This window comes from Dipteris shenzhenensis, chromosome 8 (assembly GCF_047967505.1).
Source record: "Dipteris shenzhenensis isolate YYH24624 ecotype China chromosome 8, Dip_SZ_1.0, whole genome shotgun sequence".
Taxonomy (NCBI): Eukaryota; Viridiplantae; Streptophyta; class Polypodiopsida; order Gleicheniales; family Dipteridaceae; genus Dipteris; species Dipteris shenzhenensis.
Genome location: NC_141603.1, coordinates 16,958,934 through 17,031,022, shown reverse-complemented (window position 1 = coordinate 17,031,022; position 72,089 = coordinate 16,958,934). Strand labels below are relative to the sequence as shown.

At 42.6% G+C, this 72,089-nt stretch overlaps 1 protein-coding gene across 5 annotated transcripts; it reads left to right on the top strand.

Annotated features, from left to right (window-relative positions):
• The first annotated feature begins 36,710 nt into the window (after positions 1–36,710).
• On the top strand, positions 36,711–60,817 carry LOC147899196 (uncharacterized). 5 transcript variants are annotated; one of them, XM_087378635.1, is made up of 9 exons: positions 36,711–36,790; positions 39,306–39,381; positions 39,672–40,487; positions 43,366–43,539; positions 43,639–43,755; positions 53,456–53,635; positions 53,718–53,764; positions 59,759–59,817; positions 60,121–60,817. In XM_087378635.1, the coding sequence occupies exons 1-9, from the start codon at positions 36,711–36,713 to the stop codon at positions 60,651–60,653; spliced, it is 2,082 nt and encodes a 693-aa protein (XP_087234761.1). In that variant the 3' UTR covers positions 60,654–60,817. The 5 variants fall into 5 exon arrangements, with proteins under 5 accessions (XP_087234761.1, XP_087234758.1, XP_087234760.1 ...); XM_087378632.1 differs by having other exon boundaries at positions 36,717–36,790; positions 59,759–60,816; XM_087378634.1 differs by having other exon boundaries at positions 36,725–36,790; positions 39,301–39,381; positions 59,759–60,816.
• Positions 60,818–72,089: the final 11,272 nt, after the last annotated feature.

The window sequence follows — 72,089 nt, the reverse complement described above, 5'->3', positions numbered from 1 at the left end:
TTCATGGTTGTGCATGACACCAAGGCAAAAACGGTGTTTTATGCTTGATCGACAATGCAAAGCATATCCGATGGGCACAATACTTTGCACACACCTTCAACTAGGTAGAATCAACTTACATGCAAAGTGGCACGCCCATCCCATAAGTGCTTGATTGGATAACATACCTAGCAGTGTGTTTTTTGACGGATGTGCATGACACTAGAGTAAAAATAGTATTTAATACTCGATTGACCATGCAAAGGGTATCTGATGGGCACAATACTTTGCACACACTTTCAACTAGGTGGAATTGACTTACATGCAAAGTGGCATTCCCATCGCATAAGTGCTTGATCGGATAACACACCTAGGAGCGTGTTTTTTTACGGATGTGCATGGCACTAAGGCAAAAATGGTATTTACTGCTCGATCGACCATGCAAAGCATATCCGATGGGCATAATACTTTTCTCATACCTCAACCTAGGTGGTATTAAAATGTTGTCAAAGAGGCACACCCATCCGATAAGTACTTGGTCAGATAACATACCTAAGGGCGTGTTTTTTTGCGGATGTGCATACCACTAGGAAAAAAACAGTGTATAATGCGTGATCAACCATGCAAATCATATCCGATGGTGACAATACTTTGCACACACCTCAACCTAGTGGAAACGGACTTGCGTGCAAATTGGAGCCCTTATCCAATAAGTATTAGTTTGAATAATACACCTAGGACCGTGTTTTTTCATGGTTGTGCATGACACCAAGGCAAAAACGGTGTTTTATGCTTGATCGACAATGCAAAGCATATCCAATGGGCACAATACTTTGCACACACCTTCAACTAGATGGAATCGACTTACATGCAAAGTGTCACGCCCATCCCATAAGTTCTTGATCGGATAACATACCTAGAAGCGTGTTTTTTGACGGATGTGCATGACACTAGAGCAAAAATAGTATTTAATGCTCGATCGACCATGCAAAGCATATCCGATGGGCACAAAACTTTTCGTATGCCTCAACCTAGGTAGTATTGAAATGTTCGCAATGAGGCACACCCATCCAATACGTAATTGGTCAGATAACACACCTAGCAGCGTGTTTTTTTACGGATGTGCATGGCACTAAGGCAAAAATGGTATTTAATGCTCGATCCACCATGCAAAGCATATCCGATGGGCACGATACTTTGCACACACCTTCAACTAGGTGGAATAGACTTATATGCAAAGCGCCACGCGCATCCCATAAGTGCTTGATTGGATTACATACCTAGCAACGTGTTTTTTTACGGATGTGCATGACACTAGAGCAAAAATAGTATTTAATGCTCGATCGACCATGCAAAGCATATCCGATGGGCACAAAACTTTTCGTACGCCTTAACCTAGGTGGTATTGAAATGTTCTCAATGAGGCACACCCATTCGATAAGTACTTGGTCAGATAACACACCTAATGGCGTGTTTTTTTGCGGATGTGCATATCATTAGGAAAAAAATGGTGTATAATGCGTGATCGACCATGCAAATCATATCCGATGGTGACAATACTTTGCACGCACCTCAATGTAGTTAAAACGGACTTGCGTGCAAAGTGGAGCCCCCATCTGATAAGTACTTATTTGAATAACACACCTATGGCCATGTTTTTATATGGTTGTGCATGACACTAAGGCAAAAACGGTGTGTTATGCTTGATCGACAAAGCAAAGCATATCCGATGAACACAATACTTTGCACACACCTTCAACTAGATGTAATTGACTTACATGCAAAGTGGCACGCCCATCGCATAAGTGCTTGATCAGATAACACACCTAGCAGCGTGTTTTTTTACGGATGTGCATGGCACTAAGGCAAAAATGGTATTTAATGCTCGATCGACCATGCAAAGCATATCCGATGGGCACGATACTTTGCACACACCTTCAAACTTGTGGAATAGACTTACATGCAAAGTGGCACGCCCATCCCATAAGTGCTTGATCAGATAACATACCTAGCAGCGTGTTTTTTGACGGATGTGCATGACACCAGAGTAAAAAAAGTATTTAATGCTCGATCGACCATGCAAATGATATCCGATGGGCACAAAACTTTTTGTATGCCTCAACCTAGGTGGTATTGAAATCTTCTCAATGAGGCACACCCATCCGATAAGTACTTGGTCAAATAACACACCTAATGGCGTGTTTTTTTGCGGATGTGCATATCATTAGGAAAAAAATGGTGTATAATGCGTGATCGACCATGCAAATCATATCCGATGGTGACAATATGTTGCATGCACCTCAACGTAGTTGAAACAAACTTGCGTGCAAAGTGGATCCCCCATCTGATAAGTGCTTATTTGAATATCACACCTATGGCCGTATTTTTATATGGTTGTGCATGACACTAAGGCAGAAACGGTGTGTTATGCTTGATCGACAATACAAAGCATATCCGATGAACACAATACTTTGCACACACCTTCAACTAGGTGTAATTGACTTACATGCAAAGTGGCACGCCCATCGCATAAGTGCTTGATCAGATAACACACCTAGCAGCGTGTTTTTTTACGGATGTGCATGGCACTAAGGCAAAAATGGTATTTAATGCTCGATCAACCATGCAAAGCATATCGGATGGGCACGATACTCTGCACACATCTTCAACTAGGTGTAATTGACTCACATGCAAAGTGGCATTCCCATCGCATAAGTTCTTGATCGGATAACACACCTAGCAACGTGTTTTTTTACGGATGTGCATGGCACTAAGGCAAAAATGGTATTTAATGCTCGATCGACCATGCAAAGCATATCCGATGGGCATAATACTTTTCTTATACCTCAACCTAGGTGGTATTAAAATGTTGTCAAAGAGGTACACCCATCCGATAAGTACTTGGTCAGATAACATACCTAAGGGCGTGTTTTTTTGCGGATGTGCATACCACTAGGGAAAAAACGGTATATAATGCGTGATCGACCATGCAAATCATATCCGATGGTGACAATACTTTGTACACACCTCAACCTAGTTGAAACAGACTTGCGTGCAAACTGGAGCCCCCATCCGATAAGTACTAGTCTGAATAACACATCTAGGACTGCGTTTTTTGACAAATGTGCATGACACTAAGACAAAAACGGTGTTTTATGCTTGATCGACAATGCAAAGCATATCCGATGGGCACAATACTTTGCACACACCTTCAACTAGGTAGAATCAACTTACATGCAAAGTGGCACGCCCATCCCATAAGTGCTTGATCATATAACATACCTAGCAGCGTGTTTTTTGACGAATGTGCATGACACTAGAGTAAAAATAGTATTTGATGCTCGATTGACCATGCAAAGGATATCCAATGGGCACAAAACTTTTTTTACGCCTCAACCTAGGTGGTATTGAAATGTTCTCAATGAGGCACACCCATCCGATAAGTACTTGGTTAGATAACACACCTAATGGCGTGTTTTTGTGCGAATGTGCATATCATTAGGGAAAAAATGGTGTATAATGCGTGATCGACCATGTAAATCATATCCGATGGTGACAATACTTTGCACGCACCTCAACGTAGTTAAAACGGACTTGCATGCAAAGTGGAGCCCCCATCTGATAAGTACTTATTTGAATAACACACCTATGGCCGTGTTTTTATATGGTTGTGCATGACAGTAAGGCAGAAATAGTGTGTTATGCTTGATCGACAATGCAAAGCATATTGGATGGGCACAATACTTTGCACACACCTTCAACTAGGTGGAATTGACTTACATGCAAAGTGGCATTCCCATCGCATAAGTACTTGATCGGATAACACACCTAGCAGCGTGTTTTTTTTATGGATGTGCATGACAGGAGCAAAAATGGTATTTAATGCTCGATGGACCATGCAAAGCATATCCGATGGGCACAACACTTTTTGTACACCTCAACTAGGTGGAATTGACTTACATGCAAAGTGGCACCTGCATCCCATTAGTGCTTGATTGGATAACGTACCTAGTAGGCTCATGTTTTTTTACGGATGTGCATGACACTAGAGCAAAAATAGTATTTAATGCTTGATTGACCATGCAAAGGATAACTTGGCATGTCCATCTGATGAGTACTTGATCGGATAACTTCTCCCACTAATAAATTAAGTACTAATTAAAAATTATAATAAATAAGTAGATTATTAAAAAGAGACTAATATTTATGTAATTGTTGCCACTCCAGCTTGCTTGCGAAGGACTCTCACAAAGGAGATGGCTATAGATTTTGTTCCAGGGATGGATGTGATTTTATGTAGCAAAAGAGAAGTAGTTGCATTTGCTACAATCCATGATAGTGATCCCAATTCACTTTGCCACTTTCGAAGACTTGGCGAAGATAAGGTAGCAGTTACTGTATCAAAGATTCTTAGCGCACATGTTGAGCTAAAGGATAAATGTGGAGATATGGAAACACTTGGAGATGTTATGCCCTACAATACATCCAACAAATCATTTATAGCATGGGACAAAGATGAGACTTATGCAACAGACATTATCAAGAATACAAAGTGCACCACCTTGGATTTTACTATAGAGGACATTTTACAAATGAGATCATTTGCAAATAAGATTGTAGCAGAAGGTGAAGTATTGGGATTTGAACAAGTGGAGCAATGGTCATTTGCGCAGATGAGGATTCTAAAAGTCACTGATGATGGTATGGTTGATAACATAACATCCTTATGTGATCCCTACTATGAGGTAGGCAAGAATATGAGATGGAGCATGCAATTTTTAAACATGAGAAAGAGGCACGTGGTTTTCAATGATAAAGACAACGCATACTACAATATCAAAGGACCTAAAAAGCGTGCCCATGTGCCAGGCTCTATCACTTCAAATGTGGATGATTTCAATATACTCAATTATAGAAGTGACATCTTATCTGGAGTGGATGAGTTCATTGGTTCCAAGAAACAAAATGATTTTAGAAGCGAAGCCTTATCTGGGGTGGATGAATTCTTGCACAGTGAGAAGGGCAAAGGTTTCAATAGCGATGTCTTGTCAAGTGTGGATGAGTTCATGCATATTAACAAACCTGGTGTCAATCAAGGTTGTGGATTTGTGAAAGCCATGCAAGATGTCCCAATGAGTGATGTTCTCTCAGGAGTGGAAGAGTTTCAAGGTTCTCAATACTCTCGTAGAATATTGAATTCATTGAATGGTCCTAAGAGTATGTTAAAAATGAGGATGAGATCAACAGAGGATTATTCAGTATTTAACTTTGATTGTGATATGAACAAGGATGCAACGACCAATCATGGATGCTTGGTTACAAACAAATGTGAGGAGAAGAAGTGCATAAATACAGATAACAATGTGCACGAGGAACGAAAACGGTCATACATATGCATGAAGAGAAAGAGAATCCAGGCAGATCCACAAAAGCAACCAAAGAGGAAGAGAGTAATGAAGGAGGAGAACATGTTAAATGCATTGGGATATCTATGTTGCAAGCGAAGATGTATGCGCTTCATTGATCTTGCAGACATCAGGGAATGTAGAGGACACGTGTGGCAAAGAAGGGGAAGCGAAAGAAATGAATACCTTCTCACAAGTCTCTCTTGCTTTCTTCAGAATGGCAATAAAAGGCTAAGTTCAAGACAAAAGGTAAAACCTCTCGTAAATGGAAAAAGAATTTGCAATAAGGCATATCGCAATATTACTGGATTATCCCATGGTACATATTGGGATTTAGTCACCAAGGCAAAGGGCGGCAACAAATTTAGCATTCACGGTAATAGAGGAAGGTCCAAATCAAGAATCTCAACTGTCAGGGCAGCAACAATTTTACAAGACTTCATACATGAAAATGCTTTGCCTCAACCCCATATATCTACCAAACTCCCTAACGGTGACGCGATCACTGAAATGCACCTTCCAATGGGCTTGACAAAGCTCGAAGTATTTGACTCTATTGCAGAAAAGCAAAGGCAAAGAGGGGATGCTGTAGCTTCTTCTCATACTTTGTATACTCTTTGGAAGAAGAACTTTGGATATGTTAAAATCCCAAGGAGGCAAAAAATGTCAAAGTGCAATGTCTGTGATGATTTAAAGCGAGCGATTGAGAGTGCAACATGTCCAAATCAAAGGGAATTATACAAAAAAAACCGAAAATCTCATCATGACCTTATTCGACATTCCAGACAAAAATATGCATTTTGGAAGGAGCAAGCTATTTCGCATCCTGATGACTACATGTGCCTTATTGTAGATGGCATGGATCAGAATACAACAACATTGCCTCGTTTTGTTGCCACTCCACCTAAATTACAAGGAAAGCACTTTCTAAAGACACATCTATGTGGAGTGTTAGTGCATGGAATTAAGTTCTTTGCAGATATATGGATTGATTCCTTGCATCTACATGATAGCAATCAAGTTGTAACATCTATTATGAAGGCAATTCGCAATGTACATGTAGAAAAAGGTCGCCTGCCACCGACTTTGAGAATACAAGCTGATAATTGCTGGCGAGAAAATAAGAATGTACTTATGTTTGCCTTCTGCTCCATGCTAGTTGCTCATCGAATCTTCAATGAGGTCGAATGTGGATTTTTGTATGTTGGGCATACACATGAGGATATCGATCAGGTTTTTAGCACAGTCTCAAGGGAGCTTAAATGCAAGGATGTGGAGACAATAGATGACTTGGTAAGAAGATGTGGCAGGCATGTTGGTGGTCGTAAGGAAAGTACAGTATGTGAGAGGCTCGAAAGAATGTATGATTGGAAGAGCTTCATTCTACCTTTCATACAAACGGGTGGTGATGCATTGACAGGTCATACCAATCCACACTACTTTCGTTTTTTTTTAAAAGATGAAAAACCCGTAATGCAATGGCAACAGTATTCTCATGATACAAAATGGGAACCTGAAGAACCTTACAGTCTCTTAACTTCAATTCCCAGCAAGGAAAGGTATCCAACATGGGCTCCTATACAAGAATTTAATGAGAGGTCTAATTGTGAAATAGATGGATTAAAAGCATTTATTACATACAAAGAGGAAATGCTCCAGAGATATCCTGATTCGAAGCCTACTTGGAGAGAACACACTACCACTGTAATTAACAAGACACGAAATTTAATAAAGGACCTTGAGAGAATGCGAGGCTCAAAGGATGTCAAGGAAGAATGCAATATGTTTTGGCCAAATGTTCATAATGATTTGCGCCCAGCTCCAGTCTTTGAAAATGAATTTGTATCATTACTCCCACATCCATATTGTGGACCGAAGAAGAGAGAGTTTATGCCACAAGTAGATATAGAGGTCGATTGTTTTGTTGTGGTTTGGCCATCAGATGATGAATATGAGAATGTGAAGTTTTGGGTTGCAAAAGTAGTTGATGTGCAAAGAGATGACCAAGGGAGAGCTACAACATTTACAGCGGTATGGTATGAGCCAAAGGGCAAGAAGGAGAATATGGATAACAACACATTATATACTAATTGTATAATGAAGGAGGGGGTCCCAAATGATGAAGCGGTCTCTCAAGTTTCGACGGAGACAATCATAGTGTCTTGGCATTCAAGGGCAAAGAAATCAAAGAAGCGCATGGGATATGAGGTAGAAGGAAAAATAAAAATACCACAGCAAACTATTTTGCATATACACAAATTTTTAAGGATGCTCGCCATGGAGGAAGTAGAAGGAGACAACGCAAATGAAGAATGTCCATGATTAAAGCTTTGTATTGAAGTCCATTGAAGGATTTTATTTGGGTACTAGGCAAGGAGCCAACAATCCAAGACAATTATAATGAGAGTCATCACCTCCTATGTCAAATGAGAGTCAAAATATGCACTGGATGTCACCCAAGGGTCAAGGCTTGCCAAGACAATAGGGAGTTAATGCAGATGGCACCTGGCAAGGGACTATCACATTGAGCAATAAGACAATGGGGAGTCAATGCACCCAAGGGGCAAGGCTTGGCAAGATAACTTGTGGGAGTTAATGCAGATGGCACTGGATGTCACCCAAGGGTCAAGGCTTAGCAAGACAATAGGGAGTTAATGCAGATGGCACCTGGCAAGGGACTATCGCATTGAGCAATAAGACAATGGGGAGTCAATGCACCCAGAGGGCAAGGCTTGGCAAGACAAGTGGGACTATGATAGGACTATGATTTCTTGAGCATACCTTATGCAGATCACTCTGGTTGCAAGTTTGAGCAGTGTGCACTCATTCGTGGTGTGCATTGGGTTGCAGTGGATGATTTATAGGCCATTTGGATGCATTGCGGTCCTTATTGGATGCGCTAATAGGCACAAATTGCCTTGTGGGATGCTATTTTTATGGACGCTTTGCACATGGATGCTATTTTATGCTGAGGGATAGCTTTGACACATTGCAAGTGATGCACTGATAGTGCTATGCTCTCTTGGATGAGATATTATTAATGCATATGCCAGTGGACAGTGTTTATGCTTGAGTCATTTGGCACTTATTGGCATTTTGGATTGCCATTGCAGTTGGCATTTTCTTTTGGGCCAGATTTGCTCATATGGATGCATAGTATATGCACATGAGTTAGTTGCTTTGAGACATGAGTTTTGGTGATATTTCACTCTATTGTGGCACACACATTTGGGTGCACCTGGTATTTGGTGTGATTCTCTCTTGTAAGCACTAGCATTTGGGATTTTTGCTTCATTTGCATCATGGCATCCTCTTCCATGTCTGGAAAGGAGTTTTTTAGCATTACAAAGTTTGATGGGACAAACTTTTCTTTATGCAAAGAACAAATAAGGAATGTGCTTATTCAAAAGAAGCAAATTAAACCCTTAGCAGGGATTGAAGCTAAGCCTACAAATATGTCTGAGGATGATTGGAATGAGTTGGATGCATTAGCAAAATCTACTATTAGACTTCATCTTGCAGAGTTAGTTTATTTCACAGTAGTAAATGAGCATACTATGGAAGATTTGTGGAAGAAACTGTGTGCCACTTATGAAAAGGAAACTGCCTCTAATAAAGTTTACCTCATGAAGAGGTTGTTTGAGCTACAAATGAAGGAAGGGGTCTCCATTGCTTCTCACTTAAATGAATTCAATATTATTTTTAGCCAGCTTCAGGCTCAGAAGATGAATTTTGATGCGGAGACTTAGGCAATATTTCTCTTATGTTCATTGCCATCCTCATGGGATACCTTCCGTACAACTGTCAGTAACTCTGCACCTGGTGGAGTACTGAAATTTGATGATGTTGTGGGTAGCTTGTTGGTCAAGGAGATTAGACGGAAGTCTATGGATGGCAACAAGCAAGATGCAACCTTAAATGTGCAAAGGGGTAGATCATAGTTCAGGGGGAAGTCCCAAGAAAGAGGGAAGTCTCGTAGCAAATCCAAGGCACGGAACATTGAGTGTTACCACTGTGGCAAGAAGGGCCATATGAAAAAGGATTACTACAAGCTGAAAAGAGAGCAAAAGGATAAGAAAAAGAATGCAAATTGGGGTGCAAATCAAAAGGAAGAGAGTCCAAGGGAGGACAAGGAAAAGTGAAGATTGAGGAGATCAATGCAGTCACACATGATAGTGACAATGATGTTCTCTTCATGTCTAGTTTATCTGTAGAGTTGCTTACCATTTCAGATGATGCATATTCCCAGGATTGGATTTTGGATTCTGGTGCTTCATTCCATGTTACTCCCCATAGGGAATGGTTCTCCACTTATGACAGTGGAAAGACAGGTTGTGTGCATCTTGGAAATGACTATGCATGTGACATAGTGGGAGGAGGTGACAAAGTTTTCTTTTGCAAATGGGTCTGCATTTATTTTGAAACATGTGAGACATGTGCCTTAGTTGACCAAGAGTCTTACTTCAGTGGGTCAGCTAGATGATGCAGGTTTTCACACCACTTTTGGCTTTCAGAGTTAAAAAATTCAGAAGGGCTCTATGCTTTTGGCCAGGGGTGCCAAGCGTGGGACTTTGTATCCCTTACATGTATTAGGGGTATTTGATCATGTTGTTGCAATAACCGAGCAGCCAAGCACTTCTTTGTGGCATTGCAGGTTGGGGCACATGAGCTAGAATGGAATGAAACTTTTATGCCATTTGGGTTATGTACCGCATTTGAGTTTCTCTAATTTTGAATTTTGTGAGCACTATCTCTATGGAAAGCAAACTAAATCAGCCCATAAAAGAAGGGGAAAGAAAGAGTTTGAAAAGCTTGATTTGGTGCATTCAGACATATGTGGTCCCATGCCTACACGGTCATTAGGCAGGGCTGAATACTATGTGACATTCATTGATGATGCAACTAGGAAAGTGTGGGCTTATGCTATAGCTCGGAAGAGTGATGTGTTCTAGGTATTTTAGAAATGGCTGGCCTTGGTTGAGAATCAGTCAAGTAGAACGCTTAAATGCCTACGGATTGACAATGGTGGAGAGTATCTCTCTCATGACTTTTAGCATTTCTATGATACACGTGGGATTAAGAGGGAGCTCACATCCCCTCGTACTTTAGAGCAAAATCCAGTTGCAAAAAAGATGAACCATACCATTCAAGAAAGGTTGCAATGCATGCTTTCCAATGCAAGTCTTTCTGGTGGTTTTTGGGCTGAGGCAATGAAGACTATAGTGCATGTGATCAATAGATCACCTAGTAAGAGTTTGGATGGTGGTATTCCTAAAGAGGCATGGAGTGGCAAGAAGCCCTCTTACTCTCATTTGCATATATTTGGGTGTGAGGCATATGCACATGTGCCAAAAGAGCTTCGAAAGAAGCTAGATCCTAAGTCTAGGAAATGCATCTTTCTAGGTTATGGTAAAAGTGGAGGGATGGGCTATTGTCTTTGGGATCCAGAAGCAAAGAAGATCATACGCAGCCATGATGTAGTCTCCAATGAGAAGAAGATGCATAAGGCACCCATGAGGGATGTGGAAATGAGGAGAATCACTTTCCAGAATGTGAATCCACGTGCATATGTTGATAAACAGCAAGCTGTCCATGCACCAAATGTGCAAGAAATGGTACCACCAAGTACTCCCACAGGTATACAATCAAGGGTAGATGATGGATCATCTATTGGTAGAAATGATGAGCCAAATGTGGCTGATATATGCAGGTGGGACAGCAAGCTGAAATGCCCTTGAGAAGATCATCTAGAGTGTCTAGACCACCTGATAGGTTTATTCCAGGGGTAGACTATGTGATGCTTACTGATTATGGGGAGCCTTCTTGCTACAGAGAGGCTATGATGTACGAGGATCAACACAAGTGGGAGTATGCTATACAATTAGAGATGAGTTCACTTATGAAGAATAAGACTTGGGACTTGGTTTCTTTGCCACATGGAAAGAAAGCATTGCCATGTAAATGGTTCTACAAAATGAAGGACATAGGTGATGATGTGCCTAGGTACAAGGCCTGTTTGGTCGCTAAAGGGTTCAAGCAAGAGAAGGGTGTGGACTTTGATGAGATATTCTCTCCGGTTGTGAAGATGACCACACTTAGATGCATTCTTGGACTAGTGGCATCAGAGGATATGGAGCTTATGCAGATGGATGTCAAGACAGCTTTCTTGCATGGGGATTTGCATGAGGAAATTTACATGGTGCAGCCGGAAGGCTTTGAAGAAAAGGGCAAAGAGCATTTAGTTTGCAAGCTGAAGAAGAGTCTCTATGGTCTTAAGTAAGCGCCTAGAGAATGGCATTAGAAGTTTGATGCTTTCATTCGGTCCCAGGGTTTTAGAAGGAGTGAAATTGATCACTGCCTCTACACTAAAAGGGCTAAGGATAATAGCCTGATAATCTTGGCACTATATGTGGATGATATGCTATTGGCTAGCAAGAATACTTATGAGCTAGATTCATTAAAGGCCAAGTTGCATGAGGCCTTTGATATGAAGGATTTGGGACTTGCAGGTCATATTCTTGGTATGCACATCACGCGTGGAGTAAGAAACTCTTTTGGCTTTCACAAAAAGAGTATGTTACAAAAGTATTGCAGCATTTCAATATGGAGGGGGGAAGGCAGTGAGTACTCCATTGCCTCCATATATGAAACTGAGTCATATAGATAGTCCCCAAATCAAATGAGAAAAGGGCCATGATGGCCAAGGTTCCTTATGCATCAGCAGTTGGGAGCCTTATGTATGCTATGATAGCTACTAGGCCAGACATTGCATTTGTAGTGGGAGTTGTTAGCCGGTATATGTCTAATCCAAGAAAGAGGCATTGGGAGGCAGTTAAGTGCATCATGAGGTACATGAAGGGTACCAAGGAGATGTGCATCTACTTTGGTAGAGGAGACATGCATGTACCTAGGTACATAGATTCAGACTATGCAGGTCATGTGGATAGTAGGAGATCCACTTTTGGTTATGTATTCACCTTTGCAGGTGGTGCAGTGTCGTGGATGTCTCGCACACAGAAGTGTGTTGCTTTGTCTACCATAGAGGCTGAGTATGTTGCAGCCACAGAGGGTTGCAAGGAGGCTATATGGCTTGATCGGCGAGTGGGAGATTTGGGGATTCATGTAGGTGTACTGACATTGCATAGTGATTCCATGAGTGCTATTTAGCTAGCACAGAATCCGGTCTTTCATGCAAAGACCAAACACATTGAGTTCAAGTACCATTTCATCAGGGAGGTACTTGAGGACAAGTGCATAGAGCTTGTCAAGGTTCATACAGATGATAACCCTGCAGATATGCTGACAAAGAGTCTACCTAGTCATCAGCGGTTTGAGTATTGTCATGTATTGATGGGCATTGGATAGTATGCTCACTGGTTGTTCTCCCTTAAAGGCACATTGTCCTTTAAGTGGGAGGTTGTGGGGGTTAAAGGTCACTGTGCCTTTGCCTCGGTTATGTACAAAAAGTATATAAATGAATGAAAAAGAAGATTAGGGGGTTCTGCACCCACCAAAACTTGTGTAGCTCTCTATTTCTCTCTCTCCCTCTTCTGTTCTTGCTTCCATTGAGAGCACTCTCACGCTAGATGACTAGGCTTCGTACATCCACTTGCACTCCATTCACTAATTCATTCATGCACCAAGACGCAGCTAGAGTCATGTTGTAATACTTTCACTTTTATCTGCTGCATTATCTACCCACTTCATATGTACTTGCACAAACTGAGGTGAAGTCCAACAGAGTTAGTCAAGCAGTCAAAAGCATCCTCAAGGCCCTCAAAGTTGAGTCATTGCTATAACCCTAACACAGCGAGCGATTGATAAAGCGACAATTGACTTAGTCACTACTGCTATACGAGTAACATAGTGACTCCTTAGCCACTGTGCTAAAAATAACACTAGTTGTTGCCATATTAATGCTACTCTTGCTACTTTATTGATAGCGCCCGCACCTCCAATATTGCAACATACTATCTTGCAAATCTCCATTCAAGAAAGATGTCTTGACATCCATTTGCATAAGCCTCCGTATCCTCTGCTACTACAAGTCCAAGTGCACATCTAACTATGGTCATCTTCACAATCGGAGAGAATATCTCATCAAAGCCCACACCCTTCTCTTGCTTGAACCCTTTAGCAACCAAATGGGCCTCACTTAGGCACATCATTACCTGTGACCTTCATCTTGTAGACCCATTTACATGGCAATGCTTTATTTCCATGTGGCAAAGAAATCAAGTCCCAAGTCTTATTTTTCATGAGTGAATTCATCTCTAATTGCATAGCATACTCCCACTTACGTCGATCCTCACGGATCATAGCCTCAATGTAGCAAGAAGGCTCCCCGCAATTAGTAAGCATCCATAGTCTGCTGCCTCTGGAACATATCTCTCCGGTGGTCTAGACACACTAGCTAATCTTCTCAAAGGCATTTCAGCTTGCTATATTGCCTGCATATCAGCCACATTTGGCTCATCATTTCCACCAATAGATGATCCATCATCTACCCTTGATTGTGTACCTGTGGGATACCTAGTGGCACCATTTCCTGCACATTTAGTGCATGGACAGCTTGTTGTCTATCAAGAGATGCGTGTGGACTCATGTCTTGGAAAGTGATTCTCCTCATTTCCACATCCCTGATAGGTGTCTTATGCATCTTCTTCTCATTGAAGGCCACATCATGACTTTGTATGATCTCTTTTCTTCTAGATCCCAAACATGATAGCCCATCTCTCCACTTTCACCATAACCCAAAAAAATGCATTTCCTAGACTTAGGATCTAGCTTCTTTCGAAGCTCTTTTGGCACATGTGCATATACCTCACACCTAAATATACTCAAATGAGAGTAATATGGTTTCTTGTTGCCACTCCAAGCCTCTTTAGGAATACCACCATCCAAACTCTTACTAGGTGATCTATTGATCACATGCACTGTAGTCTTCATTGCCTTAGCCCAAAAACCACCAGAAAGACTTGCATTGGAAAGCATACATTGCAACCTTTCCTAAATGGTGTGGTTCATCCATTTTGCAATTGGATTTTGCTCTAGGGTATGAGGGGTAAGCAACTCTGTAGGTAGACTAGACATGAAAAGAATGTCATTATCACTGTCATCAGTGACTGCATTGATCTTGTCAATCTTCACTTTTTCTTTGTCCTCCCTTGGACTCTCTTCCTTATTATTTACACCCCAATTTGCATGCTTGTTCTTATCCTTTTCTCTCTTTTCAGCTTGGAGCGATCCTTTTTCATGTGGCCTTTCTTACCACAATAGTAACACTCAATGTGCTATGCCCTACATTTGCTACGAAACTTCGCTCATCCTTGGGACTTCCCCTTGAACTGTGATCTGCCCCTTTGTACATTTAAGGCTACACCCTGCTTGTCGCCATTCATAGACTTTCATCTAATCTCCTCGACCAACAAGCTACCCACAACATGATCAAAGTTTAGTACTCCATCGGGTGCAGAGATACTAATGACAGTTTTACGGAAGCTATCCCATGAGGATGGCAATGAACACGAGGAATATTGCCTTAGTCTCCGCATCCAAATTTAGCTTCTGAGCCTGAATCTGGCTGAAAATAATATTGAATTCATTCAAGTGAAAAGAAATGGAGACCTCTTCCTTCATCTGCAGCTCAAACAACCTCTTCATGAGATAAACTTTATAGAGGCAGTTTCCTTCTCATAAGTGGCACATAATTTCTTCCACAAACCTTCCATGGTCTACTCATTTACTATTGTGAAATAAAATGACTCTGCAAGATGAAGTCTAACAATAGACTTTGCTAATGCATCCAACTCATTCCAATCATTCTTTAGCTATAATCCCTTCAAGGGTTTAATCTGCTTCTTTTGAATAAGCACATCCCTTATCTGTTCTTTCCACAAAGAAAATTTTGTCCCATCAAACTTTTTAATGCTGAAAAGTCCTCTTCAAACATGAAAGAGGATTCCATGATGCTACAAATAAAGCAAAATCCCAAATGCTAGTGCCTACAAGAAAGAATCACACCAAATGTCAAGTGCACCCAAATATGTCTAACACAATAGAGGATAATATGACCACAAACTCAAAGGCTTAGAGGCTCAAAGCATCAAAAAATACAACTTACTCATGTGCATATACTATGCATCCATATGAGCAAATCTGGACCAAAAGAAAATGTCAATCTACAATGACAAAACAATGGCAAACCCAATGCCAATAAGATCCAAATGCCTCAAGCATAAACAAGGGAAATTGATCAGCACATGGAGGTCAAGGCGGTGTTCATGGCAATAGTTTGCTATACAAGAATGCTTGGCATAGATGGTGGCAGTCTTTTTGTCGAATCAGGCTTCATGCTTGTGTAGCGTCAAGCTCTTTGAGAGCATACTAGTTCATGTTTTTGTAGGGTTCAATAGTCGGGTCTCTTTGAAGTCTTTTGTATGAGCAAAAAGCTCAATAGAGGTGAGCTCATCTTGAATCGATTGACCAGTAGAAAAAATTCTTATTCAATATTGTGTCAACCGAGCATGCACCTTGACTTCTAGAGAGGTCGCCATGCTCCACGTAGCTTTCTATGTAAACCACCAATCACCGTGCACTCATTGCATGGTCTAATCACAAGGCTTGAATGTGATCAATAGAGGTGTGAGTCAAACATTCTCCTCAAACACTCCTCAAACATTAATCAATCACCCCATGAGGATGACCATCTCTTCTATGCCTTTCCATCTCGGCCATTTTTTCAATGGCCTCAGCCTACTCTCATGCCTGCAAGGCTTTCACTTTTTCCTCATCAACCTTGGCTTCTACATCCTCCCTGAGCATTCTCTCACATAGCATTGTCTTTGCTAGATCGGTGGCTTTCTGTTGTAGAAAATTCATCTTCCTATCGTATCGTTCAAAATTTTATTTGAGAGCAGTCCCCATCATGTGCATATAAAAACTCTGATTGATTGAGATGACAATTTGGATTTCCCATGCTTCCAATTCTTCAAGTTTGTCATCATGCTCTTGGAGATTGCCTTTGAGTTAACTTTTGACTTTGATAGACAATGTATCCATCTGTTAGGTTCACTTCATCTATCAACTTGGTGAAGTTGGAGAGAGAATCCAAATAAGGCTTTTGAAGACTGTATGAGAGCTCTCTTACATGACAATCTCAAGATTAGGGAGGAATGATTGTGCTCTCGCATGTCACAATTTCAGACTCAGGGAGGAAAGATTGTGTGAGAAGCTCTCGCACTATGCAAAGGGGGAGGAAAATTTGTGTGAGATGCTCTCGGACTATGCAAAGATGGAGGAGCAAGATGACACATCTCGGAGCTCGGTGTGTCCAAAGTGGTCCATTATGAGAGGGGATAGAAGTTGCAGGAAGAGTGCAACAGAGAAAGGTGGAGAGGTAATGGTGAAGGGAGTTGGAAATTGTGAATGAGTTATTAAACAAAATAGTGAAGATGAAACACTGAAAGGAGTAAAAAATGGTGAATGAAATGAAATAGTGGAGTCTTAAGTAGAGTGAAGGCCACCACAATGATTTGGCTCAAGCGAGGGTCACTGTGGTGGTTGTTTGAGGCTCAAATTTGTGGCTAAACCATTAAGTCTTTTTCTGCCAAAAAAATTGACATGCAGGTGATTAGGTAGATGTGGTTAATTATGATGGCTCCTTCATGATTATTTGGATGGGTGGCATGTAAATAATTAGCAGTTCAAATTTTGATTAAGTGAATGATGGCACCATCACATTTGACTTAATTACCAGTCACCAACATGGTGGCTCCTTCATGATTATTTGGATGGCAACACTAGGCTTGCATGTGATCTAAGGGTGCATTGAATGCATCTACATCGTGGGCAATCATGCCCTTCCATGATCTGTAAGGTGTGCTAGTCACCGGCATGCATGCAATTTATTTACCACTTAATTGGCATGGCAGCTCCTTCATAATTATTTGGACATCTTGAGTATTTTTAGTGCAATTAATTACCAGTCACCGCAGTGGCATGTTACTAAATAGTGGCTCATGATTCTATAATTGGACAGGCTTGCATGTGATTATTTTTTGGGCAAAACAATTCCCAATTATTTTTAGTGCAATTAATTTCTAGTCACACTGTAGTCGCATGAGATTACATAGCAACTCATGATTCTATTAGTGGATGGGTTGCATGCCGACGATTATTTGTGGGGCAAAACAAGCAATCTAGTCCCAGGAAATAAGGTGCCCTCACCTTTAATGAGTGTCATTAAATATAAACATGATAGCATTGTTTCTTCAACATCACTTGTGTCACTCAAAAGTTCCAAAGTTGTCATTGTCTTCACTAAGATCTCCATCAACCACGACTTTTGTAGTGAGCTAATGATCTACACTCCCCATTGTCATTGCTCTTATATACATAGATGCAACTTTAACTCCTTTTAAGAGCATATATTTTAGTCCTCTAAAGAGACTTAACTTCAACCATCAAGTTTCTAAAATACTAAAACAAATCAGCAGCCTTAGAGGGTTTCAAGGTTTTCCATCTTTTAAATGATTCATTATTATAGACATGTGCCCTCCAATTTTGTTCAATTGCACCTAGTGACATAACCTTCAAAAGCATACATATAGCAAAATCTTGTAGTTTTAAATCCCTTTACCATTTTGGCACAAGCATGACTTTGATGGCATCAAGGTGCCAAGGATCTCCAAAATGAGCCTTCTCAATTGTATATAGTACTCATTGTTGATATCCTTCCTTCCTTGGTCTCTTACGAACAATTTCTTGTATACATCTCAAAATTTTCAATAAATTTAGGATTTCCTTGATTGTGCATGCATTCAATACTGTGGTTGTAAGGCAAATGCAGCCCCATTTAGAGATGTATGCATTTGCTTCCACATTTTCTCTAGTAACCACACAATAACTTGTCTTGTCCTTCCTACAGATCACATAAATACATTTACTTAGGATATTGCTTCTGACATTTTTTTTCCCATTACAAATTTGTCATGATCAACATTCACAAAATAAACGTGAATGGATCCATATCTCTATATATTATTTTGTATTCCTCAAAAAAGAGTCTACATACATAGAATGTGCATATCTACTTTTTCCATAATAAATTCATCTTGACTAGTTGCTCACTATAAAACTATAAATGGATCCATGCCTAGATGTACTCTTTCCACATTCCTCCAAAAAGAATATCAATGCATAAAATGTCCACGTCCATTGCCACTAACTCCATGTGTTCTTTCCTTTGCAAGAAACTCCCACCATTTGTAATATAGCAATTATCTCAACTAATTCAAGCCTTGGGGGGTTCACCTAAAAACATGTAAGTTACCACATGAGTTCGGATGAAGGGGTTTATTAATTCAAAACTTTAAGGCAATGTAGAAATACATGTACAAAAGGGGGTTTCTAATCAATGTTTAAAATTTCCCAAAAGGCCCTCACCATCAAGTTAATAAATTGTTCAATTATTGATAAAAATTGCATTAAGGGCTTTTATAAGCGAGATCCAAATGGAATGCAAACATGGGCCTAGAATGGCAATTGACCTTTGTGAATTGTCATGCATGCTTTATTTCTGGGCTGTGGCACACTGGCAGCCTTTTCTTTATACTCTAAGAAAGATTATATGATAGAGTAGATTAGGATGCTACAGGACATGTAGCTGCATTTTGGATTTTTTGACTCTTAGATTAGAAGAGTATCCTCTCTCTATACATCAACCCATCATTAGGTTCTTATCAAGAGTAATAGAGGGGATAGATTTTAGATTTCTAGACTAGTCTAATGGGGATGCTTGCTTGCTCCTCTTCTATATTTATTTGTAACAGAGGCCATGAGTGTCTATTTTAGATTCCAATCCAACATTCTTAGTTTGAGCCTCCCCATGACATAGGATAAGCAAATGCTAGATAGTGTCAAGTTACAAGTGACACATGTCAAAGAATGTAAGATCATGCTAAACCTAGTGCAACTAGATGAGCATAAGAACTACGGAGGCTCAAAGTAGAGAAGAAACTCCATTAAAGAGATGATGAGAAACTATGAATCTATTTCAAATCTATCTTTTGCAATACAAGAGATAGGCTTCTTATAGAGAGAGCCTTTAGAATAGTTAACACATGTGGGATCCTCTGATCCACATCTCTCCATGTGGATATCCTTGATCCACATCTTCACATCTTGTAGTCCACATCCTATGGTGGCTACTTTAATTCTTTCCTATACCATACCTTAGCCTTTAATCCATGTGGACATGGCACCATATCTCAACAACACAACCATCCTTTTTTATTCTCCTCAAGCCCTTACAACTTTCAAGATAACCTTGAATATTTTTTGCCTTGCAATAGGAGCCCCGATTATTTGGCACAGATATAATAAATAACTTTTGGGATAGAGCCTTTTGATTGGAATTCAAATTTTGGCTTCCCGTGGGTTCAAAGATGTCTATTTGCTAGATACATGGGCTGGCAAGTGGACATTGGATTTCTCCCACACAACTTGCTCTAGGTTGGATCTTGCCTTTGGAATAGTAGACATTCACCTTGTGTTGTAAGGTACTATGTGGTTTGTTTGCTCCATTTGGTGTCACTCTAAGCACTTCATTGTACACAAGCCCTTACCACTTTCAAGATAGCCTTGAATATTTTCTAACTTGCAATAGGAGCCCATATTAATTGGCACAAATCTTATAGATTTTGAGTTAGAGCCTTTTGATCGGGATTCAAATTTTGGCTTCACTTGGGTTCAAAGAGGTCTATTTGCTACATACATCGGCTGGCAAGTGGACATTGCATTCTCCCACATAACAACTTGCTCTAGGTTGGATCTTGCCTTTGGGATAGTAGACATCAACCTTGTGTTGTTAGCCACCATTGACTCATTTGTTTGCTCTAGTTTGTGTCACTCTAAGCACTTCATTGTACAGATGCACAAAAGGAAATGACATGGTAGCTATGTATAAATTTTTGTAGTATGTAGTGTGATGCCAAAATTTGATATTTTTTATTTGGCATTGGTATTGTTTTCTTCTATGTTTGATAAGAGTTTGAGTATCAAGTGATAGCCTAGTGGCTCTCACTTATTTCTATTTTCTAAGATATTGGATGGGATTGAGAGGATGAATGGAATGGATCATTGTAAATACCATAAGTATGAATTATAAATACCTTGGTATGGGGTGAGAGTTATATGTGTATGGGATACTATGGGGTTTTTGAAAATAGGAAGAGTGAGTCATATAGAGAGGTGGGATCATGTCCATGTGTTCCAATAATATAAGAGAGATCACATGCCAAGCATGTGGAAGGCATGTGGAGGAGTGTGGAGTCAAGAGGAATCCTTCTAGAATTCCTATGTGGAATAAGGAGGATGTGGATGTATGGAAAAGAGAGGGTCCCTATGGGCTCCATGTGGGGAGACTCTTGACTTTCTCAATATTTTAAGAGTCTTGAGCATCTTTTGATGGGACACATGGCAAGAGTATCCAAAAAGGACATGGATGGTGACATACGGGCTTATGTGATCTATGACTCTTTGTGTGGTACTGTTTATTTTTCAAACATTTTTTACCCCCATCTAGTAAACTACCCATATCTTTTCGATCGCTTCTCTGTTTCTTACGAAGCTTATATCCACATCTCAATATGTGTTTGAATATTTGATATCATGTCTTTGCTGAAAGTTATAGGCCTCTGTGTCTAATGACAGTTTGCAGAGTGTTTTGAGCTAATTGTAAAGGTATCTATGAAGGAGGTGCAATGTTTCCCTGGAACCTACCCATCCGACCCAATCAGCCCCTTCAAACTCCTCGATATATATCAATTCCTGTCATGTTGAGCCGCAAGATCTTCTTTCAACAACGTATTGCTCTTCTCTTTGGCACAGACTGGCTTGCTGAGATTATGACCTCTGTTGATCCTTTCCTTCTCCCTATGCTTGAGTACAACATCACTTGGGATGTTACCATCTTCATTCTCATCTAAGTGAGGAAAGTATGGTGTGGTCTCTTGGTATAAAAGCTTCTTTTTAATTTCCCTTTCCCAGTGATAAATATCTCTATCACTTAGTTTGAAAGCAGTAGGAAGTGAAGAGGTGCATGAAGTTTATTACCCCCAACTTCATGTCACAGTAGGCACTCAGGTATACATTTACAAGAGGTCTTATGGGGACAAATGTGCAGAAGGATGAGGGTGCATGAGAACATACACAAAAGGACACATATGAGTAAGAATAGAGAACTAGTTCTTCCAAATATGTAAGTCATCATATGCATAAGTACTCAAGCCCCATTCAATGTAGTACAACACTACACAATGAGCTCATAGCTCTAGCCTCTCTCCTCTCCTCTCTTAAATTGTAGTCCTGTCTACCTCCACTTTTGCATTCCTAGCTGGTCACACTTATTGGTGACTTCCACCCCAATCTCATTAGTTCTTCTCCTATCTTCCTTAGCCATTCTATCTCCTAATGACTTTTGGGTATCCAATTGTGTTGTTGTCCTTCAACAAACCATTCATTGTTGTTTTCTATTGTGTCTTTTGAATTGGTTACTGCATCATAAGGCTAATTTGCCTCTTTCCCCGCTAAAAAGTTATCATAAGAGCAACTAGTATTTTCAGCTTGAATGGCCTTTCCTTTCTCTAGTACATCTCCTAATTTCTTGTGATTATGTAGGTTCTTCTACTTGTTCTAGCTACTCCTTAGTATCTTTCTCTATGAGCATTTGACTTGGTGTTACAATTATCTCTTGTAAAGATGATGTATTCCATTTTGAATCTTTGTCAAACACTAGATCACTTGAGATAGTTGTTTTCCTATTGATTTGTTCATATAAATTATATGCTTTGTATACATCCACAATGCATTTCTTGGGCTTCATATATCTTTCTCCTATGATCATCTTAAATAGGTTTATTTTTCAACTTGGATGAGGATGGAGGAGCTACTTGATGAGCTCCCCCCCTCTGCTTGCGGTGGCCTGTAGGATGCCCATGGCCTGTGTGCTCCCTCACCGCCCACCGTACCCTCCTTGCCTTGCCCTCGCCCTTGCCCTCACTCTGCCTCACCCCTCCTCCCTCTCTACTCTGCCCTACCTCCCCTGATCCACCTCCACCCACCTCTGCCCCCCCGCTCTACTTCCGCCCGCTCTACCTCCCCTGCTCCACCTCTGCCTTTGCCCTTACCCTCCGCCCTCTCTGCCTCCCCCTGCTTCACCTCCGCTCCACCCATCTCACTCTACCTTCCTCGCTCCACCTTTGCCCCCCGCTCTGCCTTGCCTCCCCCGCTCCTCCTCCCTCTCCACCTCTGCCCCCCCGCCCTGCTCTCTCCCCCGCTTCACCTCCGCCCCGCACCCGCTGCCTTCCTTGCTCTGCCCCCCCTCCTTTTGCCTCCTTTCCTCCCCTCCTTGCCGCCTTGCACCTCTTCCCGCCCTTCTGCCCTCCCACCAGCGTGCCCCCCCGCCATTCTACCTCCTCTCACCTTTTTCTCCTCCTCTCCCGCCTCTCCCACCTCCTTTCTTTTCTTCATTCCTTCCTCCTTCTCTTCCCCTACCGTCTCCTTCACCTCTCCGCTTCGTCCCCTTTTTCATTTGCCTCCCTACCAGTCGGAGCACTCGTGTTTGCTACGATGAAAGAAAATCTTGGTGGTGACCTTTGTTCTGGCCAGAGGGGCTCTATGGCAACACCCCCAACTCCCAGAACTGTTAAGGTTCTTCTTTCCCCAACTGACAAGCAACAGGTATAGCAGGCAGTCTAGTCCCTCCAAGACAAGGCGCTTGTGGTGGGCAAAATTGTGGGCCTCATGCCTACACGCCTACACGAAGACAGGTGCAAGAGTGGATCGAAGCGAGGTTGACATTAGAGGGTGACCACATCCAAGAGGTCACCATCTATGGATGAGGTGTTTTCCTCATCCACTTGAGCTCCCCTAACACCGCCTCAACACTTGTGGAGCAGAGCCCCATTCTCCTTGGCCCACACCTTGTTTACCTCTTTCCTTGGTATCATGGGTTCGTCGTGGAGGACATGGATATGACACACCATGTTTCACGGTTTCCTGCTACACTCCACTTCCCAGGGCTCCCCAAGGAGTATCAAGCCATCCTCCCTTCCATTGGCCGAGCATTTGGCATAGTGCTCGAGTCCCCACCAGAGACGGCCGCCTCCATCCTAGCAGATGATGGAGTCCCTAGGATCAGACTGGTGGTGGAGAGCCTGGAGTCCCTCCCAGAGCTGATCCTTCTCGAGACCTTGGAAGGGGGCACACTTTGCCAGAGGTGCGTTGTAGACAAATGGGTCACCTTTCCAAAGATTGCCCCCATGGCCACCCCCGTGTGCCTCCCCCCCTCCTCCACAGACTAGGAATAGTCAACAGGCCCAAGTTCAGAGCCCTCTTAGGTAGGAGTAGCAGGAGTCCCAGACCCCATGGGTTATCCCCTCAGAAGGGAACTAGACACACGTTAAAAAGAAAAGAAATCAAGCAAGCAAGCACGCAAATGCCACAGACAGAGGGCCAACCCCAGGGAGAGGGATAGGGTTGACGGAGAGGCCTCGAAAGAGGAACAGTAGGACTCACCTCCCCTAACAGCAGAGGCCACTGCCCATCCAGTCGATACTCCAACTTCGAAAGTTCAGCCTCCGCACCCACCCTTGCAACAGCAGAGAGCCCCAAGAGCTCCAGATGTGGCAATGGCGGAAGTCGCAAATGCTAGCCTAACAAGGGCCGTGAAGGAGCTGATATAGAGCCCCGGTAAGCCTGATCAGCAGGGGTCTTGTGGTTGCCCTTTTCCCTCCTCCTCCCCCTCCCCCCCCTCCCCCCTCCCCCTCCCCCTCCTCCTCTTCACTTCCCCCTCCCTCCCTAGGGTTCCCCCTGCCCCCTCCCCCCCCTCATCCCCCCCTTCTATGGTCACCCTCACTACCCGCCCCCCGCCCCCTGTCCCCTGCATCCCTACCTCTCACTCTCTCGCCGCCCCCCTCTCCAGTTTAGTAGCAGCCTCTTTTGCTTCGACACCCCTGCCATCAGGCAAGGGAACGACGATGCCCCCTTCTGCTTCCTCATTGCAGCAGCAGGTCCGCTCAGAGAGGGATCCTGAGGGATGAGGCTCGTCTTCCCGACCAGTAGCTCCCAACTTCTAGCCTTGGCCTCCCTTACCGCGAGACTTCTAGAGGTTAGGACCTTGGAACTATCTAGAGATTTTGAATGCATACCCTTTACCATTGGAGGTCACGCTCATGGTCCTTCAGCCTCGAAAGGGGGGTTTGATCGGTGCAGTGGGATCTCAGACACATCCCGTTTGGAGATTTCCATTTGCCTCCATAGGGTTGGAGAAGTGGTCCCCACAGGTGTTTGATGCTATTTTGGGTAATCAGATTATGCTCATGATGGATGAGTGGATTGGACCACAGGGACTAGATCTTTGGTACGCCCATGGCGCGAAGGTGAACTTTCAGCTGAGCTTCACACGTGAGGAGCCAGTGTGTGGTTTGGTGACAGGAGTATCAGATTGCCTATGGAGGCAAAGGTGGAGCACGCACACTTATGGCCCCTCCAGACGTGCACTGAGTTTCTAAGGGTGGAAGCCTCGTTCATGATGAAGTGGACACGGAAGATCGGTATTGAGCCGGTATCCATCCTAGTACGACGCCGCATAGACACTAACTACTCGCCCTCCAAACCCTCGACAAAATCACATAAGGCAGTCTTTCTAGGATTGGCACCCACTCACAGGAGAGCCTTGTTCCCCACTCCCCCGTCCTCATGAGCTGGACCATAGTGAGCTAGAACGTACACGAGCTCCACCATCGTGTTCGTAGTCAGTTGCAGTACCTGTTGCTCCAGCAAGAGTTGCAGAGGGCATTGGAAGGGTGGGCAGTGGACATCCTTATGATTCAAGAGCACATGTTTTCAGCATCAGACATCAGACGACGCCATCACCTTCTCCAAGGAGAGGTCCAGAGGAGTGGTCTCCCACAATAGGACAGAGCGGAGGGGTGTACATTTCAGTCTCACGGACTTTGGCTGCAGAGGTCTACGATTAGGGCAAGCTCATGCAATTTGGGTGGGAGTTCGAATGGGAGAGTCCAAGATTGGATTTTTGAACGTGTGTGCCCGAGCGTGTAGACAGCACCGCCCGGCTTTTTGGAGGAGGCTGTCAAAGTGTCTTTTGGATGTTGATTCCTAGATTGTTGGAAGGGACTTCAACAACCTCGAGTTTGGGGAGGACAAGCAGGGCGGTGCCCCATTCTCAGAGATGCTAGCAGCAGAGCATAGCACTTGGGAGCAGTTCATTTTCATGATCAATGGCAGAGACTTGTGGAGAGAGCTAGAGTTCAGCAGGACTCCTGGTGGCAGCCTTCTCTTCTCCTTTGGACAGAGAAGATAGATTGATTGCTCGAGAGATTAGACCACTTCTATGTTGGGGACTGGGCATTACACAGAGGCGGTTCTATCGGGATTCTGGTAGGTACCATGACATTCAACCACTCTCCAGTGGTACTTCACTTGGATCAGCCCCACCGAGGTCTCCCTTAGAAGGGGGTCAGCATTCTAGAGGACCTCTTGCAAGACGAGGAGATTCAGCAAATTATGGCAGAGATTTAGAAGCACTCAGAGATGGCACCGAGGGCTACGTGGTGGCCAATGCAATTCAGACGAGCAGTGTGGAGCTACAGGCTCACACCCTTAGGCAGAGGAGGCCTTCAAGAGCAAGAGTGGACTTTGAGGAGAGACCTTGCCTCCATCAAGAGGCTCAGGGAGTAGGACTCAGTCTCTCAGTGGCTTAATGATAGATTGGAGAGCGCTCGCGTCTTGAGCTTTAGGACACAGAGCTACGACGGGCTGAGTTCTCCTACCATTCCTCCTAGGCCTGATGGGTGCAATAGGGGGACAGGATGATGAAGCAGTTCTTTTAGACCACTGGGCCCCAATTGACTGACACACAGCTATAGCATCTTTGGGACTCGTAGGGCATCATGCACACTAACTCGCAGGAGATTCTTGACATGACCACCGATTTTAATAGCCAGCTCTTTCAAATAGGAGGATGACCCCAGCAGGCCTTGTGGCCCAAGAGCTAGTTTGGGATCATGTTCCGACTGTAGTCTCGCGGGACTTATGCAACAGACTTGAGGAGCCCTTCATAGATGAGGAGCTCTGGGAAGCCCTCAAGGCTCTCCCAACCAGAAGTGCCCGAGGGAGGACGGCTTGACTCCGGCCTTCTTCCAAAACTTCTAGGAGATTATCTCTACCCCCTTTCGTTTAGCTTGCCAAGAGATTTTTGACACAAGCCTTCTTCCTCAGTCCTTATGCAGGGGGTGGATCTATTTGATCCTGAAAGGGGGAGATAGGTCAGATATTTGACAGTGGAGGCCGATCATTCTGCTTGATACTGCATATAAGATCCTCACCAAGGTCTTGAGTTTGCAGTTACAGCCTCATCTTACCATCATCATCCATGACACACAGACTGGGTTTGTCCAGGAGTGCAACATCCTGGACAACATCTTCACATTCAGGGAGGCACTGGATTGGTCCAGGGAGAAGTCATAGTCACTGGCGATCCTTCTCTTGAACTTTGAGAAGGCCTACAATAGGGTGGAGTGGTCTTTCCTAGAGGGCACTATGAGGAGATTGGGTTTCTCAGACAGATGGGTCAGAGGAGTTTCAGCGCTATACGCAGGGAGCTCTAGTCAGATGATTATCGGAGGACACACAGGCGAGGCCTTCCCTCTCTCTCCACTCGGTTCGCCACGGCTTCCCACTAGCTCCCTTCCTCTTCCTGTTTGTAGAGCGGAGGCTCTGGGCTACTTTTTGAGATCAGAGGTAGCGGGTCTCATAGGGTTGAGGCTCCCAATCAGGCAAGAGGAGGAGCTCCTTGACTCGGAGTTTGCAAATGACACAGCCTTGTATGTTGAGGGCACCACAACGATTCTAGAGAGTCAGAGGCACCTTGGCTATCTATTGTGAGGCCTCGGGGGCATGGATTACAACTGGACGAAATCCATAGGCTTCCTCACAAGCTTTGAGGAGACACAAGATATTTGTGAGTGGGGTAGTGACTTTGGTTTCAGATGGATACCGTAGGGCCAGACAGCGAACCAGGTGGATATTGACATTATAGCAGAGCAGCAAATTGCCCCGGTCCTTGAGAGTGTTCAGTGCAAGCTTCTCTATTGTAGCTCGGCCAAACTCTCCCTCGCAGGTCGTGCCTTAGTGGCAAACCAAGTCCTTCTTGCCCCACTGCCTGGTATATTGCCTCTTGTTGGTGCTTTCACAGAGGATGCATTGGGTAGCTCCAACAGTTGGTACAAAACTTCCTCTGGGCCGCTTCAAATGGAATGAGGAACACTAGGGCCCGAGTAGCTTGGCAGATGGTGATCATGTCGCAAGCACTGGGAGGCTTGGGTATCGTTGATCCAGAGATGCAGAGCAGGGCCATTCTGGGCAAGTTGGTGGTTCATGGCCTCACCCCAAGTGCCGAGCCTTGGAAGCTCCTCTTACAGAGAGGGCTTCTGAGGAACACCCCATGCACTAAAGGACAGTGGTAGTCTTCACATAGATGGATCTTCTCAGAGGGCCCCCTTACAAGGAAGGGCTAGAGACTAGCAGGGGGTCTATCTTGTAGATTCTATTTTATCGAATGATAGGCATATGTATTTGTCTTGTCCCAATCTCACTGATATTTGGCAATAACAAGCTCACTCTTCAAATCAGAGTCAGTAGATCACTAGATGCTAGAGGAATAGAACCATCTACATATGTCCATTTGTCTTGAAAAACAAGAATTGTCTCTATTCTATACTTCGATGTGCCTATTTGAGTTGCCTAGCTTTGTTGAAGATTTAAGGTTGAGATTTTATGGCATAGACATGATGCCAATGTTTTCAAATTACCAATTCTCAAGTCAATTTGGTCAAAACAAATTATTTATATTATACTTTCTACAAGAGTGTCAAAATTCCTTTGAAATTGTTGCTTGACTTGTTGAACATGTGGGTGAAGATGTGCCAAAATTTGATTTACAAATGAGTGCAATGGGAACAAAACCCCCAAAAAGTGACAAAATGTGATGCTTAAACTGCCTTAATAATGACATCTAAAACTGGCAAAATTAGCATATGAAAAACGTGCTGAAGTATTTCTTTTATGTGCTTGGAATTTGTTCAAAATGGGCTCAAAATGGAGTCCAAATAACCGAGATATGGGGTCCTAAACATGGCTTATTTCCTCAATATGATTTTTTTTCAAAATGGGCTCAAAATAGAGCCCAAAGAACCAATGTCTAGAGTCCTAAACATGGTTTATTTCTAGGCATCAAAAGCAAACCATTTGGGCAGCACCTTCTCGCCTTAACCGAAAGGTCTTGGTAACTAGGTGTCGTTTTAATTTGTATCTCCAACAACGTCGATCTGTTTCGGGAGATTTCTAAACAAAAATGAAGGGGAGAAGGATTTGTATATAGTTATGTAAACAACATGGATAAAACAAGTCTTAATGGAAGGCATAAACAATGGGAGCTGCTATAATACCATAACAAAGTTAGAGACACTAGAGAAGAGAATGGATGAGGAGGAGAGGGGCCATAGCTAGAGAAATGATTAAAAAATTTTAAGTTAGAGGGAGTAGAGGAGAGAGTGGAGAAGGAGGAAAGAGTGCACAAGTATAGAAATGGTTAAGTGTACACTAGATTGCAACACCTTAGGGTTAGGGTTATGTTTTTAACCCCTTTTCCTTTTTACCATTCTAGAAGGTAGTGCAATGTTTACACATGCACATGATGTTGAGATTGTTCCTATACTTACCTTGAGTTTAGCAATTCAAAACACCTTGTGATGTCAATGGGAGAACTCAATCTACAAAATCAAACAATGATACAACACCACAACGGTAGCCCTTGTAACAAGTCACACATTGCTAGGGCATTGCTCTTAGATGTTCAAAGTAGTTGGGAATAACCTTTTAGTTTTAAATACATGTGCTACAATAAGCAATGCTCTTAAATGTAATGCAAAAATGTAGAGATAAAAACACTTACTCATCAAAGGATTGGGCAAAATTCCTTTGATGCAATGTAAAAATGTATAGCATAGGATTCTTAGTCATCAAGGGATTTGGGCATCATTAAAATATAAGGCTAAAATAGTCTTTAAGGTATAATTGTTATGCCAATGTTAAAATATTAGCAACAAATCTATCCAAATGACATTACCTCCAAGTTGTTAGTTTCTAAATGGGCAAACATCCCATTTAGCACCCCGAATTTACCATTTCAACTTTATTATCCAAAAATCCAAGATTTTATTTGAATAACCAAGTGGGAAAAAAAGCCAAAATGTTATTGGAATAAGCAAGAATGACGCATATCCAGTGTTTGGTGCTCTTGTTGCCACCTCTACAAGAGCTTCTAAAGTCTCCATGTTGTACCTCCAAATGTATTGCCCTTTCCTCCTTGTGTAGTAACTCTCATAATGTTTGTAATGCCCTTTGCCTCCTTGTGTAATAAGTCTCATAATATTTGTAACTAGTATGCTTAGCCAGGATGGTCGAGTAAGACACAACGAATGGAACCATGTATGTGTACGCCACTCAATGCATTATGAAACCAACCATTGTGCTATATAAGTCAATTGCGATAAAAGTTATTAATATTCAAGTTGCGAAGCTCTGTTTCTTTCATAAGAAAATCCTATTCGAATTGCAACACAGGTAAAAGATTGTGTGTTGCGTACCTCTCCAAAAATAAATTCACTCCAATGAGCTCGTATCGAACTTATCAACCCTACCAAAGATAAACAAAATTGCAAAGGATCAGATGGTCTGGTGTGCGATGCTAAAGATATATAAACGGGAGTATGTGCATAAGAAAACAGAAGTGCGGATAAGGTGGGGTGAGGGGGGGGAAAAAACCATACATGACGTATGGCGAAGAGTCGGCACAACTCTCTTCGTAAAAAGATAATCGTAGGGAAACGTGCCTTCTCCCCATTTAGTAAAAGATTGTCTCCAATGTTGGAGATGTAGTACATAAGAGCACATCAAATTTTCGATGCGTTGTGCAAAAACACAGTGTTGTTATATCATACGTGTAGGGTCAGCTACGTCACTTTGGTCGCCCGGTTCACTCCACTTATTTGCTATGGCATTCACACTACCTACCAAGAATATATAATTAAAACGTTAACTACTTAATCACATAAAAATAATTGCATGCAAAGGCAGGCATTCTTTACTTCTAAGGTGGCCAAGTAAAAACAACTATATGTTGATCAAAAACCATGCATAAAAAAATGAGAGCCATTAATCATGTCAACACAAACATTAATTTGCAAGACACGTGAGATAAGTAGTCTAGAGCAACCGGAGGCATGATGTACGATAAGAGTTTGTTGGGAGTAGGCTGATTGTTTGCCCATACTACAAAATTCGAGATCACCAAATGATTCATTGGCTTGAGGAGAGAGATTTAGTGTGTTATTCGCCCAGGTTGCATTCCATAGTGTCTTTTTGTTTGTCATTGTTGTGTAACTTGTCAGGACGTATGTCTAGATGTGTGCTAAATAGAGTACGAGTTGGATGCTAGATGGATAGATGTTACAGATCACCGCACGCTGCGCTACTATGTAAGTGTTGTGGTTGTGGGTAGCTCGGGGGTCAACTGCAAGTAGCCTGTCTACATACACACTTGTCACTACTATGTTTAATTGCATTGCCTCTACCTCGGGGGTTGACTCCAAGCAACCTTTCACTTCAAGATTTCGTGACACAAGCATTATGTTGCCTTCATTGGGACACTCATGTCTTATCGAGACTTGGAGCACCGCACGCTGCGCTACTATGTAAGTGTTGTGGTTGTGGGTAGCTCGGGGGTCAACTGCAAGTAGCCTGTCTACATACACACTTGTCACTACTATGTTTAATTGCATTGCCTCTACCTCGGGGGTTGACTCCAAGCAACCTTTCACTTCAAGATTTCGTGACACAAGCATTATGTTGCCTTCATTGGGACACTCATGTCTTATCGAGACTTGGAGCATGCAAAACTGTTAAGATTCAGGTGGGTTTCTCTAAGAAATTTTCTGGCTCAGAAAACAAAGTGTAATGCACACTACGTAATTTTCAAGAGATCCTGGATCCCCAAATTAGAGGCTGGACCTTGACAGTTCTATTTGGTTGATCATCCATGCGCTCATGATTGTTTACGTTAGATCAACATCTTAGTTAGCGTAGTCCGGCATCTTCTTTGAAGCTTTTACAATCCTGAACGCCAAAATTCTTGAAGCTATTACAATCCCCTCCCTTGTCTAAAATTACAAAACATCCAGAAACAACTGTAGTCCTGCTTAACAGCCTAACGTTGAGCCCTTCACAAACTCACTCAGTTGCTCAGTCCAAGAAGCGCTCTATTTCTCTAGCCACTCCTTCCAAGAAGCACTCGATTTCTCTTATGATCATAGCGCAATTTAACAAGATGCCCATCACAAATTCCAACCCTACATATCCTTCCAGTGCACCGGGAGATTAAGACTGAAGATAGTACTTACCATGCAAATTTCGCTGCTATGACTAAGAAATGAGGATTGAAATTGTGGACAAGGGTACGTACTTGCACACTTGTGTTTTGCTAGAAGAGAGATCAAAAACGCGAGTGAGAACATTTATGCTGGCATTGAAGCTTGCACTAGCTATTTGTGGACTATTGAGGCCCCCTCCTATTGCTGTAGAAGGGTTTGTTTCCCCTCCATCCGTCACGGGTTCATTTTGGTACATGTGCAAGCATCGGCTGATGGGAGCACGACAAACAATTCATCTAAAGCGAAAAGGGGAAAGAAGCAATAATGAAAGGCGCTCAATTGACACCTCATGACCTACGTCTCGTTGTTCGTGCTTCCCACGACTAGCTCCTCCAATGTCCAATATCTTTATGCAAATTTCCCTGCCGCTATTCCTCGTTTGCCATCCAAAGCAATGAAGCCCGATCTGCATCAATCCTCTGCTACTACTCTGGCTGAAACAAATTTAACGATGGAGGAACTTCCCCTGTTACAGGTATTACTACTGTGGAGAATGAATTGCCTCTCTTTAGTTTCGTTACTCTACTACTGCTGCATGAGGCCTTTCCACCTTGATTATCTCCAACAGTTCCGATTGGTGCGTTCAAAGCAGAATAAGGTCTCTCCAAAGGCGCTAACTGTTGATGAACATCTTGAATCCTGGTACCAACACCTACTGGAGAATGGGAATGAGGTCAAGGAGGGGGGAAGTCGGGGGTGTGACTTGACTGCTTATGAAGCACAATGAAAGAATTGTCCATTCGACTGGCTACCAACATGCTGGCTACGCCATGAACCAAAGCATGAGGTCCTGCACCAAGATTTGAAACAAGGAGATCCTTAGACCTAATGCAATGCCAGAAAGCCAGCCACGATTACTCAATTAGCATGCTAATGCACAAGAAAGGTTGAATTTTTGCCTCTGCGCAGCGACAGAACAAACGCATAATGACAATCAAAGCATCCACATACCGCTTGCACAAAAGATTCATCACCACAAATCGCCAAAACAAAAGATTTGTCGCTCAAACCAAAGCTACCTGATGAGGGATGAGGAGGCTCTGCGGTAATTCTTTTTGCGAACACTTATGCACGAAGCACCCATAAGCCTATGCTTATAGACTTGGCAAAACCATATGGAAAGGTTGGGATTGAGAGCAAATGCGCAGCTTGCTATTCCCGTAGCAGCAGAACTCCCAGGTGCCTAAGAGCGCATCGTGATGTAGATGCTAGGCTCGTCTTCTTGAATCCACTTGAAAGAGAAGGTGAAGGTGGAGTGCTCGAACAGCAGTGGCAATTGGAGAGAGCGCTAAAAAGCTCTTAAAAGTTAAAAAAATCAGTGAACATAATAATAGTGGGATGGAACAATCCACGTGGCTTAGTAAGATGCAAGAATTTGAGAAAATGGTCTAGTGTTGGCCAAGTAAAGACAAAAAAAAGTTTTGAAGCATTGTCCATGATTGGCAATTAAAAAACCACAAAAATCTTGCCTTACTAATAAGTAGGACTGGCACTACATAATGACCACTCTTTTGGAAGAATAAAAAAGATTGCTACTAAATTTTGTTATCACAAGTGCCTTACTAAGAAGGATTGGCACTCAATAATGAAAACTCTTCTTGAAGAATAAAAATGATATGCCATTAAAATTTGTTCATCGTATGCAAGAATCCTCATTACCCCCCTTTTCACCACTTTGAGGCAAAGGGTCCTTTTACACTAGGATTATCCTAACAAAGTACAAATTATTTCTCTACTTTGTAATAGACATTGCATTTGGGCCATTAAGTTGATAGTATCAAGGAGGTGGGCCCAAACAATCTTTTTGGGTGGGCAAAGGCAAAGTTCTTTCCTTTAGATAAACACTCTACAATGGACAAATACATCAACAAATATCAAGGGATCTTTATTTTACTAGCAAAAAGGGGGAAATTTTCCTTTTAACGTCAATAGATGGATTTGCACTATCTTATTAATAGCTTTCCTCAATTGTTGATGCTCTCACAAGCATCAAACTCAATTAGCATATCATAGATTTTAAGAGAGACTATGCAAGTCTCTAATCCTCTCTCCCTCTCTCTTCTCGGAACTACAAATATGGTGAGGCAATTGCCAAAAAAGTTGCTTTTTACCTCAACTTTCTCTTCACCATTTGTTGTATATGAAAATCTTTAGAAATATAGTTTCCTTGAAAAAGGAAATGGCTTCACAAAGTTTCGTTGAAAAAAGAAATGGCTTCACAAAGTTAATGTATAGTGTTCAGAAAGGGGTGTAAAGTGAACATATAGTGTTTCCAAATGGGTCTAGCTATGGTGGCAGACAACTTGCACATATAAAATCATTGCTTATAACATATGCTGTATAAGAGCAATAACCATAGAATCAACAAAAGGCATTGGCTCAAGGTCGATAAGATATATGTGGATATATAGCCAAGTTAAAAAGAGAATTTGTAATGCAATCCATAGCTCCAACAACCAATTATCACAATCGATAGCTCAAGATTAATTATAAATAAAAGCATATGGCAAGGTGTATGTAGCAACATTATGGCTTACAGAATTATGATTTTGTCAATGATGCATGGTAGGGCCATGCAAAATTACATGCCTTGGGCGCCAACTCAATATGTAATATGTTACTACCCTCGTCCAAAATCCAAGGTATGGGGGGACAAGGTCCATATATAATATGCATGGATTTTCTTAAAATAATTCAAATATGCAAAGGAAAAATATGAAAGTTTCATATCCCCCCTCCCACAAAATATAAGGTATATACCTTGAAAAATATGCAAGATTTTAAGATTTGTACATATTTTTCATAATATGTGAGGCCCAAGGGGGGGGGGGGGGGGGGGTCTTTTGGATGAGGGGGTTAAAACAAAAAATACACTAAAATATGAAAACCTATCTCTTTTCAAATTGATGTAACTTTTTCATGTATCACCCAAATTTCAAGGTGTAAAGACATATTTGAAGCTCTTTTAGTGTAGAACACAACCATGATTTGAATAATTTCTACTCATGGCATATTGTTAAATTCATCTTGTAGTCAAGATTTTGATAGGTTTTCTTACTAAAGGGAGTTGGCACTCCAGGACTACATGAAACTTGATCTCATTTTTATTGACTATGCCACCATCCATATGGTACCCATTTTCTTCAACAAAGCTATTAGCATCGCTTATCAACAACCACCATGGACTGCAAACATCACCATTTTCCTCTCCATAGGACATTGGTTATGGTAGAATACTTGTGGCAAGAAGTGATGATGGCATGGAATTGACTGAAGTTGGAGGTCATAGATTTATCTAGGCTATGTCAGGTGTTGAGCAAGAGACACCTATGTTGTGGTGGACAAAGTGATGGACAACCATAAGTAGGTCATTTGCACTTCTTGATCACTGTACCTCAATATTATATTATTCTTACAAAAGGTTTCCAGTAGATCCTCCCAGTATTGAAAAGAGTTCAAGTAGGGTGAGCTTAATTTAGCTTTGTACTCCTAAACAAAATACACAAGTTTCAACATATTCCATGTTAATGCCACTCACCCATAAGGCGAATAACACTTGATAAGAGTAAGAATCCCTAAAGAGAGATATATCAAAAGCTCACTTTATATATATGTGTGTGTGTGTGTGTGTGTAATCTTCTAGAGTTGATCACCTAGATAAAAAACCTAGTTCACGGACACCTATCAACCTCGTGAGTACCCCATTATAGCTTTCTCTATGAGTGTGTGGAGGAGATGGAGCCAAAGGCAATAACTCTATAAATAGAGTGGGTTTAGTTCTCTTTATTTCCCTTTTTGCCCTTTTTAGGTTGGAAGGGATAAGGGTTCATGGATATGTTGGTAGAGTGGGTTTAGTTCTCTTTATTTCCCTTTTTGCCCTTTTTAGGTTGGAAGGGATAAGGGTTCATGGATATGTTGGTAGCGAAGGAGGATTGTTAGGACATGCAAGTGGTTGTTAGCCAAGAACATGAGAATAATGATTTTCCTTTGGCAAGGGTCTCTTCTTTCACATCCTCCCCATTTTCTATCATTGCCTTCTCTATCCTATCTTTGAATTCCTTACTCAATTTTGATCTCCATCTCACAATCTTTCCATCATGATGAGGAGATAATGCATGCCTTGGAGTGCCACATCTTTGTAACCAAGGACATTTTTGATTAAATACCTCATCCTTACCATGTGATTGTCCCTTTTTTGTAGAAAGTGGTGACTCATAGCCTCCAAGAGTATGTCCCATCCAGTATGGTTTTGCCACTCACCTCTTTTGGCATGTTGTGTCTTTGAAAGATGGGCGATGAGGGTTCATGGTTTTGTGATGTAAAGGTGAGTGGCACGAGGTAGGTAGGAGGTGGCTTTTATGGATCTCATTACTAGTGTTTGCGATAGTTTTAAAAAAGAGAAAACCTCACCCCACTCCACTCGTCACCTGGTCCTGTCGAGGGGCACACTGCCTGGATCAGAGGGCACAAGGTCCAGAGCCGGGGACAAGCTCACGTACACCCTATACAGGCGCACTTGTTTCGAAGTGGGCACAAAGTCCACATGCATGAGTTGGACCAGTAGTGGTGGGTCGACGAGGTGACGCACACCCGAGAGACGCGCGCAACCATTTGGAAGAGGGCAAAAAGTGAGAGGCACGTGTCTCTGTGGAAAACGAACGTGTGCAAGGGGTAACACTAATCATGGGACTTAACACTAATCAGGCCGAAGTTTTGGCCGATCGTTCTTAAAAAGAAATCAATGAAAATCTAGATGCAGTTCTTGCACCTGCCTTTTGTTGATTTTGGGCTCTCCACTCTGCTTTCAAGCATCGCACTTTCCTTTCCTTCACGGTCAGTACTTTTTTCTCCCCTTTTCTAGCTCTCTTGTAAATTTTTGTGCAGTTTCACCAGCTCAACTTGGAAAATCTTTAGCTTGCATTCATCTTGTTGATCAATGTCCACTACTGTTCTGCTTGATTACTTTATCCGGAAAGCGAATTCTACATTCCAAGAACCTATACTTTCTTTCCAAAAGATTTATGCGCACGGTATCCGCCTTCGGATCAGGTCGAGTAAGTAACATGAACTCATTGAGACATAGACTTGTTAAAATTCTGATTATTAGAGCGGAAAAAATGTCCTTTTTGTACGATTCTAGCGAACCCCCTTTTAATGAACTGCCGACATTAATGTCGACTGTTGCTTGTGACTGTCCAAACGCTTCTATTTACTGGTAATTTTGTGGATGGCTTGGATTGGCTTTACAATTGAACAAATACGAAGAACCTAAATTCAGAAAGAGCATGTCGAGCCTGAGCTTGGTGTGAGGTAATTGAGCAATTGGTGTTTGCACGGCGAAACTTAATGTAGTTAATCTCTATGTATTATGGGACTCTTTATGGAAAGAAAAACTTTTGTCGCAATGGTAATGTAGGGGGTGAAAAGGGAAGGGGGCTCTTTTGTGGCCTTTTAATGCCAAGAGGGGGCGATAAAATCTCAGGTTTTGATGCTATTGAAATCCTGAACGCGATACAAAATGTTTATTTAGTCCCTATCGCTTGTAATGGTTAGATCTTTTCCCATCAAGGCGTGGCTCTAAACATTCATTTCTAACTTCAATTTCGATGTGTGAGACTACATCTCTGATTATTCTGTCGAACGTCTACCAATACAAAGAAACATGGTAGAGTGATAGTTTTCCAGTTTTCCCATCGAGATTTCTGTAGAATATGTAGAATAACTCTGCTGAGGAGACTCTGGACTGAGTTGAAAACATGTACGATATCCAAGGGATTCCAGAATTTTTTGAAATCTTGAAGGCAGCATATGTATGGGTACGGATGAGTACATAATCCTCTTGTTGTTGCAGCTTGTTTTATAACCATCTAAAGACCTTCTCGAGCCCATCATAAAGTTCGAGTCTATTCTCGTCATTGTTATTTCTGAGCTTGTTTCCTAAATTCAGGATGGTGCAGGAGGCTTTAGCTCGATGCAGATCGGCCACCCGCAACCCAACAGTGTAGGAGAGTGCCCCTGTAGAATTGCTTGAATGCCTCAACTTTGTTCTTGCTGCTGGTTTCCAGTTATTTGCACTTAACTTACAATGTAATTTGGCTGGAAACTGGAACAGTTCTTTCTTGCATGGGCCAGGTCACCAAGTATGTCTAGGCTAGGAGTTAACATCATTGTGGAACCCTTTAAAATGAGAGCAAATGGGGGAATACTTCAAGAAAAGCAGAACCTCCATGTATCTAGTAGAAAGGTTGAATAAGATTTACGGGCTCTTTTTTTTACATATTAGATTGCGAAAGAGTCGACGGAGAACATTCGATGTATTAGAATGCCACAACACAGATAGAGCTCTCAATGGTCTATGGGGGCCCAAAGCGCCAACCCAAGGAATTAAAGCAACGAGATGGATTTGCAAGTGTGGCTGAAGAAAAACTGAATGCCATCCTGTAACTCAGCGAGCTATGTGCATGGGCAGAGAGTGTCAAAGCAGGCAAAAGGATATGTGTTTCAAAATATTTCGTGTGACTATGTTTGGATCTGGGTCTTGCATGTTTGGAACATGCTTCTGATATCAGATGGGGTGCACATTATGTCTTTCACATCGCATGTTGCAATTTGGGGTTGGGCTTTCGGTAGACAAAGGCCTGCTATGCATCACAGAAGGTGGTGTCTCTTGGGTCATCGTGTCCTTTTTTTGTGTGGAATGGATGCCCTTATTTTGGTTTTACAACCTGGTAAAAAGATCAAAGCGCAGGTTATACACTACAATTGATGATAATGTGTTCCTTTGCAGGGTGTGTTACCCAATCAGAGATATTATTTAAACTTTTTTGCTTAGACATACTAGTTTGGGAGAGAGTAAAATGAAATACTCTGGCCTTCACAGGTGGTTGTGGCTTGAATGAAGAGCATGTGGACTACGTTTGCCATTATGAAATACTCTGGCCTTCACAGGTGGTTGTGGCTTGAATGAAGAGCATGTGGACTATGTTTGTCATCATGAGGTTGAAAGTGCTCTATATTTTATTTTTTTAGAGGATGAGTTTGGGCAATCCATTGGATTTCTATATATGTTTGTTTGCTGGGGAACTAGTTATCTTTCCTTTCATGTTTTTCCTCTTAGGAGCTGAGACTTTTGCAAGTTGAAATCTGAAATTTTCCATATAACTCTAGCCTATTAAGTTGTGCAGAGTTATGGATACAATGGTTTGCCTGTTGTACTGTCATTAAGACCATTCATCATGACACCAGTATTAAAAAGAAGCCCTTGTCTTTTAAGCTAAAGCTTGGCTGTTTCTTTTCTCGAAAAATCTAGTCCTGGAACTCACTGGAAAGGTTTCTTTATGCAGGGCAGGCCAACATCATCAAGGGAATTCGACATGGAATGCATGCAATCTACTTTCGAGTTTCTTTGTAAATCTTTTCCATGGGTAATTTTTATCTACAAGCTTACAGAAAATGGTTTGCTTTTAGATTTATGTAGGATTTGCAGTTTCGGATAGTGCCGTGAATGTCAGTCTCTATGTGAATGCATGAGTCGTACTTTGTAGGCTATTGCAATGTGATTTGGGAAATATGTCATATAGCTCATGGAAGGTGAGAGGAAGTTTATGCTTGATTGTTTGGGAGCAGACTCTTTTGAAGTTAAACTGGATCTTGTATCCTGTTATCGTATTAGAGATGATTCTTACTTTTAAAGGATGGTTTTTTTTTTTTGCAGATTGACAGACGTCTCATTAAGGCCACTGTACTAGAACATGGTGATGACGTTGATTCTGCCATAAAATTTCTTCTGGATAATACTGAGGAGGTGAAGGACATTTCATCTGTTGATACCTCTGAAGAGAAATCTCTTGCCTTCACAACCCTGGCTGGAGATCTGGAGCAGCAAGTGAGAATTACCCCCTCTGAAGTTATTGGCAGTAGGGAGGAATCCACTGAGATTGATTTTGTTTGTGAAATAGATCAGCAGACCAGGGATCTTTTGTCACAAATTAACATGTTTACTAAGATCAAGGCAGGACATGAGCAAACCGAAGTCCCTGATGGCATGCTCAATGATTACAATGACAATAACCGATTAAGTATTGCTCAAATTGATGGCACTGGTTTTGTTGAAGAAACAGTTAGTCAAGGTTGTAGTGCAGACTTGCAGATTCCATTACGGATGCCAAAGAGTGGGGATGAGATAAGTACATCATTAATGCATGGTCAATTTTCCCGACTGTCAGATCAAAGTTCAAGACTCAGTTCTGGTGATACTCTGGGGGAAGTAGTCTCTGTCAGTGGTGGCAGCGTTGAAAGTCAAACACTGCCTATACTTGGCTTTAAGACAACAGCTAGTCAAGGTTACAGTGCACACTTGCAGACTTTGTCCCCTGCCATTCCAAAGATTGGGGATTGCTTTCAAAGTGAGACCATCTCACATAGCAGCTATGACGACGCAAGTGTTCTTGGTATGTCAAGCTGGAGCTCTCAGCAAAACATTTCTGTTGTATTGCTTGAGGGTATTCTTCAAGAAGCAAGGACCGACAAAGTGAGTCACCTTGATTTCAATCTTTGGAAGATCTCTTACATTCTGCATTTGTTTAAGTATTGCTTTAGAACACACCTGGATACCACATGACATACTGAAACAAACACGACTCTGGTGGAGTCTCATTTAAGCTCATTGATTTGTTTAGCTAATTGTTTTGCTGAGAAGATTAGCACACATTTTTCCAGTTGTTTGTAGGGCTTGAGGCTACAGGAAAACAAGGAAATTGTGCTCTTTTTTCATTCGGCATGTGTGACTGACAATACCAGTGGTTAAATTTAGGATGTTCAAAAGTGAGGGACTTTGGGAGTGGTCCAAGTAGGAAGGGCTGAGCTGCAAGTTATGGATGTGAAACTTCCTTCTAATGTGTTCATAGTTTTTGCAAAGAGTAGTACGTGACTTTCATCCTCCACAATTGCTCGAGCATAGTTTTCAAATTCTCTCTCTGGGTTGATGTTCTTCAATTTGGCCAATTTCCATCCCTAGGTCATGAGAACTAACTCTTACCCTGCAAAGAAGGATAAGTTTAAAACTCCTTTTTGATAGAAATCCTCTTTCTCTTTCCTTTCGGTGCAGCCCCATATTTCATGTATTTTGTTTTGTTGCACTAGCTCCGTGATTGCATTACTTCTTTTGGGATGTCCTCTATATCTAATACCCACTTCTCCAGCCATTTGGTCTCTTTTTTACCATCCTTTCCCTCTGTGTGCTGCTGGAGCCTTCCATGGTAGTAGTGAATTAATAGGCTAAGTGTTTTTTTTCCTAGAGGCAACATTCCCACTTCTGCAAGTAGCATTGGGTAATTTATGTTTTTGCTCCTATTTCCTCAGCAGCGAACCCTTTTTGGATGGATTCAATTCTTTTCCATGCTTCTCATGCTAGGCTAGGCCCTCCTCATGCTAGAAGCATGTAGAAAAAGAAATTCTATCATTTATTGCTCTGGTCGTTTTCCTATTCCATACATGGGTCTTCCTACATTTATTCTGCATTTTCAAAAGTTTCTATCCTCCTTAATAGTCTCCTCTCCACACAAGTAGAATATTAATAGACAATTTCTATCTGTTTCCAATCAAAAGATATATCCCTCAGGAATTCAGAGTCGATTGGAGATGAGGCTTATCCATTGGTGTAACCATAGAGCGAGGACATTTCCAACTATGTCTCCCTATAGCCCATTTATGAATCCCTTTAAGGTCAGGGAGAGTGGAAATTCTTGTTTCACCCCAATGTTACTGGTGAAGATTTCTCTTTTTCCTTGAGCTCCCTCTATCACTGACCTACTGTTGAGTGTTTGTCTGAAGTCTTCTTTTGATGGAGCTGTAACATTATTATCCTTTGCACATTTTCTTAACATCTGCACCAAAACAAAAGCTTGGCCATCAAAGTGCTTACCATGATTGTTATGTGGTTCTTTGCCTCCTTTTTGGTACCCCTTTCAATACTTGATTTCTTTTATTACGTTTCTAGACACTAGGAGAACCCTCTCCATTGCCCTGTGAACACGCCTGTCGTTTTGGTCATTGTCTCACCCACCCATTTTATCGTTGCAGCTCCAAGGGTGTCGTACGCCTTTGTGTTTGCCAGATGTTTGAAACCTCTATCCACCTCCTCAATGCTAAGAAGCATGAGCGTCTATACGAGAAATCAATTGCTTGTTTTCTTCATCCAGCTTTCTCTGATACTGTCCTCTTACTAAGCTTTTCATGCCAAGGCATGATGAGGCACAGGGGTCTGAAGGTATGAAAGAGTGAGAGGGGGAAAACTGAAGGGGGGAACCTGAAGGAAGGAGAGGATAAGAGACGAAGGTTTGGGCGGGGAGGGCAGGGTTTATCAAGTGCCCGAAAACACCTTTTGAGAAAAGAATTCCGAACCCACAGCTCCAAGGGCAAAGGGCCAATGAGCCCAAAAGGCTTGGCAACCACAGAGGGGAGCACCCAGCACCCCAAGGGCCTGTGGGCTCAGCAAAGGTAAGGGAAGGATTCCTTGGGGGGATGGGCGGGCGTGGGGGCAGACGGGGTGGTCTGGCACTTCCAACCACCTTTGCATGCCAAAGGAGCCAGGGAGACAAAGAGGCTCTAAGGAGGCATACGGAGAGGGTGGGAGGGTTGGGGGAGCTGTGCACAGGCCCATCAAGGGGAGACGGAGGCGAAGGTGGAAGACGAAGGCAGAAGCAGGGGGATATCAAGGGCGGGGAGGAGCAATAGGGAGTGACTTGGATTGGAAGAATATTACATCTTCTATTGCTGGAGGAGTTACAATGGGCTCATACCATTTGTGTGGCTGTGCTAGAGAGAGAGAGAGAGAGAGAGAGAGAGAGAGAGAGAGAGAGAGAGATGATATGATATGATATGCTTGAATCAAAGTCTGCTGCTGCGAGACCCTTCAGGATTTAATGGGACTGGCGATCACTATCAAGTAATAGTGATCCTTTACATCCAGTGAAAGAAAATATTACAACCTCTATGTACTGAGTACCTGCTCGTGTGCTAGTCCCAGTACCTTGTTACGATGTTTCAAGACCTCCTTCAAGTAGCTCCCTAACTTTTTGGCTGGTTGCTCCAGCAGATTCTTCAAACTGTCTCTGTTGCCTTCATACCCTTCTCTGATGTGAGCATAGGCTCTACATCTGAGGAGTACATGCTGCTCATCTTCTACCTCCCCTATTGGGCAGATTTTGCAGATCCGTTTCTCTCTGGGGATCGTGGGTCTTGCCCACCTACCTCTCTCCACCTTGAGATCATGTGAACTAGTTCTGATTTTGCAGATTAGCTGTCCTGTGAATATTGATATGTCTTCAGAGAGAGAGAGAGAGAGAGAGAGAGAGAGAGAGAGAGCTTCAAAATCTGACCACTTCTTGGTATTTACTATTGGGCTGTAGGAGTCATTGATTAAATTCATTGAGGAGATCAGTACTTTGCGGGCTAAGGCTGATCAGGAAAACAATGCTGCTCAACGGGCAAAGAACGAGGCGGTTAAAGGAGGCCAGGACACACTGGTGAAAGCAGAGGAAATGCGGAAACAGATTGCACAAATGGAAGAAGATAATTTGATGGTAAAATTTTCTATAAATAGTTATAAGGAATACAATATAAAGTTATGGTCCTTCGATAGTGAAAATTCTCATTATGAGTTTTACCTTCTGCCTGTGTAGCGTGGAGGAGAAATATATGGTGAAAAAGCCATTTTAGCTACAGAAGCCCGAGAGCTAATGTTACGGGTGGAGCAAGTGAAGCAACAAAAGGATAAGGCTTTTGCAACACTCAATGAAGTGAGAATTTGTTTCTAATGACTCTGACAATATCTTAATTTTTAGCAAAGAAATTGCTTTCGCCCTTGGTTTGACTTAGTTACTGGTTTTGTTAGGTAGGTTCTTTTTTACCACCCTAGAGCAAGATTACTAGCACTGTGCTTCAGTCTTTACTATTGCTTGCTAACATATTAGATGGTTCAATGTTTGCACAGGTCTAAGCACTTTGTAAAGTTTTGTGTAGGAAATGGTATCAGAAGGGAGCTTGAAATGCAGCGTATGATGTCTTTGTGTGTGTAAGCTATATCAAAACTGCTTGTGTTGTTATCTTATTGAGCACTCGCGGCAAGAAACTTTGCAAGATTACACAGCATTTGCTACAATAGAAAGAGAGACTAACTGAGTACGACGACCAACTGCTTCTTCCTGCTAGCTGCTTGTGCTGCTCCTCCCTCTCCCCTCCTTTGCTTCCTTCTGCCCCCACCCGCCTCTCCTCTCCTTCACCTGCCTCTACTCTTCCCCGCGCCTTTCTCTTCGCTTCCTGACCTGTGCATTTCTGTCCTTTCCATGTGTGGACAGCATCTGGATCTAGATCTGCCCTCCATGGTAGATCTCCTGAAATACCTCTCGCTCTTGAAAGACAGCAATTACTCTTTGATTCACTACGAACCTCCTTCGTAAAAGACAGCAAGCACACTTCCCTTTTTGCTCTCCCTCTCTCTCTCTCTCAACAGAGACACTAGGGCCCAGGACAACATGTCGGGCTGGACCCCCCCGAAGGTATTTTATTACTTGAAGAGAATCTGTTACAAAAGTTCAGTGTAGAGCTGTCTGATACACCCTCTCAAATCCAAAACGTGCATCCTTCATTACAAGAGCTTCAAGCTCATTTCAAATTGGCAACATGCCACTTGTCTAAAATTTAGACTAAGTCCTATTACATGCCACTAAGGGCCATTCTGGGGTCTTCAAAGCACTTGGTCACACGAACCGCCTCCTAGATGCTTATTAGGCTCCCGTAGCGCTTAGGAAAATAACTCTTCCTAGTACCTGCAACAATTAATTAAAGCGCACCACCATGGCACCCATTAATTGTTAGCGCTTTGCATGCAAATAACACACTATGGACTAATTGTAGTCATGGTGGGCGTCCCCACTGAATACATGTGCACACCTAAACAAATATAAAAATATATATTTATTCTCTGGTTGACCGGAGTCAACACTCTTGATTATAATTAAGGAGCTTTGACCAAGGGTCGAGGCACCTTAATTATAGCCAAGTCTCTCCAACCGAAGTTGGCACATCTTGGTTAACCGGTGTTAACCCTCTTGGCGCATGCCAAGTCTTGTTGACCGAAGTCAGCACTCTCTGACCGTAGTCAGCTCTGTGGTTCTTTGGTTAACCGCAGTTAACCCTCTTGGTAATAAACCAAGTCTCCCGGACCGAAGTCAGGTTTACTTGACTAAAGTTAAGTATCTTTGACCGTAGTCAATCCTTTGACCATTAAAAGAACTCTTTGACCATAATTAACACATATAAAACTCTTTAATTATGATCAAATAAATGGTCAACTGTACTTTGACTTAGGATATTTACATTGTGGTGACATCCCCTCGGCTTCTATTCAGTTGACCTCAACTGAAAAGCTTCCTTGTAAACATCCAAAAGCTGTGGATGGTCGGATAAGATGTCTTCGTCCATCCACTTGGCATCTAATGCCGTATAATTCTTGAATTTTACAAGATACCTATAAAACTCCTTACCCTGAGGGCCTTTGCGTACAGTATGGTACACAATCTGCTCTGGCTGAAGGACCTCCTCCATCTCATCCACTTCTGGTGGATCCTCTGATACTGGTTCTGTAGGCTCTGGTCCCTGGAATTTCTTTAGAAGACTCACATGGAATGCATTGTGAATCCTCCAATGCTCTGGCAATGCTAACGTGTATGCAACCTCATTTATTCTTTCTGTAACCTTGAAAGGGCCATAGTATCTGGGAGATAACTTTGCATACACTTTCTGTTTGCCTTTAAACTTGCGGAGCCTAGCTTTTTCAAACTTCAAAAGTACCCAATCCCCTTCCTTGAGATCTAACTGTCTCCTATGCTTATCTGCAGCTCTTTTATGTTTCTCTTGAGACCTTTCGATTACTATCCGAACTTGGCTGTAAGCTGTCTGGAGGTCTCTCACAAACTGATCAGCTGCAAATATTTCATCTTTGGTCCTCAATATAGGTGGCAAAATCACTTTTCCATATATGACCTCAAAAGGGGCTTTCCCTGTAGAGCTATGTACTGTATTATTGTAAGCAAACTCTACCAATGGTAGGTACTTTTCCCAGTCTGAACTTTGGTCACCCACGTAGCATTTCAGCATATCCAAAACTGTAGAATTTGCTACTTCACTTTGACCATCTGTCTGGGGATGGAAAGAAGAAGAAAAATTCAGATTCGTCCCCATGTTATCAAATAAAGCTCTCCAGAATAGACTGGTCATTCTGGGATCTCGATCACTGACAATGGACTTAGGCATACCATGATGCTTAAAGATCTGTGCCATGAAAAGCTTAGCCATATGATCTGCCTTTATGGTTTTGCGAACCGGAATGAAATGAGCTTGCTTGCTGAATCTATCAATGATAGTCCAAATCCCATCATTCCCTGACTTTGATCTTGGCAAATCAAAAATAAAGTCCATTGTAATACTTTCCCACGGTGCCTGAGGCACAGGGAGAGGCATAAGTAGGCCAGGTGCCTTCCGTCTATCATACTTCACTTTCTGACACGTAAGGCATTCAGTAACAAACTGATGTATATCTTTCCGCATCCCTGGCCAAAAGAAATACCTCTCTAGTGCTAGAGTTGTTGCTGTAATTCCTCTATGTCCAGCATAGGGAGGTGCATGGCATTCCTCCAAAATCTTTTTCCTCATCTCCTGGGTGATGCATAGGCAATCATCTTTCATTAGATACCCATCTTTCAGGGAATAGTGACTGGTGGATTGCCCCTCTTGCATTTGCTGTAAAATTTTACCAAAATCTGCATCACTAGCATATTGCTCCCTCATGCCTTCTAGGTCCTGATGATAAGCAATAGTCACATTATTGACCTAGGGTCTTCGGGACAAGGCATCTGCCACTCTGTTCCGAATTCCTGGGGTATGGACAATCTGAAAATGATACATTGACGGCATGTTTGCCCATTTCATATGCTTCTCGGAAAGCTTGGTTTGAGTCAAAAAGTATCTCAGACTTTGGTGATCTGTCTTAACAGTAAAATCTGCACCCAAAAGATAGTGCTTCCATGTATGGATGGCATGAATTACAGCCAATAACTCTTTCTCATAGATTCCTAGATATCTCTCTGCATCCTGAAGTCTCCTGCTTTCATAGGCCAGCCACTACATAACCATTCTGATGCAATGCAGCCCCAACACATTCTCCACAAGCATCGCAATCAACATCAAAAGATTGATAAAGATCCGGGACTACAAGAATACGCTATGTAGTCAACTTCTCCTTGAGTGTATTGAATGCTTTCTTCTGTGATATTCCCCATGTGAAGGCTGCATTTTTCTTAGTAAGGTCATGTAATGGAGCTGCGATATCAGCAAAATGTTTGATAAACCTTCTATAGTAAGAACACAGGCTTAGGAAACTTCGAACTTCATGCACAGTTTTCAGCTTTGGCCATTCCTGAATGGCACGGATCTTTGCTGGATCCATTTGTATCCCATTCTTGGATATTATATGCCCCAGATAATGGATTTCTTCCAAGAAGAATTCACTTTTCTTGCTGTTTGCGTAGAGCTGATGATTTCTCAGCTCTTGAAACACTATAGCAAGATGTTCCCTGTGCTCTTCCTCTGTCTTTGAAAAGACTAGGATATCATCAAAGAAAGTACCCGTGAAATGTCTGTGCTTTCGGAAGATGCGATCCATCATTCTATTGAATGTGGCTGGAGCATTTGTTAACCCAAGAGGCATCACTAAGTATTCATACAACCCGAATGTAGTGCGGAATGCTGTCTTGTGCACATCCTGAGGCTGTATCCTCACTTGGTGATAGCCACTCTTTAAGTCTATCCTGCTGAAAACTGAAGCTCCATTTAACTGGTCCAGCACATCATCAATGTGCGGAATAGGGAATCTATTCTTGATGGTCATTTTGTTCAGTGCGCGGTAATCGGCACACATACGGAATGAACCATCTTTCTTCTGTACTAGCAGTACAGGGGAACAAAAAGGAGATGAGCTGGGCTGAATCAACCCTTTGGACAGCAAGTCCTGTACTTGAGCCATAATCTCCTCTCTCTGAGTCGCACTGACTCTATAAGGTGGTCTGTTTGGTGGCTCACTACCAGGCATTAACTCTATCTGATGATCTTCTGGTCTCTCTGGGGGTAACTCCCCTGGCAAAGCATCGGAAAAGCAATCTTTAAAGTTTACAAGAAACTGGAACTTATCTTTGTCTGCATCATTCATTTCAGCATGCATATCATTCTCTTTTTCTTTTACGAAAACCATGTACGCAGAAATTGCAAACTTTATTGCTTTACCACATGTAACATCAGATACAATGGGGATAGTGTCCCCTTTATTCCTGGCAACTAAACGCTGATTTTTCCCCCTATGCACAAACTCCAGCACTCTTTCAGGAAGAGTCAACTTCACTGCTTTGCGACGAAACCAAGGCATTCCCAAGACTAAATCATGATGTTTCAGTGGAGAAATGAAGAAGTCTTCCTGATCCACATAACTCTGAACATGAAGACGGAGCTTCCCTATCAAGGGAGTGACTGGCACAGGATTCCCACAGAACATCTGATCGGCATCCAAAGCCTTGCCCAACTCCTCCGTCTTTATTCCTAGCCTCAGGGCTAGGTCCTCTGATATGAAATTATCAGTAGCCCCTGTATCAAATAGAATTAGCGCTTGCTGGTCTCTGACTTTTCCCCAAGATAGCAACAATTCTCGTTCTTTTGGGTTTAAAACATGACCCAATATGTCAGGAATTCCTCCCGCCATTGGCTTTTGCGGTCCTCGTGACTTCTCTGCCTCTTTTCCCTTCGAAGTTGAAGGCTTTTCTGGGCACTGGGCAGCCACATGCCCCTCTTTGCCGCACTTGAAGCATTTCCCATCTCTACGGAATTCAGCTATCTGTTCAGGGGTGAATAGAGATTTGCCTTTATAAGCCTTTGAAAACTGAGTACCCCTTATGCCTAAGTCAGTCATCTCGAACTCCTCCATAAGAAGTCTCTTGACCTGAGCAATCTTCTTCGTATGATCCCTAGTAATGATGAGGTCATCCACATATAGAATCAATACCAGCTGTAAATCCCCCTCTGTGTCGAGATAGAGATTTGCCTCTGATGGACTCCTCTGAAGGCCGATCTTTTGGAATAAAACATCTATCTGTTGGTACCAAGCTCTGGGGGCCTGTTTCAGCCCGTATAAGGCCTTCTTCAGCTTGCAAACTTTTGATGGGGATCCTGGAATTAAAAATCCTGGTGGTTGTGTCACATATACCTCCTCCTCCAGGTTACCATTCAAAAATGCAGACTTGACATCCATCTGAAAAATAGGCCAACTGTGATGAGCAGCCAAGGCAATGACTGTCCGAATAGTCTCCATCCTAGCTGTGGGGGCAAAGGTCTCGTCGAAGTCAAGTCCTTCAGACTGTGCATAGCCTTTCACCACCAATCTTGCTTTGTATTTGTCCAAGCTCCCTTCTGACTTGAACTTAAGCTTGTACACCCATTTAGTCCCGATGACCTTCTGTCGGGTTGGTTTGGGCACTAAATCCCAGGTGTCATTTTTTCGAAACTACTCTCAGGTATGTCCGTGACCCGTGAGTCTGCTAATGTCTTCAAATACCATTGAGGTAGCTTCTTCTCAGATGGAGGTACTTTGGATGAAGTTGACTTGGGAGCTAGCACTGGAATGGCATGCTCCTCCTCCTCCTCCTCGGGATCTTCAGTCGGCTCCACCTCGCAGATGGTGACTTGGGTGGGGGTAACGTTGGAAGTTCTGGAATCTCCTCGACAGGATGTGGCTCGAGAAAGATCACATCCTTGCCTGCTGATAAGGATCTTCTTCTTGTCCGGGTCGAATAGGGGGTAGGCCTTGGACTCTTCACTATATCCCACAAAGATACAGCTCTGGCTATGGGGATCTAGCTTTGTTCGCTCATCTTTGTGCACATGCACAAATGCTTTAGAATCAAAAACCCTCAGATGAGAAATGATGGGCTTCTTACCATAATAAGCTTCGTATGAAGTCTTACCATTAACAGCCTTGGTCTTGGTTCTGTTGAGGATGTGAATGGCAGTGTTCACGGCTTCACCCCAGTAGGCTTTCGAGAGATTCCTCCCTCGCAACATGGTCAACCTTGTCTCTTTGATGGTCCTGTGTTTCCTCTCACAGCAACTCCATTCTGTTGAGATGTGCGAGCTGTCGTGAGCTATCTCTTAATCCCTTGCTTCTTGCAGAATCCATTGAACCCGGTAGAAGTGAACTCTCCTCCTTTGTCGGTGTGGAAGGCTTTGATTACCTCCCCGCTTTCCTTCTCTACCTTGGGCCTTCTAGACTTTGAATTTCTCGAAAGCCTGAGATTTCTTGGCCAGGCAGAATACCCATGTCATGCGATTGAAATCATCAACAAGTAAGAGAGAATACCACGAACCTGCGAATGAATTTGTCGACATTGGGTCGCAGATGTCGGCATGAACCAACTCGAGCGGCTTCTTGGCCCGTGATGAGGCCTCCTGTGGAAACTTTTCCCTGTGTTGCTTGCCTTCCACGCAAGCCCTGCAGACATGATTATTGCCTACAATTGGTGGAAGTCCATCCACCATCTTTGTCTTCTGCATCTCGGAGAGAGTGCCATAGTTGTCTTGTCCATCTAACTGACAGACAATACTTGCACAAATTCGGTACGTACAGTACACCGGAAATCAACTCCTCGTTTCCAGCGGTCGTAATGAACGGAATACTACCGACACCCTTCACAAGGCATGACCGGTTATCCCCAACAGTGACCTTGGAATCTGGATGCGTACCTTCCATGGTTTTGAACCATTCCTTCTTGTTGGACATGTGCTTTGAAGCTCCACTATCCACATACCAACCTTTCCCTCGCCACGAGAGCCTTCTCATCCGATTGCGAAAACATCTTTTCGCAAGCCTCTTCCTGCAATAATAAAGGCCCAAGCTCCTCGAAGGTGAGAGGCTTGGTCCTCTGTCCTACAGTGACCGTAGTCACGAAACTCTTAAAGCTTCTAGGTAGCTTGTGTAAGGTCAACAGTGCCAATTGACTTGACTCTACCTTCTGACCAACTGTCGGGAGCTGGTCCCTCACCATCTTGACTTTTGTCAAATGGTCATGAACATTGTCACCCTCATTCATGTCCAGGTTGTACAGTTGGTGTTGAAGCATCAGAATCCGAGATGTATTGTTTGTTTCATACAAATCCATCAGGATAGCCCACACCTCTACAGACGTCTCGGCTACCTGGATGTGCGGAAGAACAGAGTCCACCGTGGTCCCTATGATTAATGCTAGGGAGTGGGCATCTCTCTCTTCCCAATTCTCAAGTTCTTCACCATCCATTGGAATGAGAATCTTCCCCCTGTTGTCCAACAAGTCTTCCGGTTTTGCCTCCAGCCCCGTCGTTAGCTTCCACAACTTCCAGGCCACAAGATGGCTCCGGATCTTCATTTTCCAGATCGGGTAGTTTGACCCGTCTAGCTTCCCTGACTCTCCGAGTTTAGGATTGTAAATGAGAGGAATCTGGAGGAGGAAGGAAGAGAAGGGGCTGAAGAGGCAACAGTAGAATCTTTGTCCTCCATCTTTGCTGTAATAAAGAACAGTAAACTGAATATACAGCGGAGAACTTGACCACGCACCTAAACCTGAGTGTTGATTGGAGTCGCCTTCTAGCAGAGGTACTTCGATCTAGAGCTGTGAACCGAGCTCTAATACCATGTTGGAAATAGAGGATAGAATCACTCACACCTCACTTCCTCTCTAGCTCATACAACACTCAGAAAACTGAAAGAGAGATAGGACAAAACTCAGATATATTCCTCCATAATCGTGGGCAACAAAAGCTCAAGAGAGAGCGTGTACAAACAGCCCGAGTGCTGTCTAAGATGCTGAGTCTCTTCCTCTCCTTGTGCGCTTGCCTGGTGCAAGGCTGTAAGTGTAGGTGATGAGGAATGAGGGGAGAAGGGGGGGCTATTTATAGGAGGGGCTAGGCCCCCTTGATTTGGCCGACCAGGGAGTCGGCTCCCTGCCCTAGGCACCGACCTGTCAACCCGCCAGCTGACCTGACTGGTCGGCCTTTGCTGGCTGGTCAGGCCGGCTTAGGTCTGCCCTATATAAGGGTCCATAAGCCCTGCTTATGGGCTGCTGTTGCAGCAGCCAACTCTGCCCGTGCGCAGGTCCAGGAGTGCCTAGGATAGCGCGCCATCTTCATGCTGCTGCGTGGGTTGCCTGACAGGTGCATCTTCTGCCCTTTTCATCTTCCCTACCCCCTATGGTCTCCTGCCCCCTTGTCCCCTCAAATCAGGGGCTCACAAGTGGGGCAGTGACCTTCTAACATAACGGTCCTTACAGGATCATCCGCAAGGTTGGAGAGGTAGCATATCAGTTGGAGCTACCCAATACCTCCAAGATCCATTATGTTTTCCATGTGTCTTTGCTGAAACCACATGTTGGACAGCATGGCCATGTTCTTCCAAAGTTGCCACCTATGGATGAAGAGGACCACATCCTCTATGTCCTAGAGTGCATCGTGGGTTTCAGAGACCATGTACTCTGGAACAAGCCTACGTAGAGTATCTTATCAAGTGGCGGGGACTCCCTGAGGATGAAAATTCATGGCAGCCAGAAAAACATTGTCCAGGACCGCCCCTATCTCCTACCGGATTGATTAGTAGTTGCTGTTGCTGCACTTTTGGACAGCCAAACTGTGAAATTTTGAGGGCAAAATTCTATGGGAAGGAATGGCTGTAATGAAGAGGAAAAAGGGGCCAAGTTAGAGGTCCTTTAGGTGGAAAATGCGGAGGGATTATATAAGTCTCCATCCACCCCCTACTATGTACTTTTTGATGTGACATCTAATCCTATCTACTCCCACCTCCTTCCTTCTACGTGCTCCCTACACAATCTCTCCCAATCTCTCTCTCACTTTCCTTCTCCCTTCTCTTCCTCTCCCTCTTCCCCCTTTCCACACTACTCTCTCCTTCTCCCTCTTCCTATCTCTCCCTCCTCCAATCTGCCCCTTGTCTCTTTCATTGTAGAAGCCATGTTAAGGTTGTACGAGAAGGTATTAGCTGATTGGCAAGGCATTAGTAAGGATCAAACTTGAGATACGGGGGTCAAGCAGGGATGTCCGATCTCACCAACTTTTTTTAAAATCTATTCATTGATGAATTAGAAGAATGGATGAAATCTCATAGTGGAGAGGGAGTGGTACTTTCAGTTTCTCTATTCTTTACCATAGTTCTTGGCGGGGTAGTGTCAAATGCTTTCTGGAAGTCTATGAAACAGCAATATAATTCCTTGTTCTTACCCAATCGACTCGTGACTTTGTAGGCATTTCTGCTTTATCTTGGGATGCCAATGAGTGGGCTTTGTTTGTGTTGATAAATAGTATAACAGGACATGCGATCTTTGAGGTAACATTTCCTTCCTGATTTTTATGTCTGTACAGATAAAAGCTGCACTACAAGATCGGTTTGCCATGGCAGTTCAGGAGAGAGAGAGGGCAGACGAGGAGAAAAAAATAAGGGAGAAATCTGCTCAGGAGGTTTTGGCCAGAGAAGAAGCAAAACTGGCTGCAGTGACTCGAGATTCAGAGAACCTTGATTTAGAAGCGGAAGCATGCACACAGGTGAATTTTTTTCCTCTTTCAGAATGTTTTGTAGGGCAATGACTTGTTGCAGATCTAATAAATCAAAATGTATGTGTGGCAGTTGAGAGAGTTTCTCATTGATCATGGAAGCTTTGTCGACTCACTACAGTAAGTCTGCAAACTGTTGCTATTTCATTGAAAGTTGTCGATTCTCTTTTAGAAAAGTTCATAATGTTGTGGTATATTAAAACATGACACACACGAACGCACGCGCGTGTGTGAGTAGTGAGTAGTGAGTGTGCAAGCGCGTGCATGTGTGCGTGTGTGTGTGTGTGCGTGTGTGTGTGTGTGGTGAAGGTGCTAGCTGAGAGCCTCGCCAAGATACCCTTGCAGGTCTCTCCCCCTCCGTCCGTACGTCCGTACGGTCACCGTACGGATTTTCCCGACGGTCGTACCAACTGCAAAAGAAGGGTCGCAACTCCTCTGCAGATTGACGTGCAGGCCCGTACAGCTCCCTCACCTCGTCGTTTCCCGTACGTACGTATGGTTTTTGTCAGCCCTTCCGTACAACGCAGTACTTTCAGCGCCTTTAGCTTCCCCGTACAACCCCGCCTTTCCCGTACAGTTTCGTACATATTTCCGTGCAGCACACCTTTGTCCGTACAGCCTTCTTGCTGTTCCGTAGAGTCCATCCCGTACACGCTCCTCCGTACAGGTTTTTCCGCACAGTACTCCTTCGTCCGTACAGTACCTTCCGTACAGTTTCCCTGCTGTTCCGTACAGCCTATCCCGTACAGGTTTTCCGTACAGCCTCTGCCGTACAGTTCTGCACCTTTTCCCTGTGCCTTTCCGTACATTTTCTTCACTCTATTTCTTCCTTGCTTTGCCATATCTCAATCATGGCTTCAGGTTCCGATATCTGTACATGTGCTAGAAAAGAAAGATCTGCAGATGCCAAGCGTCGTCCTTCTCAGCCTGCATCACAAGATGATGAGCTTACTATGGAAGCTCAATATGTGTTTGATACACTTAAGGATGACTTTCAGCAGTCACGACAGGAATGGGGCAAACCAGTTCTAGAGGTCACATACAAATTGAAATTGCCCTCCCTTGTGAATCCTCTCAGGAAGCTATCTCAAACCGCGGTAATAATTTTCTTTCCAGGAAGAATCCCAGCAGCCAGTGATGTTGCATAATGGATCAAGTCTATCCTTGCAGGATGCTTTGTAGAGGGTGTCTATTTTGCATCCAGAGGCTTTTATGAGGTGCACTTATCAGATGCCTTGTGCAAGCAAAGGCTCCTTGAGCTTTCTCCCCTCTTCTACGGGAAGCAGATGGTACATGCCATGCCTTGGTCCCCAAACAAGGATTACCAAAGTCTTATACGCCATCATTGTCCTGTATGGGTTGAGGTTGTTAACTTCCCGGATTATATGCATGAAGAATTGCCTGGCCTGGCTGCTTCATTGGGACAGGTCATTTTTCCTCCACGCCCCATTTGAAATTGTAACAGATTCTGCATCCTCTGGGACACTGACACACCTACCCCTCCTTCTATTGCAGTGGAAGTTGAGGGTGTGCAATTAGGGAAAAAGTTTTTTGACTTGAAATGGGGTGTGTTTGCAGGCGCTTGCTTTGCCTGCCACAAGTTTGGGCATCTAGCCTCTGAATGCCCAATGGTTCTGCATCAACCCCCTCCTAATGCCTTGCCGCCCCAGACAAGGGAAAAGAATGAGAATTTGCAAGCCAAGGCAGCAAATCGAAATGGAGCAAAGAATGCTAAATCAGTTAATCAGGTGCAATCACTTGCTAGAAAAGGAAAAGAAAAAGAAAAAGAGAAGATGAAGGAATCTGTGGGGACAGATCGGGATGGTTTTCAACAGCCTAAGAAGGTGGTTGTATTGAAGCAATGCCCCTTTCAATCTCGTCAATGGGATGCTTCTTCTCCCTTACCAGGACAGGCTTCTACTTCAGCTCCTGTCCTTCAAAATTGGGTGGGGGTTTTGAAGAAGGGTATCCCCATATGTGATTCTGAAGAAGGGGAGAATGCCATATCTTTCATGGATCATGAAAGCATGCAACCCATGCAGGCAGAGGCTTTGCCTCTCTGATATCTTGTTTCATACTTATACTTTCCTGTATATATCTCTTTCATGGGTCAAACACTTAAGTGCTTTACATACAATGTACAGAGCCTCTGCAATGTCTCAAAGTGGAGGCTTTTCTGGAATTATGTACATAAAATGCAGCCAGATATTGTTTGTTTGCAAGAGCATAACCAACACTCTAAGGCTGGTCATCATGATCACTTTGGCGGCTATGATATATATTATGCTGGTACCACTACCTACTCAGGTGTATGCATAATGGTTAGACATGAGCTGGAGCCTCAGTTAGCATTCAATGACAGCAGTGGCCGATGGATAGTCATACAATGTAATGTCAATGGTGACATTCTTGAGCTTGCATCAGTCTATGCCTCCCAGACCTCTGCCATGATACTCTATGGGATTCTTTAAGCAAATATCCATGGAGATCCAATGCATTTATTTGTGGAGATTTTAATAATTCCCCTCTGCCGAGAGATAACACCACTTCAAGATCTCATATGCTATCATCGGAAAGACAGAAATGGGATAACATGCTTCTGTGCAGGCTGAAGATTTATGGCTGCTTCTACAAGGGTCAGTGCCCGGATATACTTTTCATCATAATGCATTTACAACATACTGGGCAAGGCTTGACAGATGGTATTTGTTTTATCCACAACAATATGCAGATTTTAGCCTTCATCTCCTCATAGATTTCTCATTGGGCTTGTCAGATCATGCCCCGTTATGGATAAATCTGCAATTTGGTATGCCACTGGATGATTTGCCGACTCTTTCCAGCAGATTACTGCATGTTAATCAGGCTTATCTCCGACATCAATATTTCCAGCAAATGATCAGATTTGCAATTCATCCCTTGCCTTTGCATGCCCAGGAGGACATGAATTATGCTTGGGACAGTTTTGTCTCTCGTATACAGAATGTCATTAGGGAGTATGGAAACTGGCACATGGCTACATGGAGGAATGAGGTCAAATGGGCAAAAAGGACAGCACAACAATTGACTGAATTTTCACATTTAAGGCCTCTCTCTGAATCAGAAAATGATTCCCTCTCACAAGCCCGGATCAAACTGACTGATAATGATCAGAGGAAATTGCACAAATGGCAGATTAGAGCAAGAATGAAGCCCCTCATGGATAAGGGCTGCTCATCAAAAGCCTTCTTCCAGGGCCTGCATGCTACTCGAAAGAAAAACTCATGTCTAAGGGTAAGGAAGCTAGATGGCTCTTGGACGCACTCTTTCTCTGATCTCCAAGATGAATGCCAAAATTACTTCCAGACATTGTTCTCTACCCCTGGCTCCCCATCAAATCAAATGACTGATGCGAGGACTGAATTTCTTCAATATGTTTCTGAGATAGTGGAAATGGATGATGCTCTTTTATTCGAGAGACCTTTTCCTGACACAGAACTTGATAATGCATTGTCCCATCTCGGCAAATACAAGTCCCCTGGCTGGGATGATCTTACGGTGGCATTTTATATTTCTTTTTGGGATGATTTGAAAGATGCTCTCTTACAAATGATCAATGTTGCCTGGCAAGAAAATCAATTGCCGCACCTTTGGAAGCATGGCATAATCAAACTTGTGTCAAAAAAAAATCTCTGTGATCATATGTCGGATTGGAGGCCTATTACTTTGATGCCTGTAGTTTACAAACTCATTGCCAAAATGATTGTGTATAGGCTTCATGGGATACTGAATGCGGGCCTTCATCCTCATCAATATGGGTTTGTGCCGCGAAGACAAATCCATGACAATATCTCCAATGCATTGACTGCAATTGAATATGCTAAGTACTCGAATCAAGATGTGCTCATATTGCAGGTAGATATCACTAAGGCATTTGACACTGTTCAATGGGATTTTATCTCTCAAACCATGACAAAGTTGGGCTTTGGTCCCAAGATAGCAAATGCAATTTATTGGCTTTATTCTGGCTCTACCTCCCAGTGCATTCTTGGAAGTCATCTATCTCGGTCATGGATATTGGGTAGATCAGTCAGACAGGGCTGCCCCCTTAGTGCTCTTTTCTATGCCATTGCGACTCATTCCCTCTTGATGTATCTTGATCATCTTACAAACACAGGACAGATGACTGGTCTTAAAATCCCTGGGGCTGCATCTTTTTTGGCACAGGCATATGCTGATGATTCCTTCTTTATGCCACAGAACTCTCCTCCGGAAGTCTGCATGCTTATGACCACATTATCATTGTATGGATTAGCAGCGGGATTGCATGTCAACTTTGACAAATCCAAATTGCTTCCCCTGAAACAATGTGACTGGCATTCTATTCTCTGGCCAGGTCAGGTAGTGCATTCCAAAGATGTAGTCAGGCATTTGGGATATCCTATAGGATGGCATATCACCAAGAAGCAGCAGCTAAAATGGATCTTTCAAAGACTTCAACATAAATTGGAATATTGGAAAATTTCTACTTGGCCACTTCATGTGGTTCAGAATAGTACAGTCTATTGTAATGTCTTATGTTCAGTTCTTTTTGCCTTTGCTACATTGGTCCTCTAGAGATATCTCAGCCTTTATGTCTCAAGCTATGGAGCTGTTATGGAGGACAAAAACTGCTGTGAAAGCATTGAGACTGCTGAAGATGGAAATGGTGTGCTCTCCTAGGATGCATGGAGGACTGAATGTTCTAAATATCAGATATCATGTACTTGCAAGGAAGGCGACTATGCTCCATACTTTTTTCCGTCAACAACAGCCATGGACTTGTATGATAGCATCCATGTGTGTCAACATGAGGACATCTGCTTATGGCCATTGGACTACTGATCATTGGGTGTCATTGGGAGATTTGTAGGGAAGATTCCTGGCTGCCCTTTCTCTATTGCTCTGATATCGGACTGGAAACAAGTACTTTCTAAGGTCAAATGGGCTCCTGATAATCGCACGGGGACAAACTCAATGTGGAAAGAAAGTATTCATTGGAGTGCCATCTTTGACATTCCACTTGCTTTACAGGAACCTGTTCGGGCATATAATCTCATGAAATTGGGAATTAGATACATCAATGATGTGGTAGATGATCAAGGTCATGTCTTATCTTTTCCTCAGGCCACTGCCTCTTATGCATTGGGAATGCATCATAGGTTGATATGGAAGAAAATTGCTGATCTCTTGCATCCTTTTCTACCTAGTCCTCCTGTGGCTGACACAGACAAGCTTATGGATTGGCAATTGTACCCCTCTGCTACATGCTCTCATCCTATTCCTCTGCCTGTTTTGACCTCCATCAAAGTCTACAAGCTTCTTCAGCCTGCCCCATGGATTCATCAATATGCTAATACTCTGTGGCATATCAGGCAGCCCCTTTCATGGTGGCGGAAGAATCTCCGAATATTATGGAGGTGTAAAATGCCTTTGAAACAAAGACTTTTTCTTTGGAGATGCATGACCGGCACATTGTCAGTGGGAATCACACTTGCCAAACGTCACATTGCACCACCCACATGCTTACGGTGTCAGGCTCCTTCAGAGACTGTCCCTCATTTGCTTTGGCACTGCCCGTCTTCTCGGAACCTCCTTGGGAAAATTTCAGATCATCTTCGCCTCCGTTTCCCGAGTCACATATTTGGGAAACATTTTTGGTTATTTGGCAGATTTAGGAGGTCTTTATCTCAATACTCACTCTTTCTCTCATGGGTGAGATATTGGGCTCTTTGGACAATCTGGGAAGAGCATAATTTGGCATACTTGGGCCGCCAGTTTCACAAGTCATATGAATCTTTTAGAGCCTCATTGCGGCAATCTTTATATGATGCCTACCATGAGGGTAACATACATGCTTCTTGCATAGAGCTTTTCTTTTTATGCTTCTGATCTTTGGGATACTCTCCATCTTGGAGACTTTCCCTCTTGTAAAGTTATGACAATATAAATACAATGCACTGGATTTTACCAAAAAAAAAGTGTGTGTGTGTGTGTGTGTGTGTGTGTGTGTGTGTGTGTGTGTGTGAGAGAGAGAGAGAGAGAGAGAGAGAGAGAAGGGTTGGATTGATTGATTTTGTATGTTTCTGGAACCAGGGGTGAGATGGGGGTCCTCTGCGAAGATGTGGAAACCTTTAAAAAGCAAGTCGAAGAAGGTACGTGGTTAACTGGTAGCACAGTTGGTTTCCCATCTGGAATAACTCCTGAGGGTCCCTACAGCTTTCGACGGTCCAATAGGTCTAGTGCTGCTTCAAGCCAGGATTTGGCACAAAAATTGCAAATCCACAGTGATGTCATCATCTCTGAATGTGCTGAAATCCCCTCTAAAAAGGGAGTGAACAGAGCAGCTTATATCAATGATGGGTGCGATTTACGTGGCTTTAGTCGCCTTAATTTTTTTGATGCCTTAACAAGGGACGCCACCAGTGACTCCATACATTCTGTTCATGCTGATCCAGAGCCTTCTATCAACACTATCATGCCAGAGCCATCAATGCATGTTTCTGAAACTAGGGGCATGGGCTCTGGTAGAGGTAACTTACAATTCTTTGAAGGTATTTTAACGCGGAAGGGATCCATGGGAGTGGATGCAAATCTGGGAGTAGATACCATTGGTGATCTGTCTGATTGTTTGAATTCCAGCGATGTTTATGATACTACAAGAGAAGTCAACCAAACGGCAATAAATATAGACACGGGTTGTAACTTGGACAGTCTCAGCTTTCAAGATCCCACTGCAGTTTCTGTTTCCCATGACTGTGAGATGACTGACTTTACATCATCTATTCCAGACAAGTCGGTCTTAAAGTCTAAAAGCTCCAAAGAAAGTAGTTTTGGAAGCTATGAATGTAGTAGCCAGAGTGATGATGAGGCCTGGCAAATACTTAGGACAAGACCATCAGAGGAAAGTGGATTATCTAGCAGAAAACCTTGGTTTGTCGGTGCTTTAAAAATTGGCAGCTTTGAGGAATGCCACATGCGGAGTACATGATTTTTTCTGAAGTGAGGATGGAAAGATAGCAGATGAGTTCTTTGATTTGTATGAGTTAAAGATAAACTCCTGTAATTCTCTGTACTCTTAACATTATTTCATATTTATCAGCTTGTAATGTAATTCGATTTGGGTGGCCTTACATGCCTCTTTAATAATTACTGTAAAGGTTCGAACTTAGTTTTTATTGCTCTTTCAAAGGACATGCGAGAGAAATGGCAGGTATTTTAGTATGTATTTCATATTTGTCCCTTAAGATTTTCCAATTACAAATTTGTCAGTGTAGGTGGGCATCACGTGATTGTGGTTTTTGGCTCTTCCGTCTGGGCTGGTGTGTCCTCCATTATCATAAACAAGGGTTTGTTTTCTCTAGTGCCTCTTACATTCTTATTGCACCGACTCTCGAGCACATACCAAATATAGAGCATGATTGGTGTGCACAAATCAAATGGTTCAAAGCACAAATCGTCTCTTTTCTCCTATTATCTACTCCCAATCTGTCCAACCAGTTGTATGATGGTGTGCTCTCCTGCCTTCACTATGCTACAACTTTTGTTAGCATGCTTTGGACAAGTAGGGGAGTAGTTGATAAGAGAAGGCGAAAGACATTTTGTGTAAAAGAGAGTTATGTTCTTTGATGAGTACTTCCAATGATTAGTTCACTCATCCCTTAGCAACTTGACACCCCTCACACCTTCCCTCAAAGACATTTTGTGTAAAAGAGAGTTATGTTCTTTGATGAGTAATTCCAATGATTAGTTCACTCATCCCTTAGCAACTTGACACCCCTCACACCTTCCCTCAATGATTTTAGGCTATCAAGCCCTGCAATGAAGGCCATGTATAAGTTAGGTCATTGCTCACATATCATTTGACTCACACTTATTTATATGCTATTCTCATTCTTGTTATATGGATGGCTTTCGTGATAATAACCATGGCCTTTGATGTTGTAGAATTGAGTGAATGGAATCTTTCACTTGATTAACAACTACATGACAGCTTTATTTATAGTTCTTGCAATCCAATATTGAATTTGCCACTTAGAGTTGGATTTCTAATTGAAGACTTTTCAAAGGGAAATCACTTTCTTTGATGGTGTTGTCTTCAATCTCTAATGTATTCAAATCAACTATTTCCATACACTACAAAACCCATCTAAGACATGCCCTCTTTGTATTCATTGTTACCTCCCTAGGACATTCAAATCAAATATTTCCATTTTTATGGTGTTATCTTCAATTTCTAATGTATTCAAATCAACTATTTCCATACACTACAAAACCCATCTAAGACATGCCCTCTTTGTATTCATCGTTACCTCCCTAGGACATTCTAATCAAATATTTCCATACTACCTACCTATTTGAAAAATATGCCATTTTTTGTACTAGACTTTTTGAATATGCTTGATGATACCCCTTTTGAAATTTCCTTCTAATGCACAATAAACGAACGTTGAACTTTCTAGGTAAAACTTGACCTACATTTATGACATTGATGGAACACACCATACGAGGCTAAATGAAATTTGGTGGTTATTTTCAAATCTTCTATTCATTTTTATGTTAAATTGGTATTTATGCTAATTTAAAAGCTCTCAAATTAAAAACCTTTACAAAAATGTGCAAGACTAATTGAAATATCTTTCCTTTTGAACACCCATTCATTAGTGGGAAGGCAGAGCAAGCATTTTGTATAAAAATACGACCCTTTGGTATTGGATACCTTGAAGTTTTCATGTCTCCTTCTCTCAATCTTGGTTCACTTGGTACATTGAACCTTGTGTTATGTGTCTTAAGCTCCGCATTATTATACATGTTGAGGGTTGGCTATTGTGATTGTACTTCTTTGTTCTATGCCTACGCTTGCATCGTAATCATTTGGCATCCCCACGACAACTGGTAAGCTGCACCACCTCTACGTATTCCACTACATACTCGTTCACTATGAGGTCATATCAACACCCACGGTCGCAAGCATTATACACTCTCTGCACCTCACACCAGTGGCCTTAGGCCTCCGGTAACACCTCCGAAAGAAATTGGACCTCCCCTCAGACAGCCTTCCAAGGCGCTAGAGTGGACCATAATGAATGAGGTCTCTCTAGCAGTAGATGAGGTGTGGGCCAAGTTGGAGGATCTTTATGCACGAAATTCCTCTATGCGAGTTGTCACACTGCAACACCAGCTTTACAATCTTGAATTTTCTGCAAGTGGTACGATGCAGTCATTCTTTACAAAGGCTAATGTCGTCCATGACCAGTTGTTGGAAATGGGTGCGGCCTTGTCATCTGGGCAGCTGGCTGCACTTTTTCTCACACCAGAGTATGATATGGTTTCTCGACGTTGCAGTGCTAGGTCACAAAGAATCACTTGGACTTTGATGACCTCAGTTCCCTTCTTCTACAGGAGAAATCAATTCTCGTGTCCCAAGGAAAGTTGAAAATAGCCGGGTGAGCCAAAAGTATCGTATGGTGAAGAGCAGACACACATGAGCAGAGCAAAAGAAAGGACGGCTATGCTTGTGAGAAGAGAGGGTTTTGTCGATCTAAAGACAAGCACAAACCCAAGGACAACCTTCAGCAGCACAATCACAAAAGGGCAGCTATTGCTCAGGATCATGAGACTGTAGCAGCATTCTAAGCAGTGGATGTGTCCCTCCACGTGTCACAGCCAAAGAGGGCTAGTGGATGAGAGAGAAGGCTGATTAATATGGCAAATGTTGTGCAGGTTTGGACAGGATATGTTCCAAGTTCATTGCATGGCACGACAGTGGCTTTAAAAAGGATGTGTTCCAAGTTCATTGCCGGGGCACAGTAGATACTATGGATAGGATGGGTTCCTAGCTCATTGGTCACTTGGTGCAAACGAGACTATGGACAGGGTGTGTTCTAGTGCATTTCCCAAGAACATGATGTGTTCATGTCGACTAGCAGTGAATATTGAGTATGGTGTGTTCCACAACTTGTCATTCTACGCCAGGAGTTCTAGGCACACTAGAGTGGGCAATCAGTGTACAATGGATTCTTTGGTGTTTGTGGTGGTAGTGAGTTCTGAGGAACCAAGGTGGCACTCTCCGAGGTGATTCCAATATTCGCGGTGTTGGAGGGTCCGTGGTCGCATCTTGGCCAACTATTGTCTTTGGATTCATTGCACACCATGAGCTGCAAAGAGGGTGTGAGAAAATAGGGCATCTCATGTGTGAATCCATGGGGCCTCTATTGTGGGTGTGCTCGCTTGAGGTGTGTGCATGTGTGTCCATGTGTGCAGAAGGGGTTGTGTGCCTATAGAGGGAAAAAGGATAGTGGCTTGTGATCAACCCCTAGCAAGAGATGTGTGATTGGTCAGCCATTTTATGAATGGCCCGATCAATAAGAGAGGGCCTATTTAAAGTTGCCGAACCTTTGCATTGATGATTACTTGCAACCTTAATTAAAGAATCCTTGCCCCCGCATCTTCTACGCATCTCTCCCTGTCCATGTCTCCTATGTGTTTCCATATGCTTTTGCTTATGCGTTTTTGAACATAGAAGTTTCTAACTTATTATAGCCAAAGGGGAGACAACAGGGGACCCCAAAGGAAAGAAGACCCACTTCTTACAAACATTCACTTATGGGGCGTTATGCGTGCTGAATAGCCTTCATTCATGTAAGTTGATGAGAAATGCAAAGGACATAAAAGACATTCAATAAATAGCTAACATAACTTCTACAAGGATGCATAGCAACCTAGCTCATTTATCCGACGACCACGCAAATCCTAAGAGCTCCTTACATAACCTCAATATTAGTGCCTTGATCAAACAAAGGGGGCTATCATCATCTTCTGGGGGAGGTAGGCTCTTTTGCAATAATGACATTAATCTACACAAAACCAACACAGGTGACTTCATATTAAATATCCATCAGGTGGATGCACATTGTCCACTGCATGGCACTCATCAGCTTGAGCATTGCACATTAAGAAAACTAACTGCTCACAACTAAGAGCACCTTGAGCAAGAACACACAAGCTTCAGAATGGACCTGCTAGCATCAGTTCTTATCACATGGGAACTTCTTCCCTGTCACCATACAAGCGTGCACTATTGGGTTGTACACAGAAGTATGTATCCAGAATCTCTATGCAATTCAATTGTTGAATGGGAGGATGTTACACCAAATATAAATTGTATCCATGTACAAATCTTATAAAGTGGGACGAAAGTTGCATTTTGGGAATTTCGAAATTGGGTGGATTTCATTAAAATTGGGAAAGGCTTCATTAAATTTGGGAAAATTTCCATTGATTGTGGGAATTTTACCAATATTGAATAAGCTAATATTTGGAATTCCAATGATTATGAAAAACTTCATTGGTTGTGAAACAGTTCATTGCGTATAAAAACCGGAACAAAGCATTTGTGGCAGAGTTTGAAAATCATGTATTTGGTGGTGTTAATAAACACCGTCTAGGGACAACATGTATATTTTACTTGAGGTGTTAATAAACACCAGCTGGTGGTGTTAACAAACACCATGCATAGTGAGTTCCACTAGAAACGAAGCAGTTGTTGGTGAAGGTCAGCTTCTGAAAATTGTCATATTAATAATATGCAAATACCCATTGACAAGATAACAACAATTGAGAAACATCACATGAGAACACACCTTACAATGGAAGTTTGGGAGATTAAGAGGGAGAAATTCGACACCATTTTCTATGCTCTGATACCAAGCAAGCTCTCCTGTGCTTTGATACATATGCTCTGTGGAATCTTGATCTTCTTGGGTCTATTTATGGATTTTGATGTCCATGACCAGACAATTGCATCAGTACACTCCCATACCTGTGGATCCAACCTATTCTCTGCCCAATACTTGTTCCAGCAATCAACATAGGCATCTGCATCAGTGAGCCCCTTTCTCTTAACTGATGGTGCCCAATACTGAATTAATAATTTCTTGAAATTAGGAGAAGCAGCATCCATCTCGGCACTTGATATGGCAACCCCAAGCCATATGGGGTATATAGGATCTGATGGCCTCACCAAGACGAAGTCACCTTGCTTAACATCCACCATTGGTCTAAACTCTTCCCTCGGCTTACCTTTTAGAGGCCCACAATAGTGATCATTCCATTCCTCATAGCCTTGGAAATCATTAATGCAAGCATCTATATCATCCTCCTCATCAGGAGATTGTGTTCTTGGCCAAAACTCTCTGTACACTCCTATCTCTGAGATGTTTTCCTGTTCGAGCTCACCGATCATGGTTTTCCAATAGTTTATCACTGGCCTAATGTAGGACTCATAGGATGCATTCTTTCCACTTGCACATTTCTCCCAAAACTTAATGTAATCCTTTATCCCTGATATTACTTGCAAGTGATCTCTCACAAATGCAGCCATTGGCAGTATATCCGGACAACCTGTTGGCAACAATGATCAACCCTCACTATCTTTCTTCCATAGCTCAATTCCCCCTTCAATGGGCATTGGGGAATTTGGATGCACCTTGTACTGCATCATTGGTATGTCACCTTGCATGTAAAATCGAAATTGTAATGGCTTTGCATGTCCAACTAGCATTTCTTGCCCATCACATAGGTAGCAATCTACATAATCCTTGAAGTTAGGAACCCGTGTAAGAACAAATGGTGCCGGTGAAGATGATGTACATTTTTTGAATGTATCCATTAGATGCGGAAAAGTGAATGTTTGTCCCACCCGCAAGCTCTCAGAAAACCTGCTGAACATTGCATCAATGTCCTCATGTGTGTGCCCTACCATCAAGAAGCCCAATTGAACTGTCTTGAAAATGCCCCTTGCTACAAGAAGAGAAAGGTATGCAAACAAGTATCTATTTTTGTTCTCAGACCCACAATTATCTAGTTGGAGTAGCAAGTTCTCTGGCAACTTTTGGAATGGTGGCTCAATAGCAACACTCCCCTCTAAAGAGGGTGGGTTTTCTCTTGTATTTCATGGAAAAAAATTCACACATGTGTATGTAGCCCTTGCAATGGAAGTTGTCATGGCCTCCGTGATAGACTTCAGGTCACTTTCCGATACAGTTTCTAGATTTGCATTTGTGATCGTTGCATCTACATTTTCAGACAAGCTAGCTCCACTTGTGAAAACATGTGCACCTTTAGAATTGTAATGGGAGTCCAAAGCATTTCTTGAACATAGAGCATTCAAAAGGCGAGCATTGCTTCTAGGAATCCCATTGGTAGCAAGGTCTCCAAGGTCATGCATATCCATCCTCTCGAGGTTGCGTAAACAAATTGAGAGCGATCCAATCATCAGGTTGGGATCAGATGGCCACAAACCATTGAGGGTGAAGTGTCCATAATGACCGTTTCCATGCCCATGGGTAATCATTCCAATGAGTGAAACCTGTAATTGCCATGCAGAATCGGTGTCCTTGGACCTCACCCGAAGTCTTGGAATTGCCGTCTTTTTTTGGTCCATCTTATCATGGATTATGCATACATACTTTTTTGGATCCATCTCGGAGTACCTACGCCATGCATAGTATAAGTTCCTACAACTTTGTTGCTGTATCATATGCATCTTTCTCTCTTCCATCAGTGAATTGCGCTCATCTTGACTTTTTGTGGCTACCAATTGAGCCTTGATCCGGTTGCACAAGCTACATTTAGAGAATTCGCTCGTCTTAGCAAGGGCTACATTTTTTTAATCTGATTTCCAAATCCTGCCAAATGTGGATGTGGATAGGCTCTGATAACCATGTTGATTAAGTGAAGTGTTGACCTCACGTAGGACGTCTATCTTCTTATACACTTCAGGTATCACTTGCTGTGTCTCTCTAGAACCATCCTGCATGGTTCTACTCTTGTGAGGCATATACTCTGTGCTATTATCCACAAAGTGTTGAATGAGAGCCCTTCCCATACCTATGTGCTCCCTGCTCCTCCTCATAATCCCTGAATTGCCATGCACATATCGCTGCACACCACTCTCAAATTGCTCCCTGTATCGATAAAATGATGTCCTTGGAATTCCATGCATCTCATACCATGCCCTACAACAGACATCCCGACCGTTTATCCTGAAGTTGTAGCATATCCTCCCTGTGTAGTCATGATGCCAAGCCATTGACAACACATCGTATATAAAGTTTGTACGAGACTCCAAGGAGCTGCCCCAAAATTCTTCCTTAGATTCATTAAGAGATCTCGCTCTGCATGTTGGCAACACCTACTCCCACAACAATCGATGGAAGAAACCTGCTGCATCGAATCTAGTGACATTTTGTACATTGCTGTTGGAGGCTCTCTTTGTTTAGGCACCCTGTTAATGAAAGTGTACCTTCTTTTCTTTGATGTTGGATCATCCCTTTTCAACATTTGATGATTGACCAACTCATCTATACCAGCAACGTGGTCCATGGGCACATATTGTTGCAATGGGCTTCCTTCAAGTAAGGTAATCTGCTTGATGGGCCACTTTACTAGGCTGAGAGAGCCGACATCTTGCATAGAAGACCCTGAGTCACTTCCTCTAATTTGTTCTTTCTTTTCAATACCCACACCAATGCAATCGTTACCCAATAGGTCAAAGTTTATAGAGTCTCCCGGGAAAACATATAAGATCACACCTTCCCCCATGGTCTTCGTTTTGCTCTCATCCCATAAGACAACCTTTTTCTCTTTCCAAGATTCACGAATGAAATTGTCAGTTTCCAATGAAGAAACTGGCATTGCCTCAACATAAGGTCGCTCAGGCTCACTTGGTGCAGCTTCTTCAGTTACCGCATCATCTAAAGAATCACCAACATGTTTTAGAGAGCCCTTAGGCCACTTGACAATGCTCCAAATTGCCTCACCAACAAGCACTGCATCCATAGTGGGAAATGGCAAGAGCATTTCACTATTGATAGACTTCTCCACTATCACCAATACATTTTCTGTCCCAATCTTCACACCACTACAGTAGGCCTCCGGATCTATTGCACACACTCCACCAATTCCAACCACTTCATTCCCCACCATCATCATGACCTTCTCCCTGCTTCTGATAGCCATCCCCTATCATTACGATTACAGAGAATTAATTATGAACAAATTACAACCAAAGAATTTCATAAGGCCATCAAACATGTCCTTCTAGAGGGGAAGAATGGCATTGGTGCAAATCTCTATAAAGCATGAATGAGTCTATACAAAATTTTCATGAAAGCATGAATTATTTCCCTAAAAATTTTAGCAATTTGATAAAACTTTTTCTAAAGCATGAATTATTTTCACCATCGTCATGACCTGATTCATGCATCTGATAGTAGCCATCCCCTCTCATTACGATGACAAGAAATTGATTATGAACAAACTACAACCAAAGAATTTCATAAGACCAACAAAGTTGTCCTTGTAGCGGGGGGAGAATGGCACCAGTGCCATTCTCCATGTGAATTTGGCTAACCTATGGAGAATTGCATATATCCCATCTTTGAAAAGGGGAATGGCATTCTCCCCATGCATTGACTTGAGAAAAACATTTGTCTTCATAAGAGGAGAACAGACTAGTGCCATTCTTCCTTTGGAAGACAAAATTTTGACTTGGGACTTTGCCTTGGGAGAATGCCAATGGTGCCATGCTCCCTTTGCAAAGCCAAAATTTTATATTAGGACATTGCAATGGGAGAATGGAACTGGAGAATAGGAAAATGGAGAATGGCACTAGTGCCATTCTCCCAATGGAAAATGGAGAATGGCACTAGTGCCATTCTCCCAATGGAATGTCCTAAATTTTTGGCTTTGTAATAGGAAAATGGAGAATGGCACTAGGAATAGGAAAATGGAGAATGGCACTTCTCCCATTGGAAAATGGAGAATGGCACTAGTGCCATTCTCCCAATGGAATGTCCTAATTTTTTGGCTTTGTAATAGGAAAATGGAGAATGGCACTAGTGCCATTCTCCCATTGGAAAATGGAGAATGGCACTAGGGCCATTCTCCTTATGGAATGTCCTAATTCAAAATTTTGGCTTCACAAAGGTAGAAGGGCACCAATGCCATTCTCCCATTGGAATTAGTGGTATGTCAATCTATAGGTTTAGTGCCATTCTCCATTGTAATAGGAAAATGGAGAATGGCACTAGGAATAGGAAAATGGAGAATGGCACTAGTGCCATTCTCCCAATGCAATGTCCCAATGGAATGTCCTAATTTTTTGGCTTTATAATAGGAAAATGGAGAATGGCACTAGTGCCATTCTCCATTGGAAAATGGAGAATGGCACTAGTGCCATTCTCCCAATGGAATGTCCTAATTCAAAATTTTGGCTTCACAAAGGTAAAAGGGCACCAATGCCATTCTCCCATTGGAATTAGTGGAATGTCAATCTATAGGTTTAGTGCCATTCTCCATTGTAATAGGAAAATGGAGAAAGGCACTAGGAATAGGAAAATGGAGAATGGCACTAGTGCCATTCTCCCAATGGAATGTCCTAATTTTTTGGCTTTGTAATAGGAAAATGGAGAAAGGCACTAGTGCCATTCTAATGGAGAAAGGCACTAGTGCCATTGTAATAGGAAAATTAGTGGAATGTCAATCTATAGGTTTAGTTTGTCTAGATTACCACTAGGGGAGAATGGCAGTGATGCCAATCTCATGCTGGCACCTACATAATGACACTGAGATCATCAAACTCACATGTGCCATTTTGACTTTGTGAAGCCAAAACTTTGAATCTGGGAGAATGGCACTAGTGCCATTTCCCCTTTGCACAGCCAAGATTTGAATCAAGAAATCACAATGGGAGAATGGCACTGGTGCCATTCCCCCTTTGCAATGGGAGAATGGAAGTGGAGCAAATTTAAAAAAATTTAGCTTTGTAAAATGGGGAGATTGGAGGATGTGTGTGTGTGTGTGTGTGTGTGTGTGTGTGAACGTGGTATTCATTTGAAACCATACACTATTTTACTTCCATTTATTCATATATGTGGTAAAGTTGATCGATATTACTTTATGAAAGCTAGCTCGTTATGTGAGTTTATTCACGTTAGTTTGGTTATGCTAGGTTGGTCAAGTTACAAATTTTTATGTTAGCGTATGTTTTTCTTGATCAAGGTCCAAGTAATGTAAAATTTTGCTTTTCGTATATCTCACCGTCCTTGCTGCCTTGACTCAAGAGGTAAACTTACCGCCCAATACAATATTCTCCTATACATTTCGTTGCGCTCTCTCTCTCTCTCTCTCTCTCTCTCTCTCTCTCTCTCTCTCTGTGGCTTTGACCTCAGCTCAGACGTGCCCCTCTGTAGGCTGAGGTGCCCTTAAGTTGGCAGCTTGAATGCTTATGCTGTTTTCACACTAGAGCGGCCTAGGTCCCTCTATGGTGCATTGAATGCATCTATGCCATGGGTTGGATGGGGCGGGCAATCTTGCCCATCCATGATGTGTGGGTGGTGCCCATGGTGCGCCAGTGAGAGTAACTCCTTTTGAATAAAGGTGCACTTGAATTATGTCCTTAATCTACTTGATCTAGACGCTTAATGTTTTAGAATTATCATCCTTAACCGCTAGCCCATCAATTTCTTAAGGAGCACTCTTTAAGGAAATCATCCTCAAGCCATTGTTGTCTTCCGTGGATGACTTCTATGTTCACCTTCTCAAGCACTTCTCATTCTCTCTCTACTATGCCAAAGTAACTAATGAACTTCACAAGTGGTCATGCTTGCATTTCATTTAGTAGAAATAATTATAAAGTTTTCATAACATGTATCTTTTTGGGAGGCCTATTACAAGAGGCTTCTAGAGCCTTGTGTGGTTTATGGAGCCCAAGTGTATACTTGAAGCTCAATGACACATCTCTAACTTTGTATAATATCTCGCCGTCCTTGCTTATTTCTCTAGAAGGATTTTAACGTCCCTCTTGTTCTCTGATCATAAGCCAATTTTAATATCCCTTGAGAAGGGTGTAGTTATTGAACTTATTTCAAGCTAAGTAGTTATTGAACTTATGATCCTAGTTTAATGAAATGCAAAAGGTAGGATATATTAAACGTGTTAAATTTCTTCCAAAACTGCCATTCTGGGAATTGGGTTTTTCCCGAATTATCTAGTACGGTCTTGAGTGTGCAATTCCTTTGAAGGCTGTAGCATGGAAGTTCTACAACAAGCTTGATCCTCTTTGTTCACAATCTCCCTTGTTTGCTATTTGACTAGGCCCTAGATTGAATTGACTAAAAAGATCTAGGACAACCTAGATCTTGGGGTGACTCTGTTGGATAAGCAACCTAACAAGTTCTCAAGACTAACAATATTTGACCTAATATTCACTTTAGATGTCTAACCCTTAGGTAACCATATGCAGGCTTTTAAGTCGGTCATACATATATATATGCTTGGTCCTTATAAACCTCTTGTCCATGCCTTGAGGCCTCTATGGTTGTCAATCTTTTTAGCCATACGATAGCCATATATGCTACTCCAT

Bases quoted from the DNA above. Each gene is read 5' to 3' on its own strand.
- LOC147899196 (XM_087378633.1), top strand. From the start codon at position 36,979: ATGCGCACGGTATCCGCCTTCGGATCAGGTCGA. The intron at 43,540-43,638 runs GTAAAATTTTCT...CTGCCTGTGTAG, and splicing joins TGGAAGAAGATAATTTGATG to CGTGGAGGAGAAATATATGG. The intron at 53,636-53,717 runs GTGAATTTTTTT...TATGTGTGGCAG, and splicing joins AAGCGGAAGCATGCACACAG to TTGAGAGAGTTTCTCATTGA.